General features: G+C 38.0%; 1 protein-coding gene across 1 annotated transcript; it reads right to left on the reverse strand.

Moving 5' to 3' along the window:
* Positions 1-275: 275 nt before the first annotated feature.
* On the reverse strand, positions 276-43,762 carry LOC140229105 (protein CIP2A-like). Its single transcript, XM_072309371.1, has 21 exons — positions 43,692-43,762; positions 41,424-41,566; positions 40,567-40,726; positions 39,820-39,932; positions 38,497-38,591; positions 37,801-37,897; positions 36,988-37,110; positions 36,304-36,449; positions 34,503-34,578; positions 33,472-33,678; positions 32,994-33,150; positions 32,037-32,181; positions 31,136-31,235; positions 29,782-29,900; positions 28,504-28,747; positions 23,401-23,463; positions 22,102-22,212; positions 21,148-21,344; positions 19,629-19,742; positions 15,097-15,319; positions 276-921 (listed from the first exon to the last, which is right to left on the reverse strand). Exons 2-21 carry the CDS (start codon positions 41,523-41,525, stop codon positions 769-771), a joined length of 2,745 nt encoding a protein of 914 aa, XP_072165472.1. The 5' UTR covers positions 41,526-41,566; positions 43,692-43,762; the 3' UTR covers positions 276-768.
* Positions 43,763-72,089: the final 28,327 nt, after the last annotated feature.

Genomic DNA, 72,089 nt, shown 5'->3' on the forward strand with positions numbered 1-72,089 from the left:
CTTTCTGAAAGAGGTTGGTCCATTGCTCTTTCATAATTCTAGAAAAGTGAATTTTTGTTGAATTTCCTTTATATTTTCTTTGTATTGTTGTCCACTCATACGTCATATCCTCTAGTAGTCTCCTCATCCAGCGGTTTCAACACCAAAACTTTAAAAATTCATAACTTTTGCATCGATTGTCCGATTTTCCTCAAACTTTCACTGATGTGTTCTACTAATGTTGCTGCTTTCACTCAATCCACATTGCTTTTTGGGTTTACCTTCCCTTTAAACACAACTTGATGATGAAAACCAAACATGAAACTATACATGTATTCACACATATACTTCCATGGATAGTTTGGCCTGGAATTCTGTCATGCAAGCAGCAAGCATATCCAACATTGTCCACAGAGGTGGCATGAAGACGTAAGCCTTCCCTTTTCCGTGTCTGAGAGTGCAGTGTACATTGGGTCAGTGTCAACCAGCTTCTCACAATTATACTGCCGGCTCCTCCCCCAGGAAGCAGGGTTCGACACTCACTTCTTTCTCTGGTGTCCTGTTCGGGCCACTAAAATCAGCAAATATCTATAATTTCGGTGGCCTGAAAAAGAAATGCAGTGGCCCAAAATTAATGGAAACACAACAATACATTTTGAATCTAAAGTGTCCAATTGGGCCACCAATAGATGGCCTTTTTCAAAATGTGGTGGCCTGACATCAATTTGTAGTGGTCTGGAGCCACTGGGCTACTGTAATATCAAGGCCTGGGATGCATGTGGGCGGTGATCAGTCTGTTTTCTGCTGGGCGCTCGTGAGGCTGTGTATCATCAGGGTCAGCTGTTGCTGCTTGCTCAGCTCCTGCTTCTGCTGGCTTATGAGGGCGTCCTTCTCCCTGAGGGCGCTCTTCTGCTGCCGGCACTCAGACTCCAGGTTTGATACCTGTGAGGTATACGCGAAAGATGTGACGTAGTTATTGGTACATGAAATGATTTCACATATTGGCAAGAATGATATATGAAACTACATATCGTTGCTGGGGTGACAAGACTAACTTCTCCAAATCAGCCAATCCTAACCCATTCATACAGTGATTGAAGTAAGAGAGAATTAGGAAAGGGAGTTTCCTTGAAAGGGGGAAAAAGAGAATTTAAAGATGAAGGTTACTAGGGCATGCTGTGCAGAAGAATCAATGGAAAAAAATGACCTGAAAAAAACAAACAAACAAACAAACAAACCCAAACCATTAAATTTCTAAATTTTGACTTAGTTCTAAACTGCCAAAATCTTAAAAGTTAAAGATTACTCTCTCAGGTAAGAGAAACTTCAAAAATTTGAGTTGGTCAACCTGAAGACATATTTTTGGCCATTACAGAAAATCCTGATCTGTGACTTTTTTTTTGGGGGGGGGGGGTTTGAGCTGAGCGGTCACATGTGAGCATATAAAACATTATACAAACATGCACACATACACATACATTTTACATACACATGTATGCACATGGATACATTATTTCATTGGTGATACTTGCATACATACTGTACATGTCCATATGTTTGCATGCATGTGGAGTGTGTGATAGAGAGAGGCATGACTTTGAATGCAAACAAATATAAATTATAAACAATTCACAATCATGATGTGACATTAATAACAAAAAGCAGTCATTTTTCTTTTCTCTGTTTAGTTGACACTGTGATTGCACACCGACACAGAACAAAAGTAAGCATTTTTTTTTTAATTGTGACAATGGACTTTGATTGGGAGAAGGGAAAGAATACCTCCAAAAGAGTGCAAATTCATTTTGCTATCGAGATTTTGTCAGAATCTGTTGTATTTCTGTTTCTAAGCAGTAAAAATAAACACATTTCTGGTAAGAAAATAATCAGTGTTTGCCTTAAAGATATACAAGGAAAAGTAGAAATTACGCGGGGCGTAATATATGTCCCCGCCGGAAGTAGCATTTTGTAGCAAAATGTACAATATAGGTCAAAAATCAAGGTCAAAGGTCAAAGAAGTCAAAGGTCAAAATTCTGTGCAGCAGTTTTGAAGCCTTCACCTAGTGCCATCACATAAAGCAAACGGAATCGAAATCGGGTTAGAAATGGCGAAGAAGTAGCATTTTGTAGCCAATGTACAATATAGGTCAAAAATCAAGGTCAAAGGTCAAAATTCTGCGTAGAAGTTTTGAAGCCCTCACCTAGTGTCATCACATAAAGCAAACAGAATCGAAATCGGGTTAGAAATGGTGAAGGAGTAGCATTTTGTAGCAAAATGTACAATACAGGTCAAAAATCAAGGTCAAAGAAGTCAAAGGTCAAAATTCTGTGTAGAAGTTTTGAAGCCCTCACCTAGAGCCATCACATAAAGTAAACGGAATCGAAATCGGGGTAGAAATGGCGAAGGAGTAGCATTTTGTAGCCAATGTACAATATACGTCAAAAATCAAGGTCAAAGGTCAAAATTCTGTGAAGAAGTTTGGAAGCTCTCACCTAGTGCCATCACATAAAGCAAACGGAATCGAAATCGGGTTAGAAATGGCGAAGGAGTAGCATTTTGTAGCAAAATGTAAAATATAGGTCAAAAATCAAGGTCAAAGGTCAAAATTCTGTGTAGAAGTTTGGAAGCCCTCACCTAGTGCCATCACATAAAGCAAACGGAATCGAAATCGGGTTAGAAATGGCGAAGGAGTAGCATTTTGTAGCAAAATGTACAATATAGGTCAAAGGTCAAGGTCAAAGGTCACAACTGAAATTCTGTATAGAGTTTCAAAGCTCCCATGTAGTGCTATCATATAAAGCAAACAGAATCAAAATTGGCTCATAAATGACAGAGAAGTAGCAAATTGAACATTTTGATCACACACGGATGCACACACAGACGGACGGACGCACAGACACACACACGTACGGAGCCCGTTTCATAGTCCCCTGCTCGAACTCGTTTGGCGGGGACAAAAAGACCCAGGGCTCCTTATGATCTCTTTTCATTCCATTATCAGTCTTTTAAAAAAAAAATGGTATCAGAAAGGCAAGTATCAAACTCTGAATGATCGTGTTAGTCGGCAGTCAGTTATGAATGCATATCTTGAATTACCCTATTTTTCTTGGAACACACAAGCAACCTCTCTCTCTTTCTCTCGCCTTACATACAAATACAGTATATGGTGAATTAGCAAGCTTGTTTATCAACTTGCTTTGCTCAATGTTTAATTGGTTGTTTACACCATGTTGCTACATCTCTCGATACAACAAACTATTTCAGCTTCAGATCTCCTCTGAAATGTGTTGCTTTGTACCCTAAGACCTGACAAAAACAAGGGGGCATTACCTTGTAAAAACAAAATCTCCAATAAAAGAATTGATTGCCATGAATCATTATATTGTATATACGGAATTCCTTTGTATGTTTTCATGTACCATATACCCCCCAGGGTTTATGAACATGGACTATTCCAGATATGACTCCATTCTATCTGACCTTGGACAATGTTGCATTATTCGATAGAACGCAGTTTCATTGGTTCTCTGAAAATTAGGGTAATTGCTCAATTCTTCACGAAAGCCCTTTATACAGGATGACATAAATCATGCGATGAAATGTAAGACAAATGTCATGATTACCATTTACTCATTTCATTAGTTACAAGCACTCAACTTTAAGGAGTTGATTCAGAAGATCTGGGAATCTCTTCTTTCTAAATCTGACCAAAATCAACAAATCTTGACAGGCCGTTTTCTATTAATTGTGATGCGAGGTCACATATTCTGTCAGATTGAGTGTGCAAAGGTTATTATTCTCAACACAGAAAATTACTAGAGCAAATATGTCATTATGTTCTCCCCCTTGCCAGGCCATTGTCTGTCTTTCTTTGAAGAGGGCTTTGCCCTAAGCATATCAAACACATATTTGAAGGCTCTGAGGGGGTTGAGTAAACATACTTGCTTCTTATTGTCATTTTTTTTTCTCTCTCTCTCTGAAGACAACTGACAAAAATAAAAATCCCTCACTGCCTTCCAGTAACCCTGGTCCACCCCTTGGATATAAGATAAATGATGAGTGAGATAAAACAAACAAAACAAAACGAGAGACCTTGGGGTCTAGTGGTTACCTAGTGTAGCAGGTTCACCTTCCAAGCAATCTTGCAGACCATAGGTGACCCGCTACGACCAAAGGATCCAAAAGTCGGGGGTGGTTGATTTTCTGAGAATGACATGACATTCCCTACTCTTCCGCTTTAATTTCATATAAATCAGGACTCATAAGAGTACTCGGTTGCGGAGATATCAATGATTTTATGAGAGCATGCTGAGTATTCTAGGAAATCAGCGTTTCAAGAAAACTACCTTCAAAGTTTTCCTTCTGACACAATTGTGATTAAGGGGAGGTAAGACAGTTTGCACCTCTTGACAATAGGAGCTATGGTCCCAGCGAACTCCGCGATGTTCAGTCAAACTTAGCGCCAGCGGTCTACACGCAACCAATCAGTAACCAGGGTGCCACGCATTGACCAACTAGAAATGTCGCTACAGCAACTGGTTATACCCCCGCCAAACAACATTTCATAAGCTTTGGTCAAAACAACATTTCATAAGCTTTGGTCAAAAAACTGAGGAAGTAGTTAAATCCGCAAGATCTTTCCTTGATCTTCTGCCATTAATATGCCGTTACCATGGCAACGTACTTTCGGGTACTGTCGAAAAATGCGTCTTGCACATCTACAACCAAAGGCACACATCTGTACCAAGTTTCATGGAAATTGGGCAAAAACTGAGGAAGTAGTTTGCAACACAAAATTTTCCATCATTTTGGCTCATAATATGTGAGCTGTTACCATGGCAACATACTTTTTGTCACTGTCAAGAAATGTGTCATACTGACCTATATCCTAAGACAAACATTCAATATGAATTCCATGAGAATTGGAAGAACACTGATGAAGCAGTTTTGCCATGAAGCATTTTGCCCTATATTTTACCAATAACATGCCGTTACCATGGCAACGCACTTTTTGCCACTGCGGAAATATGTGTCTTGCACATTAACATATTCAGATGAATATCTGTACCTAATTTCATAAAAATTGATCAAAAACTGTGGGAGGAGTTCGCGACGCAAGATTTGTACCCATTTTTGCCCATAATATGCCGTTACCATGGCAACGTACTTTTGGGTACTGTCAAAAATTACGTCTTGCACATCTACAACCCAAGGCACACATCTGTGCCAAGTTTTATGGGAATCGGTTGAAAACTGAGGAAGTAGTTCGCGACGCAAGATTTGCAACGGACCGACCGCCCGACCGACCGCCCGACTGCCCGACCGCCCGACCGTCCGCTGATTCCTATATACCCCCTTCAAACTTCGTTTGGCGGGGGAATAATAAGATCACTCCCTCATTGCTAGGGGCGGAGTCTATCTGCGGCGCTAAATCCAAATCTTCGCACACGTTTCTGTTTCGTTAAAGTTGGAAAATCATGGCCCAGAAAAATGCTAATTTCTTGCCTTTCCCTTGATCACTTAGCTTCGAAATTTCAGCAGATGATAGATGAAACATTAGACCAAATTATGCTTAAAGAAGATTTTAATGATCTGACTACAAACTTGATTTTCTGGGCTCAGCCATCAGCGACTTATGGATCCTTTTACTTCAGAACACAGCAAACTGGAGGGGGAGGGCTTTGAGGGCCTTCAGGGGGGATATTCTATCGCACTGACCATAATACCGTTTGTAAACACAATTGCCCATGTATTTTCAAAGAGAAGCTAAAAATGTGAAAACTGCCCCCTCGCTCAGCCTACTAGCCCCCATCCCCCTTCCCCCCCCAAAAAAAAATACCCAAACAAACAAACAAGCAAGCAAACAAACAAACAAACAAACTTGAGAGTACACTTATATATTTACTGAGAGTTTTCTGGTCAAATACAGAGGCTGTTTGTTCATTTTTTTAGATTCTCTAATTTGGGGGTTCTCAGGTCCCCTTGGGTCCCAAGGGGGATGGGGTGGGGGCATGATGCCCATCAGTACAAATATGTATTCTATCACCCTAGCAATATTGGCTGCCAAATGACAAATATTGTCATAATTTTAAGAAGATGAACATCTAAAAAAATTGAGCCCCGCCAACAGGACCCTTCCCTGGACCTGTCAGTCACCAATCTATGTACTCATAGCACTAATGTAGCTCGTGACTTTTGGTGCTAGAGGAAACATATAAAGATGTCTCGAATTTTGTGACTTTAGCGAGCTCACCGATGTTCAGGAAGTCAGAGACTTATGAAAAATTTGCCTCTTGTAGCATAAAATACACTGCATATCGTCTCATAGGGACTCACTCAACATTTTTCTAGGAGAGGGAAAGACTTATTTCTCAATCCGTCATTATAGACTTCATCATGAAAACAAAGGTAGCAAAATTACTTGCCAGTCCCAATTTGCAAAATATCATGCTTCTGATTTAAACAGACACTCAGCAAAAAAAAAAGGAAAGTAAACACTTTTCAAGCTCATATTTTCCATAAAATATTTGACTAAATATTGATGTTTTATATGCCATGTTAAAAGTAATCTAATTTGGCTATCAACCTGGTAGTTCACTTAAAATGAAAACTTTGCACATCAGTGAACACATGCGTATTTCTCTTCCAAGGCACAAACGTAAAAAATTGCAAAAATGGACAATTTCAGATTCATGTATATATGCTCTTCCGTATAACAATGAGAACAAAAGACAAATTTAAAACATTAAGAAACACAAACCAATTTGCAAAAAATCACCCACTGATTTCTATACTGTCTTTGTAGCCCCAAAAGATAAAGAAAGGCAAAAAATAATTGAGAAAATGAAGAATCTTCTCTTAAATCCAAATTCTAATGACATTACAAAAGGGGCAATATTAACAAAATGGTAGAAATTTGAAATATGTGACACTGCACCTCAAAACAAACAAAAATTCGCCAGACATGGATTTTTAGTTAAGACCATATTCTGAAAGAGCAGACTTTAAGCTTTAAAATGATGTATAACTCAAATCAAATGGACTCCCCTAACCTATCTAAATATTGGATAGAAAGCACAAACTCAGGAAAAGTGTGAACTGAGAAAAGAGGCTCTGAAGTACAGTGTCTATTCAAGCGTTTAATCTTTACCAAACAGTGCTGGCTGTGCGATGAATGGGACAAAAAAACATGAAGTAAACCACCAGAGTAACAACAATGAAGAGATTATCAGATTAGACTGAAATTAAGCCTGCCTCATTAACACATTCTGTCCATAAGTAATGCCAACTTTCAAAGCAGTAGCACTATTCTTTCAAAAGTTGTTAGAGTTGAAAGTGAAGAGTGTGGACAAGGTTTTTCAGAAATGAAAAAGGGAACTCTAAAAACACACCTAATCACACTATTCTACCAAAAATGTTCAAGATAAAGTGCTAAAAAACACACTTTCCTGCCCGTTTTATGATACCAAATTTTAGCATAATGTAAAAGAAGACCTGCTCTTTCAGAAAATATGAAAAACTCAAGTTCGGCTGGGTTGACCCATTTCACTTATTTTCAGTCCTCACGCACAATCAATGTGTGCGACTTTATGTTCGTTTTGAGGTGCACGGTCACATATTATTTCAAATTAAGAAAATTGAAAATAATATTTGCTTCTTGAATTTGTCTCAGTAATTCTAAAATTCCTAAATTAAAAGAATGAAATACAGAAATTCCGTCAATTTTATTACCTTTGCGGCTTACTTCGTATGTCTTTAGAATTTGAGCAGACAAAAAAAAAACCCTCTTATTTCCCCCTTTAGTTTCCCAATTTAATTTTGTTTGAGGATATAAAGAGATACAAGGGAGCAAAAACTTATTTTGTGCTATTCATTCATGTCTCTCATTGTGTTATACCCCATTTAGAGTCCCCCTGTCTAGGAGGACCTCTGGAGGACATGCTAGATGAAAACTAGCAATTTTTTATACAAACTCAGTGGGTGGTAAGAGACACCCCCGTTTAGAGTCCCCCTTTTGTCTAGAGTGAAGTCCATATACATTTGTATGGAAACCGGTGGAAGGGCATTTTTTTCACCACAAACAGTGCTGGTCACTGGAAGTGTGTGCTGTGCTCACTCTAGTCTGTTTTTCAGACCGTTTTCTTGTGCTAATTTCCTTTTCAGAATATCAACGCCTTCTAACAACAAAAGAAGTAGCAGGTTCAGCTGACGGGCCTTAGCCGTTGGCAAAAGCAGCAACTTCATTAAGGGCGGAGATGAAATCTGCGGAGGGGGCGTTTTGTATTAAAAAGGAGTATAGTTGGCAAAGGGTCTGAAACCAGACTATGTTCACGCCGTGTTTGTGCCGAGACCGTTAGAGTCCCCTTGTCTGGCATGAACACAGCACAACCTCCGTGTTTGGTGGGACTCTAAACGGGGTATTAGACTGATCTTTTGTTATCAATGCTACCACAAAGGGCATTTGCAAATGAATGACAAAATGTCAAAGTTTAACTTTTGTGGCTTGGAAGACAAAAACAAATGTGTTCACTCATGTGTAAAATTTGTATCAACCCACTGGGTTGATTTGATAGCCAATTGAATAACCTTTAATATATGACCTAAGATTACTATGATGATAAGAATTGCCCAATTTCTCTTTCAGCAAGAGATATACTGTAACTTATGCTTGCATAAATGTATGCACTAAATAGTTGGTTTATTTTCATTTTGCATTGTGTCAGGGGAAAAAAAGATGAATATTTGAATAAATCATTTATTTGTTTTAACTGTCAGATTCAAATTATACTGTGCTAAATTAATTAATTCAATTGACCTTGTATTTCATTTATGTATGAAAAGAAATTCAGAAATAAAATCAAAATCAAATCAAATCAAGACTTTTACCCAAATCTTCTAGGAAAAAAATGTAATGGAAAAGTGTTTACTTTCTCTTTTGCTGAGTGTATTTGGTGTATACAGTAGAACAGAAGGGTTTCCTTTTGCATTTTAGAAGAGGATGACTAGTCTGGCAAACACTTGACATCGTGCACACATTGATCTGCAAATAATGTACCAATGCACCCCATAACCTGCATGGAATAAAGCAGAAGTATTACCTGCCGTACAGTTCCATATATCACAGTATAGTGGCCCAATATGAAGAAGATATAAAGAGAATTTCATACATTACTATACCCCTATCTTTCATTTCTTTAGCAAAATGAAAGACAACGACTTCAATACCTACTTCCAAAGGCAGGGGAAATAATATTACCCTTAACATATGCCTGTAAAACAGGTCCAAAAATAAGCACTTTCAACAAAAGGTGAAATCTCGTGGAATCACCTCTATTTTTTTTTTTTTTTTACATTATCAGGGTGCTACATAACTTTATATTTACCACTTGCCCGGCCGGGCAAGCAGATTTCAAATTGTTGCAGAACGCTTGCCCGAACGTGAATTTTACTTGCCCAAAATGAGAGTTCAAAAGATATAAGAAAGTGATGTACAGAAAATCACTTGTGAGTCCAGGGCTTGATAAAACACAACCACTTGAATAAACAGCACATGTTGGTTCGCACGTTAACACACATTAGAGTAACAAACTTGGTTTGATTGAGTGTTGGTGTTGCACTGCATTGGGACTTCTTCATAAAAGTTGCTGAAATGAAATGCCTTGCATCACTACATATTCATCATCTTTTGGCTTCTGTGTGGTTTATTTCATGTGTTTGAAGCCCAGGGGGAAAAATTTAACAAAAGGTGGCTTCAAAACTTTTTGTTTGCCCAGTTCGGGCAAGCATTTTTCCTCACTGTTTCAAAACACTTGCCTGACTTTGATTTTCACTTACCCCAGGCAATCGGGCAAGCACTTATGTAGCACCCTGATTATATCACTGTGACATCACACTATTGTTGAAGCCTTCCTATTCCTAAATGATGGCACGGAGATTACACAACTTCAGCTCCTCCCAAACATCCTCAAATTTCACAGGTGTGTTCCTGTGGTGCGGCATTCACTGGGTACATATAGATATATATATCTGTCTGGGGCTAATTCTCTTTTACATGTATCACACTTGTTTGCTTGGTGTTGTTGGTTATCTTCCCCAGGTGTTAGGTGTTATTTCTATTCTCTAAAGATCAACCCTGGAGGTGGAAATAATCACCTCACTGGACAAGACAAGGGACTAAAGATTAACCCTAATCAGGCCGGGCCTTTTTGGCTATGCTAAAACCGGAGGGGGGCGGATCCCCCCCCACCCCCCCCCCCCCCCCCCCGAGATCTCCGCCATCGGTGGTGCGATCGCAACGAAATTTGGCATGCTTGACACCCACGTCATAATCTACAAGACTGCGTCATAAAATTTTTTGAAACTATCAATTTCTAATTTTAATTAATTAATTATGCAAATTAAGCTCAAGATCATATTTTAGCCTAATTAAAAGCATTGAGAGTCTACTTTTTGGTCTGTAAATCTGTTTCAGCATATTCAACATTAGTACATCACAAAAACTTCCAAAACTCCTTTCAATTCTTATGTATTTTATTGTTTTCAGAATTTCTTATGTATTTCTTTGTTTTTTCTTTGTTTTTTTTATTGGAAATTGTCACTGACCACTTTTCTACCATAATCAGAATAAAATTAATCAATGAAAATGATTAATTGTAAAAATAATCCGGTTTTTACGACTTTCATGACAGAGCACTGTTTTCCATAGGAAATGTACACAAAATCACAAAATTGTGCCCGTTTTGAGGCAACATGCCATTACAAAAATGGGCGTGGCTTCGAAAAAGTATGCGCGGATGTTGCGAATTTGGTCTCAAAAGTTGCGCGAGGCTTGAACAAAGAAAGTCAAGAAGCCTCGCGACGAGGCCTTCTCGCGTTACAAAATTAAAGCGCGAAACCGCGAGGGGGGGGGGCGGATTCCGCTCCCCGGCCCTTTTAGGGTTAAGATATCATTCTGTGACCTGCTGGACCCATGCTGACTTGTCTACTTTGACCACACCACACATTACAACAAACATTGAGAGAGTGGGTTTCCAGACCAAGAACATCCCTATGTTCATATTGTCAATGACAGCTACTTTGCATGAGGTTCTCATATAACTTCAAGTGACAAACCACAGCATGTGGGCTTACATTTTTCACAGATTTGTCAAATTCTCTGATGTATTTCTTTTCTTTTGTTACTTTAATTCTAGGAACATTCCCTTTTTTAAGGCACATTCTCTATGAACGCAGGGCAAATGTGACCCTGCATCACAAAACCACCAAAAAGTCACCAGCCATGGATTTTCAGTTAATCCGTTGAGGACAAGTCCCGAGTATACTCGGGCAAGTGTCAATGGGAAATGCGTGTTGTAGCAAAATCAGCCCGTCCTCAACTGGTTAAGGGTAGATTCTGAAAGAGCAGACTCTAAGCTTTAGAATGATATATAACTCAATACAAATGGAGTTTCCTTAAGAAAAGAGGCTTTGAAATTCAGGTTCTATTCAAGTGTTTAATCCTCACCAAGCTGTGCTGGGCACAATGAACGGGAAAAAAACAACAACAACAACAAAAAAAAGGGTATAAAACTCCACAGTAACTAAAATGAAGGGACTATCAGACTAAGCTGACATTTTGTGCACTCTATAAGCACATGCTTTTTATTACTGACTAACTTTCAAAGCAATACCATCATAAATTCTAAAGTTCTCAGAGTTGAAAATGAAGGGTGTGCAGAGGGTTTTAAGAAATGAAAGTGGCCATTAGAACATGCGTAATCAAACTACTTTACAATAAAGCGTTATAAAATTGTAGAACAACTGCAAAAATCACAATTATCCAGTCATTTCAGTCTTTCAGAAATTTTAAGAAACTAAAGATTAAATAGGCTGACCCACTTCACCTAGTTTGAGTCCTCATGTAAAATCCCACGTCTTGTGAAGCACCGTCACCAATACATATCATATTGTGTAAATTTGGCATGTCTGCATGTCTCACATAAATCATCACTTGACAATCTAGAACCATTTTATGGTACAAGAAGTCATTTTTATACACATACATGTCAAAATAAATCGTGGGCAAACATCAGGAAACTACACTGATCAAAGAGATATAATGTACTTGTTTTCGATGAAGCTTCATTAATGTAGTCCAGAAACAACTACTTGGATTTCTAGCCCCGAAGTAATTCAATACTTTGTACACTTTTGACTTTGAACTATGACAACGTAAAGATCATAATATTCTGCTTGTAAACCTGTCTTATTCCTGCATTAGCACTTGACACTAGAGAAATGACATGATGTTTTGGGTCATTTCAAAATGAAATCATCAACTGACAAACAGCGCCTCCAAAAATACTGAACTATGCTGAAAGCATTTTAATTTAGTGTCTTATCTGTACGGAATGACGTGACTATGGACCCAACAATTGCTTCAGAGAGTAAACCATCAAAAACAAAAGGATTGTTAGTGAATATATCAACGTAGATTTTGATTCATCCAAGTAGTATGCTGAAATAGTGAATATCTATTTGACTGGACTTACTTGTGAAAATCACAGAGAGAACAGTTTCGTGACTCATCTGAGTTACTTCTTCAGCTCTGTCTGGTTGGCCAGCATTCATCCGTGATGGGTGAATGGGCGATGTTACTGCCTTTATTGTCTGTGCGTCAAGGAATTTTCTGGATCACCAACTTGTATGTTGGTGAAAGGTTGTGTCGGAGTCCCCCTCCCCTGCTCGCCAGCCAGCCAGAACTGAAGAAGTGACTCGGACGAGTCACAGAACTGTTCTCTCCGGGATTTTCACAAGTAAGTCCAGTCAAACTGATTTGATTTTCACTCTTTTGTAATAGTGCCAGTAAACTTTCAATGAACCTGTGTGAGCAAGCTTGCAATCACTCTCCAAACCTATAGCATTGACTTTACATTGTACAACACTTAACAAAGATTCTAGCTACAACATGTATCTGACTGGTCTATTGTGAATCATGTGACATGCAGTTAAAGCACCACTGCTGGCTGCACTGCTGGGCCATGCAATTTTGTTTAAAGCAAAAATGGATAGAACACAGCGAACATCACCAATGTACATTGACTCCCATGTGAAACTCTTGGTAGCTCTTGCATCATTGCATGCCCCTGACATTGCAATAAACATACCTGTGCTGCACACACTCAATCAGTTACAAGCGCATTCAGTCACTGACGATACTGTCAACGACTGATTTTATTGTGCCACACATTGTTTTTCACACACACAAAAAAAAAATGGTTGCCATTCTTCTACTAGTAATTCATGAATCAGTGTGGACCCCATCTGTAAACATCTGAGGTGTTGTATAAAACAGTGTATGATAGTCTTTGCTCATGGAACGGAACAAGATTTTGCATTTGATGAAAGATGAGGGACACACTATTCAACTCAGCTTCGACTCTGCTTCGTCTCGTTGAATACAACGCCTTTACCTTTCACTTTGTGCAGAATCTTGTACCTTCGCACTTGTGATGATTCACAATTTGTATAATACGTAGATGAAGGAATCAGGAACAGCTAGGAGATGAGGCAAATTTGATGGGGGAGAAGGGAAAGGAAGAGGTAAGGAAGAAGGGAGAAGATATGGGCAGAAGAGGGGTAGTGGAAGGGAAGGAGAAATGTGATCATATGGAGATGGCAGAAGAAGCTGTGATTCTAAAGTGGAAGTGAAAGGTCCACCAATGCCAGGGGCCTGTTTCACAAAGATTGAACGTAAATGGAAATCAATCGCTAATCTTTGCATTTTATAAACAACTTTGCGATTGATCACAAGTAACGCTCAATCTATTAAAAGTTGATTTTTCTTGAAATCAAGCTTACGTGTCTCTATGGAACATGACCTAAGCTCAACATTGAACTTACGCTTGATTCAACAAGTTTCGCTCAATAAATAGAGCGTAAGATCAATCACAACTCTTTATGAAACAGGCCCTAGAGGGCTTACTGGAGGTAGAAGAGAGAAGGGGGTTGAGAATAGAACATGTTAGCGGCAGGATAAATGGAAAGAAGAAAGGGCAGAGCAACAGAGGGAAGGGAAATGACACAGACATATAAAGAAGCATATGAAACTGTGAAGAAATAGCTTGGAGGTTGAAAGAAATTGTTTTGTTGTTCTTGTTGCCGTCATTGTGGTCATCATTGTTGTTGTTGTTGTAGTACAGAGAAAGGAGCAGAGGAGGTGATGGAGATAAAGGAAGAAAATTGATGATGGGAAGGCAGAAAAGGAGGAGACGAAAGGACGGGAAATGTTCTGGGAGATGGAACATGCCAATGAAGATATTTAATTCTCCCTATCACATATAACTGTAAAAATTCAAGTTGTGGCGGCGCTACACGTATTTCAATTCCTACACAATGAGTCAACAATGCTATGCCAGTGCACAGTGCGAGCTATATTTGATCATACACAAAATACACAGAGCACTATCTCTATTTCAAAAGTGCAATAGTTTTGTAGATTTTCTGAGCAACTATTACGTGTTGGGATATCAACAGCAAGCACTGAAAAATGAATTTCTATTTTGAAGTGACAATGTTTTAATCGAAATAACACGAGAAAAATTAGATATGATTACCACCATATACACCCTGCCCGTGCCTGCTGCACAGTAAATTCTGCATTATCAGAAGTGCACAAATGAATCCCAAAGTTTGACCCACTTGACCTCCGGGAGTTGTGCGCGGGTGCATAAGATTACCTCATTAATTTGAACGTGGCATACGGTCAATGTACAGACAGGACCACTACCGACCACATATTTATATTTATAGGCAATCCATCGAATGAGCGCACAGACCAGACCACTCGCGACCACATATTTACAGTGATATGCGACCCACAGAACTAGTGCGCAGACCGCACCACTAGCGGCCACATATTCCTATTTATATGCGATCCATCGAATCAGAAAGGGGGGGTGGCAGTTATGTGCAGAGGGGTAAGAACACACAAAAGATGATGAGAAGAAGTGGAAAAAAGCACTGAGAACGGAAGAGAAGAGAAGGAAGGAATGGAGCAGTGGAAGATGATCAGTTTGGAATTAACAAAGCCCATTGGGATTGACTTTTGATTTCAGACAAAGGTTTGCGATGCTCACCTGCTGAGAGAGCTTCTTCTTGGCCTGCTCCGCCTTAGACAGCTCCCCTCTCAGCTTGTCGATGGCCGCCTCCAGGTCCTCCCTCTCCCTCTCCGTCTTGCTCAGGGTGCGGCTTGTCTCGGCCAGCTCCTCCTGCGTGCTGCCGAGCTGCACCTCCGTCTGCTTCAGCTGCTTCGCCGTCGCCTTGTGCTGGCGCTCCAACTCGTCCAGGTGCGCCAACGTTCTGAGCGTTCAAGGACAAAAAAAGCGAGACGTCCTCATGGTGTCCTTGGACGCCCATGTTTCTTTCTTGGTCCATTTGAGTCTAATTCCAAACATACATTAACACTACACTGACCCGTTTCTTCTTTGTTTACATCAACCACATGTTGACATGTTTATGAAAGTAACAGTGGATGAGGGATGGAGGTAAACTGAACTATCAGAAGAAAAATAAGATTCAGGAGTGAGAGTCCATATATCTTAAAACAAACTAGCAGTTATAGTCATGGATAAAGTGTCACTTTGTTACCGGTTGTGTTCAGAATTCTCTTTTTAGAAATGACATCACTAGTATCATTACAAAAGGGGCAATGCAGCTACACAGGAGAGTAAATAGAATCACGTCAAGATGTCTAGAGATATCTTAAAACTGAAAGAAACTACAGGGAAATCCCATTACAACAACGTTGTCGAGACCACAGTATTTACCATGTTATACTACCTTGCTGTAAACATACAAAAAAAAAGAGATCTGCTATGTACAGTACTGGAACATTGGTACTACTTATTGAAGTCACCATGTTAAAAGCAATATCTCGCTGTTAGCAAGCTCAATATACAGTCAAACTCGGATACCTTGACGTCGGATAAGCCGAATATCACTTACCTCGGGGGCAAAATGAAAGTCCCGATTGTTCCGATGGAGTTTTCGTGTATTAAAATTCGCGTAGCTCGAAAAATATAACTCGAAGTTCGGTTACCTCGAAGGGAAATCTAATGTCCCGATCTTAATTAACTTATTGTTTTTCCCAGCATGTTGCTCGAATCGAAATTGCAAACATCACTCAGCATCTCCGATTAAGCGCGCGTGGACAGCGAAGACATGTCACAAATGTTTTCACACTCGATTGTAAATATTCTGAGACCCAGAACAATCGCGCGCACAAGAAGAAATACCCGCTACACAGCTGACAAGGAAAATCCCCAACACCTACCAACACACGTACATGGTATGCACATAGCACCCGTGCCAATGGAGTGCTTTACGATAGCACTACGCGCTGCCCCATTATTTGCTTTTCTTTAACCTTGCACTGTGTTTTGATTTTTGATCGAGACAGTCATACCGTGCGCGTAGATTTCTCAACCGTCGGGGCGCACCTGCTTACGTTGGCAGTTATATCTTTGCCATTAATCACGCTCCACTGTCAAAACATCAATCTCCCTCGTAGTGCCTTTTTTTAAACTATTTTTTTTTTTTGCCTTTCACGAAGTTTACTTCCCCGAGAACGCAAGCACTGAAACTTTTTTTTTTTTTTCCAGCAATGCGATTATGAAAATCTGGAAGTATAGGCCGATCACAATGAAGAATAGAATACACAGGGCTCGGCACTAAGTTTTATCGGGCCACCAATATCATTGATTTTTATTTTCTGGTGGTCGAAAGTAAAATCTGGTAACAAAAAAAAAAAATCGGGAAAAACATTAGAAAAACTAAATTGGTCCTACCAAACATAGACAAATTAATATTAAGCATTATTGAAGTGATACAGATGCCCATGTCTAAAACAAATGAATAGAAAATTCAATCATCTTACTCTGTGTTTAAAGATTTGACAAATAGGCGTAGAGATTATTTAAAAAGTTGATGCCCATTATATTGAGGAGGTCAAAACTTACGTTTGAAATGAGAAAATGGGAGCATTTGCTGACATTTGTTAGCATCCGACATTTGTTTTAGCATTGTAAAAAGCCGAAAGTTACCGTTATTCATTTCTAAATGTAAAAGCAAACAACCGACATTCATTTTAGAATCTTACGGAGCTGAATACTATCCTAATCCATTTCCAAACGTGAAAGCAAACATCCGCTATTTGTTTTAGCATCTAACTGAGCGGATTAATACCATTAATCATTTCCAAATGTTAAAGCAACAATCTGTTATTTATTTTTGCATCGTACGGAGCAGAATATTACCGTTATTCATTTCAAACATCCGACATTTATTTCATTATCGAACGGAGCCGAATGTTACTGCTGTCCACTTCAGAAAGTGAAATGAATCATCTGACAATTATTTTATTATCGCACGGAGCCGAATGCTACTGTTTTTCATTTTTGAACGTCAAGGCAGACATCAGACATTTTGGACCATGAAACGTATAGCTGAATGTTACTGATATTTATTTCGAAATGTACCGTAGCAAATATCCAATATTTTTTTTATCATCGTATGGGGCAGAATGTTACTGCTGTTCACTTCCAAACATGCCAAACGTAAAAGCAATCATTCGACACATATTTTAGCATCTTCCGGAGCTGAATGCTATTGACATTTACTTTCGAACGTAAAAGCACATATCCGGCATTTATTTTATCAGCGTACGGAGTTGAATATTATTGTTATTCACTTCAGAACATCAAAGCAAACATTCGACATTTATTTTAGCATCTTCCGGAGCTAAATGTTATTCCAATTTACTTTCGAACGTAAAAGCAAACATCCAGCATTTATTTCATCATTGTCAGGAGTTGAATATTATTGTTACTCTTTTCCGAACGTCAAAGCAAACATCAAACATTAATTTTACCATTAAACGCAGCTGAATGTTACTGTTATTCATTTCGAAATTTAAAAGCAAACATCAGACAGTTATTTTAGCATCATTTGGACATGATGGAGCAGAATATTACTGCTATTTTCTTCCGAACATAAAAACGATTATCTGACATCTATTTTAGCATCTTCCGGAGCCGAATGCTATTGCTATTTACTTTCGAAAGTATAAGGAAACATCCGACATTCATTTAACCATCGTACGGAGTTGAATGTTATTGTTTTTCATTTCCGAACGTCATAGCAAAAATTTGACATTTATTTCAGCGTCTTCCGGAGCCGAATGTTATCCTTATTCATTTCCGAACGCAAAATCAAATATCTAATATTAGTTTTAGCACCATACAGAGCTGAGTCTTATCGTTATTCATTTCCAAAAGTATGAGCAAACATCCGACATTTATTTAACCATCGTACGAAGTTGAATGTTATTGTTTTTCATTTCCGAACGTCATAGCAAAAATTCGACATTTATTTCAGCGTCTTCCGGAGCCGAATGTTATCCTTATTCATTTCCGAACGCAAAATCAAATATCTAACATTAGTTTTAGCACCATACGGAGCTGAGTCTTATCGTTATTCATTTCCAAAAGTATGAGCAAACATCCGACATTTATTTTAGTTTCATACCGAGTCGAATATTACCGTCATTCATTTCCACAATTAAACGCAAACCCCTGACATTTATTTTAGCATCTTACGTAGCCGATTGTTACCGCTGTTCATTTTCAAAAGTAAAGGCAAACATCCAATTTTTTTTTTTTTTTTTTTTTTTTTTTTTTTTGGTGGCGCGATCGGGCCACCAAAATCTTTTTTCTGAAATTTTGATTTCATTTCCGATTTTCACTCAATTCATTCATATAAAAGTTGATTCAATTCAAATTGACAAGCATGCAAACAATCAGTAGGCACTATAACAGACACCATGTTGAACATCGATAAACGTCGAACATCGTTACACATCGGATAAGTCGAAGAAAATTCGACGTACGCGTACCTCGAAATTCGCGTACGTCAAACCATTTTCTTCAGTCCCGACGAATTCGAGGTATCCGAGTTTGACTGTAGTACAGTTTCCTTGTATTCATTTGTCAGCTGAACAAAAAGAGGAGATCAGGCGTAAAACAAAGCAGTTGCTCCTTGTTCAATAATGCTTAGTGCCATCTTCAAATAAGATGTTGTTGAAGATGACATGATAAGTAACAGAGGAACAGAGCTTATAAAGAGGACCTAATAAAAGGTGGGACCCACCTTTTACTAGGACCACTTTGTTTTGCTTTGTTTTTGGATATTTCAGCCATTTCACAAACAATATTCATCACGTAAACTTTTAATTCCTCTTAGAATTGTATGTTCTTCAATATTTCATATAAGTGGTTTATATTTCACAATAAGTTAGGGAAGCCTATTAAAATCCCCACCTCTACCAAAACTATACTAGCCTTTTATTACCACATTGCACTCACTGAGCTCAGACAGATTTCACAATGAGGTTACACCTACACCAACGCTGCACACTGACACTGGTCCAACAGTCCCTGACAAGTAAAAATCAATGTCTGACTCATGTCTGACTTTTTCAGGAATGAACCAGTCGAGTATGGAAAAACTGGGTACCTACTGGTCTGACAGACAGGTCGGACCAGTAAAAAATAACAAATAAAAAATGGGTTAGTGTGCAGCCCTGCCTACATGCCAACAAAAGTGGACTTACGTCTCATGCTTCTGCTTGAGGGCTTCGCTGTGTTTGGTGAGCACCTCATGAAGCTCCAGGAGGCTGGCATGTTCCTGTTTCTTGTCTTCCAAACAGTTCTGAACGGCCTCCAACCTGGACGGAGTGACAGACACATGACTCTGTGGTTACAATCACATCTGCTTGCCTTTCTGTTAAAAAGTTTGAACTCAAGAATTTTGAACATTGAATAAAAAACAAACAAACAAAGAAACAATGGAAAAATGATTCAACCAGGGACTAAAGCAGTAATATGCACACTATGTAAGACTATGAGTTACCAGCACTAAGTATTCATCATTTCAGTGAGACATTCAGAGTAACATGCAATATGTGAACCCCCACCCCCCCCCCCCACACACACACACAAATAAATTTTGTATTACTTCTGTCAGAGTATAATCACAAGTTTCTCGCACTATATTATATCATAACTATCTATTGCCCTCTGTGTTGGGTGTGTACCAAAATATTACAGTGGATTTGATAATAGGGGCTGGTGTAAAACAGCACCTGGCACATTTGACTGCCAATCAAGGAAACAAAATTGTATCAGTATTCCTTTTGCTGTTCTAAGGATGGGTGTGTCTGTTTGCATTTTCTTCTCTCTAAATGAAACCTTAGATTTGGATAGCCTGGAAGGTATGCATACAACATCGTATGCGTTATCTGAGACCATTAAACGAAATTGTATCAGTATTTCTTTTGCTGTTCCAAGGATGGGTGTGTCTGTTTGCATTTTCTTCTCTCTAAATGAAACCTTAGATTTGGATAGCCTGGAAGGTATGCATACAACATTGTATGCGTTACTGTACGAGCTGAAATTTTCGCGTACAGATATTTTCGCGAATTGGTCCTTAGAGGACATTTTCGCGTGTTGTTAATTTCGCGGTTGCGAGGGTCTAACTGAACTTAGTTATTTGCGCGTTGTTATTTTCGCGATTCAAAGGCGATTCGCAAAATTCGCGAAAATAAAACCACCGCGAAAATTTCAGCTCGTACAGTATCTACGACCATTTCATTAGTTACCAATTTGCACAAAATGCCTGCAACATTAAAATGTGTGTAACTGTGATGTATTGTCCTTGCACATCTGTGTATTACAGGAGCATGTGTGCATCTGTGGTTTTTTTTTTTTTTTTTTTTTGAGGAGGGAGGGTCTGTATGTTTAGCAGATTTGAGTTGGTTCATGGTAGACTGTAAAAGAATTTCACGGTTCAAGGTTCGAATGCTCCACAAAAAGATTCATCTCAGTTCTCAAGTCTCAGTAAGGTGCTTGCTACATGTACTTGACTCAAGAACTTGGGAACTCCACTTCACATGCTCACTGGCACGATTTACTGTAAAATGGAAATTTCTGCAGTGTTGAAATTTTTCGCGCATTTCGTGCAACCAGAAGCTAGCACAAAAATAAAAGCTCGCCATATGTCAAGCGCGAAAAATTACTCACATGAAAATAACCACTTTACAGTATTCTGAACATAATCTGGGCATGTCAAACCTTTGCGTCTGCTCTGCGTAGGCAGCCTTTAGCTTCTCGTGTTCCCTAGCAACTGCCTCCAGCCGCTCAATCTGGCCCATCATTGCCTTCCCCTCGGCTAGCATCCTCTCCCTCTCCAGTGTGGCCTCTGACAGCTGCTCCCTGTACTCTTCACTCCTCTTCTCAGACTCCTGGATCATGGATCGCAGCTTACGTGCCTAGTCCATCAAAAAAAAAGAAGAAGAAATGAAATAAAATAGAATCGTTTTTCGAATCACTCATCAGAGAAGAAATGTCATGCGCAGCAAAATTTCATACAGATAAAGCTTGATACAGACAATGCAAACATGTTAGAGAAAATAATTGCGCAAAACTCTGATACACACTTATGCCCGCAAAATATTCTTCTTCTCGTGGAAGTGACTAAAAAACAACACCAACAATGTACAAACAAGAGGATGGACAGACGGACAACTGGAAAACAAAATGCTTCCGGCGGCACTTTGTGGCTGAGGCATAAAAAGTTGATACATTATTCTTGGGACTTCACATTACATTTGTGTGATTTTGTAGACGGTACAGTTTTTTTCTACTACTTATTCATCCCAAGTATCTCTATCATTAATTCTGGTTCTTTCAAGGAATACATCAGTTCTAGGCTGTTAAAACACATACAATGTGTAGAAACACCCATATTCAGAGCATATGTATGTATTTAAGCATTATTGTTATCATATGAACTGCTATTATTGCAATTACTAATTATTGATATAATTATCAATATCATTATTACAACTGCTATCATTACTATTATCACAATTTCTATCATCATCATTATCATCATCATCATCATTTTCAGTGTCAACACGAATATTCATATCTTTTATTTTAAAGTTTACCAGAACACAACTCATTGCAGCAGTCATCTTTTAATTTACACACACACACACACATGGTCACAGTCAAAAGACTTGCCTCATTGTCGGCCTGGGCTTTCCTGCAGCGGTACTGGGCTATCAGACGGTCTGCCTGGGCCAGCGCCATGGCCTTGGCTTCCAGTAAATCCTGAAGGTGACTTTCCTTGGTCTGTCATTGGCGCAGACAGTGACATACATGTAGGATTATAGCAACTTCTAATGCATTTAAAATCCCTAAATCATGTGCACATGGCACAGAAAAGTAACTTCTCACATCACCATCAATGATAAAAGTTGAGAGTAAGTAGCATCTCTTAATTATTGAAATTTCACACAATACAACGTATATTCAGATCACTTGTCTATAGAGATGTGACTGTCAATCACAAAACCAACAGAAAGTCACACAACCTGATTTTGTGGGAGGACTCCACATTGGTGAAATGTGTCAATTCAACCTAGTCCATCTTTAGTTTTTTCATATTTTCTGAAAGAGCAATTGCTCTACACAATTCTAAAGTTTTGGATCATTAAAGTTTTTTTTTTTTTTTTTTTTTTTTTGCAGCTTTTCCAGAACGCTTTATTTGTAGAATCGTGTGATCGGAAATGACTTTGAGGTCCCTTTTCGTTTCTTAGAAACGCTTCACAACTCTTCACTTCCAACTCTAATAACTTTCGAGAAAATGATGCCACTGCACTGAATGTTAGTATAAGTTATGAATAGAATGTGCTCATTGAGAGTGCCAAATTTCAGCTAAATCTCATAATCCCTTCATTGTGATCACTAGGTAGTTTTGCATCCTGTGTTTTGTCCCATTCATTGCACAGAGCACAGTTTGAGATTAAATATAAGCACCTGAACAGACCCTAAATTCAAAGTCTCTTCTCCCAGTACACATTTTTCCAGAGTGCGTACTTTCTTTTCATTATTTAGATGGGTTAATGGAGTCCATTTGTATTGACTTATACATTATTGTTAAGTTCAGAGAGTCTGCTCTTTAAGAATTTGCCCTTTTCTTAAAATCTCTGTCTGGTGACTTTTTTTAGTGGGTTTGTGATGCAGGGCTACATATTTATTTCACTTGTTTAAATCAGTAGGCCTAATTGTAGACAGTACTCAAAAACCAAACACAACAAACAGATCTGTCAAAACATGGAAGACACATAATTCAATGCAACATTTGCATCTGCTTACCTCAGTCATATGTCTACAACAACATGAAGTTGATATGAATCTGAGAAACACACACTATTAACAAGAAATTATTGAGTCAGCATTGGAAAAAAAAAAAACACTTTTAAGCCAACAGCTGATATTCACAGAGTCTATCATCACCCCATATGTGGATGTACTTACTGCAAGTGAGGACAACTTGTGTTCATATACGTCCATAATCTCTGATGCCTTGACATCTTTCAGCTGAAAATCAGAACAGAGTAACAAAACAATACAGGCATATGTAAATACGTGTACCTCTGCATAGCCATGACACTTCTCAATGAATCTTGAATGCCACAAAATATTTGGTCCTTGCATGCCACATAGGGACCATTTTGTGTGCCATAATGAAATAATGTTTTGTCCAAACATGTCTGCGCCAGTCGAATAACGAAACTCCAGACGACCTCGAGTAGGGTGTGAAAGGATTTATTGAACCAGGCCCGAGACACTCGGGTGGTGCCGCCAATAGAGGGCGTTAACAAGTAACATGAACAAACTGTCTAACAACAATCCCTGGCGTGACTGCCTTTTTTCTTCTTTCTTTCTTCTTCTTTCTTTCCTTCTTATTAAATCGATCAATATAAAACAAGAAATACTGATAACACAAACGAACAAACACCATTGGGCTTATAAACTACCCATAAGGAGTGGACTATAACCATTTAACTTACCATGCCTAAATTGGATACATTCATATCCTGCTGATCGTTAAACCGCAACACTGATTACCTTCATTATACAAAAGGCAGTGCATGGGTCTAAAATTACACTCAACAAAAGAAAACTCTTCAACATAACATTGTTCCTGCAGACAATTATATCAATATACACTCATCGATTTCTTATTAAGATCAAGATATAATAAGGGTATATAGATTAAAACATATATACATTGTATCACAAAAATAAAACCAGCATTGGCTTTACAATCATTCTGACCATTAAAATCATCACCATATGTGATGGTTAACCAACACAATGTGTAGACTTCACACCATGTATAATATTTATATGATCATACACTCAAATCATCCTGATCACATCTTCTATATCCCCTTCCTCGCCAAATTAAAAACTGAATAGGGACAACTACAACATGTACTCTACTATCCTAAATGACAGGGCCCGCGTATGCGGCACATCCTAACAAGGCAAACTAATCTAATATAAAAACTTCAGTCAGATAATGAAAAGGTAATCAAACTAACGCTCTAGGAGAGAGTACCACGTAAACAATGAAAGATTTGTTATTTTCACAGTACCCTGAAAAAATATGAACATGCCTACAAAATAGGCAGGAACTTGCATGGGGATCAAATATACTGGTAACCAATGGAACAACAGCGTACAACTACACTGTATCACAACCATCTAACAAAAACAGTGGTAGATCAATGGACCTGAACAGAACCATCTAAATTTCAAGAAATCACTATCCAAAATAATATAGACTTGATCACATACACGGGCCAAAATAAACATGATCCGTATATATCCATATGGCCAGGTTATTCATGTAGTACTCACGTGACCATCTATACAATAAAACACAGGCTTCAAACTCATTGCTACTTAAACATAATCATTAAATGACTATGACTCTGGGGACTACATGTAGTCCAATAACATAAGTACTGACAAGTTACCTATGAATTTGACTATCAATAAACAGTATCACAAAATAAACTGGTCAACGAGAAGTTCTCATAACCACAAGGGGGTCCATCAGAACAGCTCAGAGCCACGTTCAGTGCGAGGGTGGGTATCACCATAAAAAAACAACTGAAACTATAAATGAAGTGTCAGGTTAGCTGCAAAACCTGATCATGAAATCATTTGTTTTATAATGACCGAATTGGCGCAATCTTCTGTAATTTCGATAACAGATATCACTAAACCACCATATAAAACAACACCAAAATATATGGCAAGTGAGAGAATAATTTGGCATAATAGCACCAACAAAAATTATTGACCCCAAAATATTCCTCATGAAAACAGGCAACCCCATGCCGGTGGCTCAGATGGGTATACCAAACACATGTACCTGCAACTTCTAATACAAGCAGTACTTAGCCATAAGATAAATAAACACATTCCACAAAATATTACACTTGTCTTAGTACACAAAGCTGAAAGCTGAATAGTGTATTCAACTATTCATACTAAAACAACATCTTGTTCTTAAGATAAAGTTATCATTATCCATAAAAAAATCTTCGATCCTGAATAAAGAGTGGAAATGGGAACAAAAACAAATAATTACACTTCACTCGAACAGTGTAACTCGTACATGTGTACTATTACCTTGCACATAATGCTACCCTTAGTATACATTGTGAAAGGCATACAATCATCAACATATCAACATAAATAACTAAACACCATTTATCATTCAAATACTCTATCACAACAATCAAGATTAACATTACAATCACAACCTCTTATATTTCTCCTTCCCTACTTCTTTCTTTATACTATCATTACATCATACTAAAAATTTATAATCAATCATTACACAACCTTTCACTTCTCCTTCCCCAATTCTCTCCGTATACCATTATTACTATTACAATCATTATAACTTTCTTTCATTTCTCCTTTCCTACTTCTTTCATTACTAAACTTTAAAATCAAAACTAACATTAAAATCACAACCTCTTATATTTCTCCTTCCCTACTCCTTTCCTTATACTATCATTATATATATATTAATTTCAATCATTACACAACCTTTCACATCTCCTTCCCCAATTCTTTCCATATACTATTATCATCATTACAATCATTTTAACTTCCTTTCACTTCTCCTTTCCTACTTCTTTCCTTACACATTCATTAATGTTACAATCATTACAATACAAATACAAACGTACATGTACTATCAAATACAATCATAACACAACTTCTCTTTACTTCTCATTCCCGTATTTCCTTCTACATACAATCATGACTATTAAAATCACCATCAAAACTAACCTCATTTTCCTACAACAATTTAATACTTACTTACATCATTAATAAAATCATTTAAACTTCATTTTTAATTCAGTTCCATTCAGCACCTTCTTACATCATTAATACTTCAGTGTGTGCATATAACATACCATTATACATGTACAATGATACAAACTGTAACACATCTCAATTATCACACTTCTCTTCACCTTTTTACCAACTAATTCCCAAATTACAAACAAACAATATTACTCAACTAACAATATCTAACTTCATACTTAAAAACCTAACATTAGATTATAATTAAAAAACACAATCATTCATATAACCATTAATCATCACATTTCATTCTTCCTCTTCCCCTGTCACAACAAATAACAAAGACAACAAGAAGACAAGACAACGACAAGCAAGGAATATGTGAAGGACATACTGTGGCAGAGCTCAAGATACACATTAAATCAATAATTCACAAAAAATTAACATCAACATAATGTCCATCTGATTTCCGGAAAAAAAAAATGTGTGTATCACAGATTGGAGAAATTACAGCGGCTCCTTGGTGATTCCATCATAGTCTGGAGCTTGATTTCCAAATACTCATCTCGAATGAATTATTAAAACAAGCGAAGCCACAGCGACTGATGAAGACATAGAAACGAGAAGAACGCGACAAGAACACGATGAGGATGTAGACAAGACGTCAGGTACAGATGACAGCGAGATCCGTGGCAATCCACACATCGCTTTGTGTGGTGGAGCGGGGAAACTGCAGAACATACTGATGGCTGACATATCCGAGGCTGGAGAAGATGAACATCCCAGGACTGCTCAACCGGATGATGAACAAAATCTCAGCTCACGAGTAGAATGAAGGACACTCAGGTGATGAACGTGCACAGAGGGATATGAAGACAGGACAGAGTAGGTGGAGACGGTACAGGAACGGTGAGGGGACAGCAACCGCAACGAGCCAGAACAGTGCTGCGAAGCCGGAGTCGGGGAGCTGCTCGCATACATGTCCGCGTGCATGTGATGCACACGGCCACAGCATCAAAGTACACATCTCGCCCAGAATGCTTGGACTGCAGGCAAGCTACAACTGGAGGCTGGTGGAGGTTGTGCATCTGGCTGCCGACCAACAAACACGGGAACGGGTAGGGACGTCACTCACACAGTTCACATAAAGGTCACATAAAACACAAGGTTGGTGTGCGACGCTTGCGTGCCACTTCGTCGGTACGCGAAGCTCGGTGCGCCGGTGCGCCGGTGGACCCGGGCCTGGTCCACCACCATCACGGTGGAGGGGCTGCGCCTGTGTGTCGGCACATGTGCGCACGTGTATTATACGTGGGACTATCCAGTCACAAGGTTGGGACACCTACCCGACGTTATCACAACAAATGACATGCTGAACGTCTGACCTCAAGGCTTGAGCGAGGTTCCGTTGATTCCTGGTTAGTTACGCGTTCTAAAATGGGTCGTTGCGTTGATCCCGACGCTGCCACCACGCCAGTCGAATAACGAAACTCCAGACGACCTCGAGTAGGGTGTGAAAGGATTTATTGAACCAGGCCCGAGACACTCGGGTGGTGCCGCCAATAGAGGGCGTTAACAAGTAACATGAACAAACTGTCTAACAACAATCCCTGGCGCTGATCTGTTGAAGTGTGTGTTAAATGCATCACAGGAACTGTGAGGGAGGATAAGCCCTGCACGTCAGGGTAAATGCTCTCTTTTACAGTTATTCACTATTTATTGTTGATACACTTGTGTTTGAGTGAAGACATAGAAAACATGCAAACTCAGCATTCTACTGAATAAGTCACATCTGTAGGCCTAACAAAGAAAGAATAAATGCTCTGTCTGCTTCACATGGAACTGCATCATAGACTACCTGTAGATGGAGATGACAAGTCAGTCAAGCAGTTTACTTACAGCTAAATTGTGCTATGACTCTTCAAATAGTTTTGGTATTTGTAGTTTAGCAATGAGTTATCTTAACCTGGTACACCTATTCTGGGCCACACTAAGGCTGTGAAATCTTATTGTTTCCCGAATTCCTTTCCCCCAATCAATCATCCAACAAAGTTCAACTAATGAATTGTACGTACATGGAGATTTCTTTTTTAATTAATAAAAGCTGCACCCAAAGTTCAAACTAAACACACAAACCACAACATAGGACAAATAAGAGTTAAGGATGGTGGTCCAATACTCATCATAATTATCACAAAATAATCACAGATGAGAAACGTGACGACAGGTTTACACACTCACATCCAGCCCTGTCTGCATCCTGTCTATCAACTTGTCGATGCCGGCGTTCTGGTGACCTGTGACCTTTGGTGCCCTGACGCTGGGCTCCAGGCGCGACCCCACGGTTGAGAGGTCGTAACCGTTACTGTGGCTCTGGTTCAGGTTGTGGGACGGGTGGGGTACTGGTCCAGTGTGGCCAAGAGATGACCCCTCCTGACCAGACCCTATCCGATGGCAATTATTCGAGGCTATGCACTCACCAAGACTGGGGAAAACAAGATGCATTGAGCAAGTTTTTGACTAAAATATTCATCTTTTCTTCTTGTTATTGAAAGCACAGCACAATACACACGCAAGGCAAATACAGACCTGTCTTATCATATTTAGTACCGATTTGAAAAACTCCAACAAGGATAAAAACTAAAACCTGACATACAAGAAGAAATACAAAATTTGCCTGACTTATTTTGAAATGTCAAGAGTGGTTTAATCTCAGCATGACTGGGCAACATGACTGAGTTGATTGTAACCAAGTCTGAGCATTGGTTAGAACGAATGGGCTTACTATGGGCTGGAATGCTAGAAGCATTTAATTTGAATCTGAAAGCAGTGTCATGATGAAGCTGCATTCATGTCAGAGTCAGGTATAAGGAAACCCAATGGACAAACTCAAATCATCTGTGGTCTCATTCTTATAGATTCTTCCCTAGCAAGTGTTGAACAGTGCCATCCTTTCCGTTAATGTGTATGAGCAGTCTACAGCACCCTGAAAGTGCTTAACCCGTTGAGGACGGGCTGATTTTAATACAACACACATTAACCTTTGCCAAAGTATACTCGGGACTCGTCCTCAACGGGTTAAACATGCATCTAAAAATGAATTGCTACAACGAAACTGCCACAGTAGTAAAGACCAGTATTACAGTATTACAGTGTAGATGCAGGCATGCATTAAAGTCAGTACTACTCTGGAAAAAAGGGGGAAAAAAAGCTTGCCTGAGCTTTTCCTCCCTCTGATGTATAATTCAGCCTCAGCCTTGGTTAACAATGAAAGGAATGACTATGGAATAATAGTTACATTCAGATGGTGATCCCTATTAAAATTTGAGGAAAAGGCTTATCCTTGGCGCCCCATAGAGCTTATTCTCTGAGTAAGCAATGTCACGATGAAGTATCGAGTTTAAGGATCACCGTCTGAATGTAACTATTATTAGTTTGTGAATGCATCTTGAGGAAAAAAGGGCAGATGAATTAAGCAGCAATGAAGCTCTATTAAAATCCATAGGTACATTTGCTTACATGATTGAGGGGAAGTCTGGGAGAGTGGTGGCGGCCTTGATCAGTTTGAGACTGATTTGGACTCGCTCCCTCCGTTCTGAACTCAGGCCATGAGCAAGAAAGGGGACCATCCTCTGATCCTGAGGTGGAGGAACACAGATAAAATGAGAGTCCCTTTCGGTTTGCTTTGCTTTTGTCTTGCTTTATCAACATGTCATTCTCACGAGAGAGTGAGCACACACAGGTCAAGTGCAGATCCATTTAAAATCACCCAAGATCAGCATTTAGACATGACAACAGCAAATGAATAGCAAAATAAATGTTTATCATTACAAAGTAAAAACTAATACTGTGTTTACACCATGTTCCCAGCAGCCATGGCAATCACGTTTCGGGTCATCGTGGACAAAACGGCGTGGATGTGAGACAATGTGGGGGACGGGATGTACAAATGTGATGGGCCGTGATTGCCATGGATACTGTGTCAGATTTTTAAATTGACAAAAAAATTTGCAACAGTAGTCATGGTGCCGATGAGAAACATAGTAGGCCATAATAAAATGGGTAAACATAACAAAATGTGACTGTAGGCCTACGTAATAAGCCATAACAAAACTTGGAGGTGGTCCGTAGTGGGACGCAACAGAAATTTATGGTGTAGTCTAGCCTGACTCGACACCATGAGAATAACAAATAATTCACTATTCTCATGGTGTCAGGTCACGCTAGACTACACCATAAATATAGAGAATTATAGCTACATGTCCACTGAAGCAATTGGTGGAACAAATAGATTGAAATATGGAGGGGGAAAAAGGGAGAATATTTCACCTACCCACTGCCCACTATGTGTTTTGGGTAAATGGGGCTGCCATGGCTGATGGGAACAGGGTGTTAACTAATAGCACGAGAGACAAAAAACCACCAAGCCAGTGCCAGAGCTCAAATCCAAATACTTACTTTTTGAAATCACCATCTTACAACTCCCATGTCAGTTTGCATCTGACATACATCACAAAATATCACGATAATTTTCTGATAACCTCTTTCCCATTACTAGGTCATGACTTTTGGACTTGATGTTTAGTTTAAGTGGACATCAGTAAAAGACATAGAGGGTAAATGTATTTTGTTGTTTTTTGCATAATTTTATGTGATTGTGACCAATATTGCTGTTTCAAAAAAACATGGAGACCTAAAAGATTCTGCATGTTTTAATTATTATTATTTTTTGAGGGGGGGGGGGGGTCTGATTTGAGAAATGCCTGAACTATACATTCTCTATCTAGTCAACTTGGATAATGAGTGCAATGCTTATCTACACAATTTTCTAATATTTGTGAGTGTGACTCAGTGAACCCTGACATGGTCTTACCTGCAACAACTCACAAAGGGCCATCTTAATCTGGGGCAGGTGGGACTGCAGAGACACCATGAGGTCCAGTATGCACAGCACCGTCCCGACACCTGCGTCACTGGAGTCACCAAAAAGAAAAATGAAAACAAAATGTGGTGCAAATACTCCCAAAAGCTATATTCACACAGCTGTGATAATGTTCTTAACCCATTGAGGACGAGTCTCAAGTATACTCGGGCAGGGGTCTATGGGAAATGCATGTTGTAGCAAAATCAGTCTGTCCTCAATGGGTTAATGAATCATCAAGACTAGATTCTCTCAATATCTTAAAGTAGGAGTTCTCACAAACACCACTCAACACATGGGGGGACAAGAACAAAGGGTAAAATATTTGTGGCATAGGAATTCAGCAACTCTCATGTTCTGTTGATTATCTATGCCTACTGTTTTCTTTTTTCTTTTCTTTTTTTTAGTGGGGGGGGGGGGGGAGGAGGGGGTGTTCACTTTTCTGAAATCAGATGGCGAAGGTGGGGGTAGATATGACAACTGAGGCAAGTTTTTCATCACAGTATGGCCTAGTCTTCACACTCTCCGCCATGATTAAGGATCAATACCCATACACTGCACTTGCTCCTGCAAATTTCACTATTAAACTGAAACTGCTCTGATTGCACTTTGGCTTGATGGAAGAAATGCAGAAACCTGTGAAAAGTTTTGGCCAAAACATGTAACTTATTTTGAGCTCTTCTCTACTCTTTTTTTTTCCTCAGAAACCCATTTCTTAACATTTCCACTAATTTTCTCTCATTTTTTTTCCCCCAAAGAATCTCAATCTTGCACACATTGCACTATTTCTTTAATAAAACTTCACATTTCCGCTTGGAAATTACTAGTGAGATTCTCTTGGGATAAGACTCACCCCCAGTCACAGTCTGCGGCAGCCACACGTGTCCTGCTTAGTCCCACCTGATTGTTGTTCAGCTGATGCTCAACAATTGCTAGGCAGGGTTCAAAGTTCATGACCCGACTGATGTAAGCCCTCGAGCTGTCATCATTACAAAGGGGTACAAAACATCAAGGGTCAAGGGGCAAAATTTCCTGTATGTTGCCTTAGCAGAAGTGAATAAATTGTATAATACACAGTACAACTGTGCATAGTACATAGTACAATACATACACCTGGAAAGGAGCTATAGGCTGACATTGTCACATACTTTGGTTGGCTGCTTGAGGGATAACAAGTGATGCAATTTTTTCTTATTTTTTCATACTTGCATTTAATGAATATTTTCTAGACAAAGTGCAAATGAAGCTTGTTGCTTGTAACCTTCTCTCATTGTAGAAATTGACAGTATCTATGGTAAATACCTTGGGACTATACAGGGCATTTTTTTTAACCCGTTGAAGACTAGTCCCGAGTATACTCGGGCAGGTGTCTATGGAAATTGCGTGTTGTAAAATTGTACCAAAATCAGCCCATCCTCAATGGGTTAAGGAAAGTTTCACATTGAAGGGACAATTTGAAGAACTTGACCTCATCTTGACCCCTAATATCTAAACAACAACAACAAAAGATTGTTTGAACATCAAATAAAACTAAGGAGATGGTAATACACAAAAAGACAGGAATGCTGCACTCTCCTTGACTAAATGCACAGCAGGGAATACCCTCTGAAGTGAGTTAATATCATTTCCATTTATAAACTAGCTTTTTTAATAACTTCATTACAGCTAGCATTGTCAGCTCAGAGCACTAAACAAGTTCGATTCACACTTTTATATTGTATATGTGGGCAAAACTCAAAAGCTTTTCCCCACGAGGGCATTACTCGATTGCCAATTTACCCCAGCATTAGTACAAGATGTCAAAGGATATTCAGCAGAAGACTCATGACTTTGGTGATTTTTGTCAGTTTGTGCTTGATGAATGCACCCTCTAGATCCTGCAATGGGACAATGAGTCTTGTTGCCATGGGAACTGCAACATCTGTCTGTGGTGAGAGCTGTGCCACCAGACCAGAGTCAAGCATTTCCTATAGAAGGTGAAGTAAAGTTTGGAGGCAAACTGGCACTGTTATGGGATTGAGTTATAAGATTCTTATAATATTATTATCACTCTTCTATAACTATAAATTACTTTTTTAGTTTACACTTCTGCAAATACCCACTAAAACAACACATAGTAAGCAAAAATACACAGAATTCACATGAATTAAGTCATTGTGTATGTCTATGTGTAAGAATAGAAATACTCTGAATATCACTTAATATTGTAACTTGTAAAATCTCTACTGCAGAACATACATGAAAATTTCAATGAACACTCAAAAAATTTCTTTTTTTGTTTGTCTTACTTCGTAGACTTCTCTCATTAGGTCCAAGGCCAGAAGGGAGACTGTATTGTTGCTCTGTACAGGGCGCGATGCCCACTCTGCAATGGCAAAGAACGACTGGGGGTCATCAGAGTCACTGCCTCCCGAAACATCACGGGCCATGATGCTGCGGCACACTGTCGGACGCAGCCCAGTGATGGTACAGAAGGACAGCATCAGCTCAAAAATCTGAAAATTAAGGATATCTTTTTTTTTCATTCTTCAGTAAAATACTTGACTTAAGATTTGCACCAAAATTGCACAGAAAGGAGGTTTAACGATATGCTAATCAGGGCCCGACACTCATTTTTGTTACTGAAGTACTTGAATATAAAGTTTTGGTGGCCTTATATAATAGCAAAAAATATTTCTATAAAGATTCATTTTGAATATTAGCTGCCTGATTGGGCCACCGGGCCACTGCTAATGTCAAGCCCTGCACTAACACAACTTCTGTACTAGGCCAGTTTCATAATGAAGTCTACAGTGATTGTAACACTGAGTGCTGCTCCTAAAGTAAAAAATGAGACTCTCAAAACAAAACAGTTGTTGCCAAGCTGTTGTCAAGAGGTTGCCATGGAAACTGCAAACTTTGCATTGTGCAATTGTTTGCAACTGCTTCATGAACAGGACATTTGTTTTACTGGCACAATAACCTGAACATTAGTTGGAGGAAGGGGGGGGGGGGGGGGGTTAATGTGTGAATAGTGGCAAAAATAAAGTTTGTGCACCATGAATCTTTGACAAGCAATCCCTGGCAAGTACTCCTGGCTTATTTGAATATCGGCTGTATATCAGATCTGGGGCCTGTTTCATCGTGCAATTTACATTAACTGTACATTGAATAATACAACAGCAAATTTAGTTTGCAATTTACACAACATCTAATGAACTGCAAGTATTTCAATTTATATTACAGTAAGAGTAGCTGTTGGTACTTGCAACCTCTTTGCAAACCTCTAAATGATGCCAGCACCATAGATATGTTTTGACATACTGCACTCAGTCCTCACCTTGCTGACTGATTCATCGTCCTGTGTCGGGAGCAGACCCAACACCTTGCGAAGGCACAGTTGGAAGTGTTCAAATCTGCCAGATAAATAACAACAACAAAAAAGAGGAGGTCAGCATCTCTTTCACTGCAAGTAGTGAATATTATTACCTCCACCAAGGAAGGAGGAGGTTAAGTGATCATCGGCGCTGGTTTGTTTGTTTGCAAAATTACTGAAAAAGTTGTGTACAGATTGAAATGAAACTTGCATATAACATCAATATTGACACATATTGACAATGACGTAAACAAAAGGCTTCTATTTTGGGAATTGAGTTGCTGGCTTGATGGAGGTCTCTGTGCTCTCTGAGAGCTTTTCTAGTTATCACATGCTTCTATGAGAACTTCATTTGTATGGCTAGGAATGGTGACCATAGTTTCCAAATTGTTTGGAGTGTATCTGGCCAGTATCTGTTTGCACTTTTTCTTCAATCCAACCATTGAGTGGTCGATGAAAGAAACAACAGTGGACCAAAGATAAGGCATCACATGGACACTCTTCTCATCCCTAGAAGACCTCAACTTTGCAGATGATCTCGCAGTGCTTTCTCATACACACATGCAGGAAAAATATTGTTTGAATAGCTGAGCACAACAGACTGAACTGAAGATTTTGATACTGCACATATCAGTATGTCAATTGCACTCATGTATGAACCTAATCCCTGACTTCTGACCAGTTGATTCAAAAGAAGGGGGGGGGGGGGAACAGTTCTGGTACTCATGACACCTACCTACGGGCATCACACAGTTCTCTGGAGATCAGCAGATGGAAAGTGACTAAAATCTAGAGATACAATTTGATACATCATCTAATTTAAGCATATTTTTCATACTCTCCGCCAAATTTCCTATTTTCATTATCTCCGGTAGCCATAGACCTTATTTGTAGACACAAATTTTGCTGAAGCCATCTATAAAACTGCACCCTTGTCTTGACAAGTGCGGTTATGCATTGGGAAACACAGTGATTCGAAATCATGCTCATCTCTTGAATTTTCGAAGTAAAATGTGAATTCAAATAAGGTTTTAATACAGAGAGAATACTCAGCCACTAAAGTACAAGCAGTGTGGACTAGCTAACATTTCCAATACTGGTAGCTACTTCAATCATGGAAGTCTCAGTTCAAGAAATGTAACTGTGCAATTAAAGGACAAGTTCACCTTCATTAACATAAGGATTGAGAGAATGTAGCAATATTAGTAGAACACATCATTGAAAGTTTGAGGAAAATCGGACAATCCGTTCAAAAGTTATAAATTTTTGAAGTTTTTGTGCAGTCACCACTGGATGAGAAGACTACTGCAGTGTATGATGTCACATGCATACAACAATATAAGGAAAATATAAAGAGAATTTCACAAAATTTCATCTTTTGAAAAAAGTACACATTTCCTTGACTCGTTACTGACATATGTTATGGGTAATATTATTCCCACTGCCTTTAGAAAGAGGCAAGTCAAGTGCTCATTTATTATGCGAAAAAAGTGAAAATATGTTGAATTTTCTTTACATTTTTTTCATACTGTTGTACTCATATGACATCACGAGCCTTAGTAGTCTCCTCATCCAGCGGTTCCAACACAAAAGATTTAAAAATTCATAATTTTTGCATCGATTGTCCAATTTTCCTCAAACTTTCACTGATGTGTTCTACTAATATTGCTGCATTCTCTCAATCCTTATGTTAATGAAGGTGAACTTGTCCTTTAGGTGTTTATGAGAACACCAGAGAGTGTGTAAACAATTGTACAGTGCTTACATGAGAAGACTCTGCTGTATCCTTGGGCTCTTCAGGAGGTCAATGAACAGGTCAACGGCATAGCGTCGTGTCACAACCCCATCTCCATTGATGAGGATGTTGAAGATGAGCTGGAATGTTTGACTGATATTCTTGGCATTGAATAACTGCAAAGGAAAGCATAAAAAAGCTTGAGGCAGTCACAAACTAGCAATCAATTTGCTTATGCTAAAACCAAGCTTGAAAAATAGAGTGTAGAAATACATCAATGGACTCTAGATCAGATTGTAAACAAGAAATTTAGTATTTTTTCTTTTTTCTAAATGGGCAATTATCTATTTCCTTGACTGTGAAACTGAAAAGTATCTTGACTTCTCAGTCACTGTCAGATTCATTCTTTCATTCAGTCACATTCAAACAAGTCATGCTAATCGTATAAAATGATGATGTCATCCCCTCACAAGTCTCCCATTTGCTCACTTATGGCATGTAATCTTCCCTAAATTCTGCATTACTTTGTTTTATGGGGCTTTTTTTTTTTTTATAATAAGCTTCATATCATATGAGTTTAAGAGTTCGCAATTAGTTTTGTGTCGATCGTCACAAAGTGTGTGCTAAAGTACTGTATTAAAACAGCGTTTGACTTTACCCCGTTCTTATCACAGTCGACTTCAACATTCAGTGTAGTGTCCCTTTAAAACCTACCTTGTCGCCCAGCTCTTCATTCAAGCACAGACTCGTCAGGATGGACAGAGAAAAGATGATGATTGTGAGACTGCTGTGCGACAGGAATCTGATCAGAGTCTTTGTGATGGACTTCAGGTTGTCCTGGGTGAGAAGGGGAAGGCAGCGTTACAGAAAATCCCCCAAGAAAAGGCGGAACATATCATATGGCAATTCATCGATAGTCCCATTTTTTTCTGTCGTATTCCAAGTAAAATAAAAAGTATCAATAAACAACCCATGCTGGCAAAAAAAAAGCAACACAACATTGAATTTACTTACAGTATACCATTACATAGTTACACAATGTCAGATAATGATGGAGAAGAAAAAAAAAGCAAAAAATATCAAATCAAATTTAATACCAAAGCTCCAATACTGCACTGCCAACAAAAACAGCATGGTCCTACAAGCAAACACAGTCTCATGTATTGTCACTGAGTGCAAGTCCTTGTACATGTACCTCAAATTCTGGTGAAAATCCCTCTTTTTGGATTAATTTGTAGATAATTTGATTAAGTGATGCCCTGTCCAAACCCCAGCCATCGTATCCCCAAATTGAAGCCACTGCAGCATGTCAAACAAAAAGTAATTCCATTTGTTTTAGGCTTTGGCTACCACTTTTTTTTTTTTTTCACTCCCCTGAACATTTGACATTTTCAAGATACAAGTTTTTGTCTGGCACAGTGATATGGGGTAAGGATGAAGATATTGTATCTGGGGCTTGGAACTACTTTCATCATTTCTGGCACACTTTAAAAAAAAAACAAACAAACAAAAACTATGCGCACTCACCATAGCTTTGATATGAGCCTGGATGGAAATGTTCTGTCTGCACAAGTTTGCCAGCAACCCTAGACAGGGCATCGTCAATTCTGTCTCCTGTTCAAGTCTGAAAAACAAAGAGGGGAAAATCACTGTCCATGCATTATGCTAACATCTTTGAAATGAGATTGGACTTGAGGCTAGGTGATCCAATAGTGAGGACGTTAAACCTAAGGAGACGGGCAAAGTGTGGGAAATCTGCTACCGCAGGTATCACAGCTTAATTCTGCTTTTATACCATTTTACTTTGTAGGCATGTCTTCTCCTTTTCATAATATCATTAAGATTTTGCTTGCTTGAATAACAGTAGGTACTATGACCAAGTACAGGTATGAATCTTCGACTTAACTTGATATGGTAAAAATAAACTTGTATAATGCAGTGAAAACTTAAAGGTATATAACTCAACTCAAAATGGTTTACCAGTATGTAACTGGCAGAATAAAAGAAGTACTTGATAGAGCTACATATGTATGTTCGTGGCTTTTAATGAGACCTTCAAAAGAACAGAGTTTGAGGTTTGGTGTTTGCTGCTAATTTTGAGGAATGACATATTGTCCTTTTTCACACATGTGTATGTCATGCTTTTCTTAGTTGTGGTGCATGGGGATCACAACGGGGTATCTGTAATCAATGATTAGCGAGATCTGAAAAGTTTAATCTCACATCTGAGTTAGCAGGAACTGGACGAGATCCTCCACATAGTTGTTGGGGTAAACTATCCTGTAGTTGTATGTCACTCGCTGCAGCAGTTGAATGCACTAGAGGGAAGAGATTCAAAAGATTTTTTTTCCTAAGAACTGTTTGATGTGCATTGTACATTATAATCCTAAAACATGATGTTTATAATTGTGATGATTTAGCACAAGATATTTCATATGGTAGTGTGAAGTATTCTCAGAATATAAGTTACACCAGCATATAACTTGTCAGAATAATTATGTAAATGGTTTTTGAAATTTTCTTGATTGCAAAATTGCATATTTTGATTTTGCAACCCCGATGTAGGAAGTGTCCATATCAAAAAAACAAAAAACAAAAAAAAAAAAAACAAAAAACAGCCTACATGCAGTGGACAGAACATCTCTTCTCACACTGTCTACCTGAAGCATTTGAGTTCAGATACTGTATACGCTATAATTTTCGCGTACATAAATTTTTGCGAATTGCCACTGTCACACATTTTCGCGAGTGGTTAAATTCGCGATTGGGGGACCAGAGAAAAGGTATGAAGGGGCAAAGAAAGTGTGAATTTTCAACTTACGAGCAAATAAGAATGATACTGTTATACACTGCATGAAAAAGACTTACCAAACTCTGTGAACTAGTAAGTTAGAATTCAACATTTTTGAAGTGGTTAAGTCCATCGCGCTAGATTTCTGACGAGTGGTCCCCTTGCGATAATGGATAGGCTCTCTACAGTATTCGTAAGTAGACGTGGACGTGCGTAAACAAGCTTAGCCAGTATATGTTCGGTAAGCCGTGACATGGTATACTAGTACTGAAATGTTCGTATCATCAAGGCAAGGGATTCATTTTGGTAGGTAATATTTCCGTGTGTTGTTAGTTAATTTCGCGAATAGCTCCCGACTCGCGAAATTCGCGAAAATAAAACCCCTGCGAAATAAATAGCGTATACAGTATGAATATATTCTTTTCTTTTGCTTGCAGCAGAAAAAGGATGAACTTAACATATCCATTCAAAATGTGTCGCACAAACAGGCAATGTTGGAACATGCAACTGTGAAGACTATTTTGAGCAGAATTTTTTGTAAAAAGGAGAAAAAAAATACAAACAACTTATTCATTCTTCAGATATTGTCCAAGGAAAGTTTGTCTACTCTTATAATACCAACATGACTCTGACACTCAAACTCTATTTATAATTATGAACACATGCCATTTTTAATAGAAATGGAAGTTTCCACATTAGAATCTAAAGATTAGGTAACATGTGTTTTTCTACTCAAACTTTCACACGAGTCATACCTGACAAATGATTGTGTCATCTGTTGAACCCCTCTGCAGCTTCAGGAAAGATGCCAGAGAAGCAGGGAGGTTAAAGGTCACTTGAAGGGTTTCCCTGACATCACAGTCTGAAGCTGCATGGTGAAAACAATAAAAACAATATGACTGCATCTCTAGGCTTCTAAAACGAATGTGCATTTTGCTTTGTATTGCACATATATGTAATTACCGTGGTACACATGTTTGATTGTTTTTGTGTGTGTTCTTGTTGTTGTACATGCATTTTTATGAAACAGGCATGAATGGTGTTTAATTCTTTTACCCTGCTGGAGCATCTTCCTCTGACTGTTGTTGATTGTATAAAGAACTTGGAAAAGAAAACATGACTATAATGCTAGTCTAATGCTCAGCTGCAGTTACATCTGGGTTATTTCTGCACATCATTTTTGATACCACTGTATTAATTTTGTTATAAGGGCAAATGAGAAGCACTATTCCAAAAATATTAATGCCCCAGTTCAAAAGCATTTAATTTGTTGTGTCAGTGAGAATCTATTAGATGACTTTTAAGTTATAGGTATCATAACTCACCCATCAATCATTTTATGTAACCTAATTTTAATCCACCTGTATCACAAGTATCGCTGAATTCATCAAACATGACTCGTACTTGCACATTGAAGACTTCACAATATTAAGCATGACCAATAATGACATGTATCCAATGCTTTAAAGGTAACATGAACACATATTATGAGCACTACATACCAAGATTGAATAGCAGCACCATTGCCTTGAGAGCAAGGTCAAGTGGGGTCGCAGGGTCATTGAGAAGGTCAACCAGGCATGTCAAGCACTCGCTGGGGAGGAGCTGACGAGGGGAAAAATAGCTGAGGGACTTGTCCCTTGATGTGATGCCAATCAAAACCTGCAGACAGGGGAGGAGAGTGAGATGAAATGTGAGGATGAAACAGACATGATATGCACACGCATGGTACATAGTAAACATTACCATATAATTGATGAAGACAACTGAACAGCATAGTGTGAATGCATTGCATGTGGCACATTGTAACAGCAGCAGCAGCAGCAACAACAACAACAACAAAACTACCGGTAAAAGAGTACATGCCACATGGATTGAAATAATAAATACACATTTTTTTTTGTTAGGTAGAACTGGTCAAAGTTTGTATTTCTTGCAGTTTGTGCTGCTGTTACTGCCAGACTTCAGAAAAACTTGTTAGTTGACTTGGAAAATAAAAAAATAAAAAAAATCCATGAAAATGTCATTATTACTTGTTTGCATGCTTACAGTGTATATTCCAGAACTACAATACAGTCTGATGATACGTGTCCACTTGTATTTATCACAACAAAATACTTTAATGTATTTTAAATGTGTCTAGTTACAAAATACTAGCAAGACTGGGGATACTGAAAAGAGTTGCACTACAAAGTTCATGTAAAAAGGTTTCCATATACAATGTATATCAGTTACAATCTAGAGGTTCCACTCTCTGCAGACATTATTGAATACAATGTACATCAATATTTTTGGCTAATTTTCCAAAATTTCATGCAGCTTTCACTTTCAAAGTATCCCATCTGGACTGCATACTCACATCTAGCTGGCTCTGCAGGTGAGCAAGGTTGGCTTCACTCTGATTACGACTGTATTGATTGGAGGCCAAGACCACAGATCTCACGACGGAAGAAGCCTCCATCTTGACGACACAGAGGTAACGTCTCAGACATACACCTACAGCTGCATGTAAAGAATGCAAACCAGTAGTCTGCTTTACATTTATGTGACCGTGTATCACAAAATCAACAAAAAGTCGCACCACTTGATTTTACTTGAGGAAAAGGTGAAACGGCTAAACCAAGCCAATCTTGAGTTTTTCATATTCCTGATATGGCTATTCTTCTTCTACATTATTCTTAAGTTTGGGATCATAGTGCAAATGAGAAAGTGTGTTTTCAGCAGTTTTTTCTACAAGCCTTTTTGTAGAAAAGCATGCATAGGTATGTTTTAGAGGCCACTTTTCACTTCTTAAATTCCTTTACACACTCTTCAATTTCAACTCTAATAACTTGTGAAAGGATGATACTACTGCTTTGATAGTTGGCATTAATCATGGACAGAATGTAGTAACAGAGCATGCTCTATTTCAGCTTAATCTGATAATCCCTTCATTCTTGTTGCTACGGTGTTTTACATCCTGTGTTTTGTCCCATTCATTGCACAGCTAATACTGCTTGGTGAAGATTAAGCGCTTGAATAGATCCTGTACTTCAGAGCCTCTTATCTCAGTTTGCACTTTTCCAGAGTGTGTGCTTTAGAGGGGTGAAAAGAGAAGTGTCAACGCAGGCATTTTAGGGCACAAATTTCTACTCACTGTATCCATTTGAGCATGTTTTTTTTTTTTTTTAAGTTAGCACAGAAATGATTTCTAATGTACATTGTATGTACTAAGCCACTCTGAGTATTTGCAACTGACTGTCACACACTATCTGTCCAAAGTACCTTGCAAGCATAATTTTGGGAAAAATCAGATAAAACCAAAAAATTACTTATAATACGAATGAGAATGCTGAAAAACCAGTGATACCTACATGTACATTGTAAATATACACTTGTAAGTAGATCCACCCGATTCAATTTGTGACCCACTACAACAAAAAGATCAGAAAGTGAAGGGAGGTCTATTTTCTGAAAATGACACGACTTTAAATTTCCTTACTCTTCCACTGTAATTTCAGATATAACACGACTTAAAAAACTAGTACTTGGTGCGGAGATATTGATGATTTTTATGAGACCATGTTGAGTGGTCTAGGAAATCAGCATTTTGAGAAACCCGCCTTCAAAGTTTTCTTTCTGACGCAATCGTGATAAGACAGTTTTCACCTCTTGACAATAGAATGTCTGCTCATAGCAGCCTCCGCAATGTTCATTCAAGCTTCTAATAGCACCAGTGGTCCATGCATGACCAATCAGTAACCAGGATGCCACGCACCAACCAATAATGAGATCACTCCCTCGTTGCTAGGGGCAGAGTGTATCTGCTGCGCTAAATCCAATCTTCAGACACGTTTCTGTTCCATTCAATTGAAAGTCAGAAAATCACGGCCCAGAAAAAAATGCTAATTTCTTGCCTTTCTTGATCACTTGCAGTTGTAGCTTCGAAATTTCGGCAGAAGATAGACACAACATTGCACTGGACTACAACATTATGCCAACAACAGAAAATTCGATGATTTTGACAATCTGACCTCAAATTCGATTTTCTCTGTTAAGGCAAGCAGTCAACAACTTTCAGATCCTTTTGCTGGTGTTGTGGCAGGTCACATTTTACCTACAATCTTGTACACTCTCTGGACTCTGTCTACACGATACAGTTTGCTGCAAATATCTGCGTAGGGGATGATTTATGATGGTTTGCCGTAACTGCACCAGCCAACAAAACGCGAAGTCATGGAAGTACAAATTGTAGGTTCTTAATAAATTTAAATTTAACTGTGTGAAGAGAAGGATCGCCCCAGGTTCTTTTTTTGCCTACTGTGCTCGTCTACCGGTTTTAGTTCTACTAACCATTAGAATGTCTAACGGGTTAGGATGTCTATACGTTAATAGACTGTCTAGTTGAGGGCATAGCCTATAAAATTATGCGGTTGAACATCATGCAATTGAACATCAGATTCTCGGCTATCTACAACACAAAACTATACGAATGGGACTTAGACACAACTTACATTACAAGGAAGGAAGTGTTCGTGAGTCTCGCAGACTGCAATCTAACGTTACGTCGTTAGATACCAGAGTTTCGTATCGTACTAACTAACGGCACATTCTAAAACAAAACTGACGACAAGCGATTTATATTTACCGATTGATTCGATAGGACCCGACGACCTGGGCTGGCTCCACCAGTATTTTCGCCAGTAAGCCGACAGGCGATGTTTTTGTGATGGTTTAATTTACGATTTGAACTCAGCGCGCTTTATAACGTTGTGAGTAATTAATTACCATTGCACGTACATCGGACTGTACGTACGCGCGAGCCGTTTCCGATCACGTACAGTCATAAACAATAGAAGGCGCTCGATACATCAATGTAGCCTGTATTTCTGTCAGACCCAGAGATTTTACAAGGTGAATATTTAGCAAAAAAATCTCTTTGGGCAGACCAAAGTCAGGCACGTATTTCTGCTTTCTAAATCTAGTTTCTGCTTTCTAATCTATAGTTTCATTCCGATGAAGTTGTAGCCCTACATCATAAAAAGTTGATTGTATTGTAATCCATGGAGTTACATCGTTGATGCAACTGTCGTATAACAACGAGCTTTGTAGAATTTATTTGTTGAGTTTTAGCGACTCTCTCGGGTTATGAGAGATTTTAGTTAGTACATGTATAAACAAGCATGAAATAAAGAATAAATACATGTAGCAAAACAGCATAAATAGACTTAAAAAGGCTGCAGTTCTTTCACAGTATATGACATAAAAAGATATAAAAGATGACATCTCCCCATCTCCCTCTCTCCCTCTCTTCTTCGTCTTCTTCTGTCACTTTTAGTATCACAGTGCAAGTGTACTCTGTGATCTGTCGTGTGTATGATTGAGGCAGTTTCAAAGATCAGCGTGGTGATGGGGGATACGGCGCAAACATGGAGCTAAAGCTCCAATTAATAATGTCCAATTAGGGATCGTCAGTACGCTGCAAGGGGAAATCGTTCGTGTACTTGATGTTTATTCAACTTATCTTTATTTGAGTGGCCGCTGAAATTACATGCATTAAACTTTTCAGGATAGTTGCCTTCATGATAGTTATATGCGAAATTCAGTGAAAACATACAATGAGGGGACAGTCAATACTGTATATGCCATTTTGTCTAATAACATTTTTTGATTATATATCTATGCATGGTCTAATAACATTAAAGTATATCTCTGATCGCCAGTCGTTTGTTTAACGCAGTTTGCAGGCATTATGCGTTTAACTTATTGTTACGGGTGATTCGTAAAACCAAACATAACACAAATTCCATATAATTTGAAAATCGGGTTCATTTATCACAAGCCAGGGGCTATTCCGATGGTAGGTTCAGTAGGATCACTAGCCCCCGAAAGATATCAAGTTCTTTATTTCGAAGGCTCAATAATCCTAACATGAAGAAAAGAAAGTGGCCTATAATACCAACAAATGTTCAGAAATTAATGAAAGACTAAGTTGTATTGTAACACAGCACAGAAACCTTGCGTGCCTGTTTCGACTGTACAGACTGGGATGTGCTCCTCAGTTCATCATCTTTGGATGAAGCTACGGTTGTCATCAGTGATTATGTCAAATTTTGTGAAAACATGATAGTACCAGAGAAAATTATTAAACAATATCCAAATAATAAGCCATGGGTGGATAAAAAATGAAAAGGCTTTTTGAAGGAGAAAGCTGTAGCCTTCGAACGTAACGATACTGCGGGTCTTAAGGTGATTCAAAAGTGTTTTAAGAAATACATAGGAAAGAGAAAGCATGAGTATGGGGCTAAGGTTGAAAGGAAATTTCAAGAAGGCAATGTTAAGGCAGCATGGAATGGATTGTAATTGATAACTGGTTATGAGGGTAAAAGTAAGAGTAAATGTGTTCACCCAGCTGAAGATGTACCTGCATGTGTTTGTTGAGAAGTTAAATGACTTCTATTGTCGTTTTGATTTAAGAGGTCATGGTGTAATGCCCCTTGGCATGTAAACACTGGTCAAAATGTTCACTATGTTCCCAGAGATAGGATTTTGATACAGGTTGAAAAAGTCAGGAAAGTGTTGGAATCAATCAAAATTGGCAAAGCAACAGGACCAGATGGTCTGGGTGGTAAAATTCTCAAAACATGTTCACAACAGCTTGTAGAGGTATTTCATGCATTGTTTCAGTGGTCATTAGATCTGTCGATTGTCCCATCTCTTTGGAAATGTGCCACATTTATTCCAGTGCCTAAAATTCCCAGACCTAACATACTTAATGATTTCAGGCCTGTGGCTCTCACAGCCATACCTATGAAATGCTTAGAGAAGATTGTGAAGGACATTAATTACAACAAACATATGAATTTCTAGACCCTCTTCTGTTTGCATATCAGAATAATAGAAATGTTGATGATGCTATCACCTACTTCCTTCATATAATCTGTAAACATCTGGAGCAAATGGGAACATATGTTAGAGTGCTTTTTGTTGACTTTTCCTCAAATAATTTGTTGCCCACTCTTTAGTCCACAAACTGCAATATGATATGGAGGTCAATCCCCTATTGTGTTCATGGATATATGATTTTATGACAAACAGAACACAAAGGGTACGTTTTGGTGACTGTTTATCACATCCCAGAACTTTAAATACAGGAGCCCCACAGGGATGCGTGTTATCACCTATATTGTTCACGTTGTTAACTAGTGATTTTGTTTGCCCATCTACCTCAAACTGAATTAAATATACAGACGACACTTGTATTATTGGTCTCATCACAAATAATGATGAAACTGTTTACAGAGATACGGTGAATAAGTTTGTCACATGGAGTTCAAACACATCTCTAGTATTAAACACTAAGAAGACCCAAGAAATGATTTTTGATTTCCGGAAAAGTTCTAGAACACAACATCAAACACCCCTGTGCATCTGGACGGTGAACTTATTGAACAAGTTGTAGAGTATAAATATCTCGGTACTGTTATTGACAATAAGCTGAGTTGGGACAGTAATACAAGCAGACTGCAGTCTAAGGGGAACCAGCGTTTGTATTTTCTAAGAAAATTGAATTCTTTTCATGTGAGGAGTCAAACGCTGTCTCTTTTCTACCAAAGTGTCATTCAGTCAGTAATTTGCTTTTGTTGCTTAGCATGGTTCCATAGCCTAACGGCTAGGAACAGGGCCAAACTGGAGAGGATTGTAAGGCATGCAAGTAAAGTGATGGGTATCTCTGTCAGCTGTTTGGAAGATGTGGCGGAGAGGGCTGTCATTACAAAACTGCAGGCCATTGTGAAGGGCCCATCCCACCCCTTACATGGGGAGGTGGTTTTCAATAAGTCTGGTCGGATAATCCATAAGGCTACCTAGGCTGCGGACTGATAGGTTGAGACGGTCATTCTTACCAAGTGCAATGATGCTCTATAACAGCAAATTTATCAGGTGAAGGTGGATAACGTTTGTCATGTAAACAATGTCTGACTCCTTATTGCACAGTTGAAGGGTTACCGGTAATGTACCCATGTGTGGATTTTATTTAGCCTTGGAATATACGGTGATTATTTGAAGATAAATTGATGTTTATATTAAGCAGCAGGATGATGATATTATTTCATTGATTTTTGTATCATTGTACAGTGATAGTATTCCTACATACACATGTACACATGACATACACATGTGAGCACATACACCCATTGTGAAGGATCCATCCCACCCCTTATATACATGTACATGGGGAGGTGGTTTTTAATAGGTCTGTTCGGATCCAGCTACCTAGGCTGCAGACTGTTAGGTTGAGACGGTCATTCCTACCAAGTGCAACGATGCTCTATAACAGCAAATTTATTAGGTGAAGGTGGATAATGTTTGTCATGTAAACAATGTCTGACTTTTTATTGTACAGTTGAAGGGTTACCGGTATTGTACCCATGTGTGGATTTAGTCTGGCAATATACGGTAATTATTTGGAGATAAACTGGTGTTTATATAAAGCAGCAGGATGATGATATCATTTTTTTTTTGGACCATTGTACAGTGATAGTATTTTTACATACACCTGTACACATGACACACACGTGTGAGCACATACACCCATTGTGAAGGATTCATCCCACCCCTTACATGTAGATGGGGAGGTGGTTTTCAGTAGGTCTGGTCGGATAAGGTTACCGAGGCGGCAGACTGATAGGTTGAGACGGTTATTTTTACCAAGTGCAATGATGCTTTATAATAGCAAATTCATCAGAGGAAGGTGGATAATGTCTGTCATGCAAACAATGTCTGACTCTTAATCGTACAGTTGAAGGGTAATGCGCCCATGTGTGGATTTATTCTGGCAATATACGGCAATCATTTGGAGATAAATTGACGTTTATATAAAGCAGCACACACACACACATATGGATGCAGTGGCGTATCTGGGGGGGGGGGGGGGGGGCAAGGGGGGCACGTGCCCCGGGCGCCACTCCTTGGGGGCGCCGAAAACGAAAAAACGAAAAAAAAAAAAGGAAGAAGAAAAAGAAAACAAGAAGAAGAAGAAGAAGAAGAAGGGGAAAAAAAAAAAAAAAAACCTCGCCCGGACGGGGGGGGGGGGGGGGGGGGGGGGAGAGAAAACCAAATCAAACAAGATAAAAACAAAAAATGACAATGTTGATTGTGTTCACACAAGAATTCCATGTTTTGTAAGCTGAAATTTAGGCTCGCTCGCTGCGCTCGCTCGACAAAATGTATAGAAAAGAAGATAAGAACAAAACGTAATGATAACGCGGACAAAATAACAATGTTTATTGTGTTCACACATGCCATATTGTTAGAATGCAAAATGTTACACGGAGCAGCGGCTGCAATTTTATTTCTTTCGTTCTGAAGCGATCGCCTACTGGATCAAACGAGGGCACCAAAGGTGTCGAACATTATGGGGGGGGGGGGGGGTAAGATAAGAACAAAACGTAATGATGATTTAGATGATAACTTAGATGATAATTTAGAGTATTTTTTTCAAGTCCTCAGTTTGTTGGTATAAATCGTCATCCATAAGGCCGTCACTATATCTTGATTAGAATTGTAAGATTTAATAGCAAAAAATGGCAAGAATTCCATGTTTTGTAAGCTGAAATACAGAAATTTTCGGCTCGCTCGCTGCGCTCGCTCGCCAAAATTTATCAAAAAAGAAGATAAGAACAAAACGTGATGATGGCGCAGAAATATACGAATTTCTGCTCACTCGTGCGTACTAATTTGGAATATTTTTTCAACTCCTCAGTTTGTTGGTATAAATCGTTATCTATAAGGCCGTCACTTATATATCTTGATTAGAATTGTAAGATTTAATAAGCAAAAAATGACAAGAATTCCATGTTTTGTAAGCTGAAATACAAATATTTTCTGCTCGCTCGCTGCGCTCGCTCGCCAAAATTTATCCAAAAAAAAAAAAAAAAAGGAAGAAGAAGATAAGAACCAAACGTGATGATGGCGCGGAAATATACGAATTTCGGCTCACTCGTGCGTACTAATTTGGAGTATTTTTTCAAGTCCTAAGTTTGTTGGTATAAATCGTTATCTGTAAGGCCATCACAATGTCTTGATTAGAATTGTAAGATTTAATAAGCAAAAAATGACAAGAATTCCATGTATTGTAAGCTAAAATACAAAAATTTTCGGCTCGCTCGCTGCGCTCGCTCCCCAATGTTTATCCAAAAAAAAAAAAAAAAAAAAGAAGATAAGAACCAAACGTGATGATGACGCGAAATACACAAAAAATTTTCGGCTCTCTCGCTGCGCTCGCTCGCCAATATTTATCTAAATTTATTACATTTAAATCACCCTCAAAAGACCCCTTTTAAGTGCTTGAAAAAGCATATGTGGACCTTTTTTTCTAAAAGTCCCTACCGGGATGGAGTTGGGGTTGAACACTTTTTCAGAAATTAGGGGCGCAATTTTCGCGCTTGCCCCGGGCGCCGTTTTCCCTTAGATACGGCACTGTATGGATGCACCCATACTTATTGACACACAAATATTTGGTTTGAATAATTTAAGGCGGTATATGAGAATACAATTATCACACGTTTTGTTACTCTTTATTTGTATCACACTGCTAGAAGCTACATTGTGTGTATTGCATACCGTATATTATGTATTGATGGTAGAGGAGCAAGCTGTGTTTAGATTTGTAGATGAGTGTGCTGAACTCTACTGTACCACTGTGGACACATGAACATACATGTATACATTCATGTAAATATCACTATTCATCCATGTATCCCAAGTTTTGTACCATCACCTTTTTGAGGATATAGGATAGTGTACATGGATACCCCGTTTTTATTGAAATGCCTGACAATACAACGGTGTACAATGTACACTATGTGGTTTCCTAAGTGGACATTTTTTTTTTTTTTTTTTTTTTTTTGTATTCTGGATACAGGGGTGTAATTGGCATTTTCTGGTGATGTATAAGTTTGGTTTGTGTGTTGTAACATGACAGGATTGGATTTCTCAGGATATTTGATTGTATATCAGTATATAGGAAAGTATATGTGTTATATGTATTTCTACCCCGTGCATGTTTTATACACACACTCATACACACACACACACACACACGGGCACACGGGCACAAAACAAACACACACATACATGTACGATGTATTTAGTTTTTCAGTGGATGACATTTACATATTGGAATATAGGGGTATAATAATCTGTCAATTTTTTTTTTGTGATGTAAATGTACTGATTTGTATGTTTATAATGTACTTTATATCCCAATTTTGGCAATAGTTATGGATTTTTACATACTGTTGTATGTTGCGTAAACTGTACGTGTCTTTTCTTTATTTCATTTATCAATGTATAGACATGTATTGTTTGAATATATCCCTGCACATGCACGTGTACTGTGCATTTTCTTCCAATAAACTATTGATGCAGACATGTGCGCGCATGTTTCGGTACATGGAAACAGGAACTTTGATAGGGTGTGTAAGTGTGTGGCTTTGTCGTTTGTTTGGGTATGTGTATCTTATTGTGGTATGCCTTTGCAGTGGGTGGATACTGTGAGTATGTGTCAGTGTTTTGGGTGCGCAGCCGCACACTGACGCTGTGGGTGTGGATATGTGTAGGGGTATGACTGTAGAGCCGCGGAGCTACTACAGTAGCCCTTTGGTTCAGTTGTACATTTGTGATGTGGGCGTGTATGAGGCGTGGGTAGGTGCGGGTGTGTCTGTGTGTGTGTGTGTGTGTGCGTTTGTGTGTGCTTGTGTGTGTGTGTGTGTGTGTGTGTGTGGGTGGGTGGGTGTGGGTTTGCGTGTACTAGTATTGTTTTTGAGTGTTGGATGGGTAGGGTCACGAGCCATGCATGCGTGTAATAAGATAAGTCATGTACATGTGCAGGGACCAAGTGCAATATTTTGATTATTACAATACGTGTACTTGCTGTACTTTGTTTAGTGTTATGTTACTTGTCCTTCAGTTATGTATACATATTTATTTTCCTTTACATGTGAAATTTTTAATGGAGACTGTTGCAAAGATTTTTATGCCGTAGTGCATGACAATAAACGATCTGAACTCTGAACTGATCTCTGATTCTTTCTGACAAGATATATTCACGAGTGTATGTCATGATCATCATGATCTGAATAATTTGGAGTACTTAGATACAGCCCAGCCAATACATTTTAAATCTGGGGTGCTTTAGTTGTTATTGTTTTATTTTCGGAGTTGGTGAGATGGTATGTAAAGAACAGGGACTGCAAAGAACATTTTTGGGGTCTTCGATGGGAAGGATCTTGGGGAGGACCCTCGAAAAGCCTAGAAATGATTTTGTTGTGTTTATTCCATTTTTCCCATTTTTTCGAAGTGTGTGTGTGTGTGTCTGTGTGTGCGCGCGCGTGCAAGTATGTGTGTGTATGAATGAGCCTGATATAGAATGAAATTCAAATAAAGAATATCATTTTTTTTAAGTGTAGGGGGCGTCCTGTGGCCCTCAGATATTAGTAGATGATTAAAATGGTTGAATTCAGAGAAATAAAATTGACAATGTTATTTCTTTTTTATTCATTGCTTATTTCACTTTTTTACAGGTTACACAGCTGTTCTCTTATATTGCAATATAAACCTTTGTTACTAACTATATTCAATATTGTCCATTATAATTCTGAGAGGGGGTTATACACAAGAAGAGGAGGGCCTATCTAACTAAACATGCTAAATTTGTGATGAAAGGCTATATTTATCATGATAGGCTTCAAAATGAAATGTTATGGCATTTTTTTGATGAATCGAATTAGTTATTACCTATACCAAATGGGGCAGAATATTATTCGGAATTAATGACGAGTTTTAAAAAAACACAATAATTTGTTCTTCTTGTACATTTTTTTAAAAGAAATGCGTATACACTACAAGGCGAATAATCAATAACATAGACTAAAACTTGATACTTTATCATTTTACTGTTATATGCACGCAATCTTTTTTTTTCTGCCTAAAGAATATAAGTAATATAACTGTAGTCCTTCTCTATTTGTAGTGCGACATCTATCATATCGTCTGAAATCGACTGCTACCCACCAGTAGTAAAAGCCACCTGAAGAAACTATATGTACATACATAATATTATATAGACAATTTGGTGTGTTTTTGGGTACCGTACATCAATTATATCTGTATAATGTGCAGCTGCTATACCATGTATACTCTGCTGCTTAATCATCTATGATAAAATGTGCAGCAAAGAATGCGTGTTGTCATCATCTCAAAATATACAAGGAAGAGTTACTCAATTCATGTGACATGAAATATGACATTTTTGGTATAAATGCAAATTGAAATTGATGTAAATGTCTGGCAAGTATAGGTTACTACAGCGAATTAGTGTTGATATCGATGCAATGTATAAAGTGCGCATTGTTACATTATCTCAGACTCATAAAACGGTGAGCTAAATTTGTTGCACATTGGAAAATGTTGGTTTGATGGTGTGACTATAAGGTAGCTCTGGTATTGTCTTGAGATTTTCGAAGAACTAGGATTTCCGTTTATTGAGTGTCACAGAAATACTGGAAACACTATGTTTACATTAAATCCTACCTTTCAATTCTCACATAGTCACTATGTCTGGTGTTTTGTCATGCACTCGATGAAATCGTTTAACAAAAAGACGGTATCTTTGTTTCTTTGCTGATTATTTGATTATTATTTTGATATGGTTAATGTGATTTCGTTTGATTTATTGTACTGCATAGTACAATAAAATCTACATTACGATACCAGACATTGAACAAAGTAGATCAAGAAATCAAGAAAGTTTAAACATTGATGTGACATGAACAATATCTTGGCTTGCTCGTGGATTCCTATTAAGTATAACCCAAATTTTAGATCGCCAATAACTCCACTAAGCAGAAAAAGAAAAGGTTGCTATGTCATCTTAATCGAGAGAAAAATAAAAAAGGAACACTACATGCGAGTGATGCTGAAAAGGAGAAAGAGAAAAGGAGAGAGAGAGAGAGGGAGAGAGGGAGAGAGAGAGAAGCGATAATAATGCAGACAGGGAGAGAAAAAGAGAAAGAGAGCGATTGACAAAAAAGGAGATGATTATACGATAAAGAGAAAAGTGAAGTAGAGAAAAATGATTATGTTTGTATATGATTTGTACAAATATCGAGACTTCAGTCATGAGTACAATAATGTGGTTTATACCGAGCCGAAGATACAAATTAAAAAAGATGAAATAGATTTAATAGAGGACCAAGTCAAGTCAAATTCAAGTCAGTTCTTATACTTCGAATCATACTTGTAGCGCGACATTATTATGCACGTAACAGTGAATTTGATTTATATAGGCGAAGTATTTTAAGTTTCATTACGTTCATGGACAAATACTTTTAAATAAAAAAAAAACCAGGTGAAATTCAAAATTTAAACTCATTGAAACATTTCATATCGCACTACACACTTGTTATACATATATCAATCACTAAAGGCAATGATGTATATACCATAGCAGAGGAGGAACAAACATATGAAATTACTATTTTTGTTATTAATCCACCAAAACTCTCCCAACAGTTGCAAAGTCATATAGTCATCTAACCAGAACACTTAACTTGAAACTACTTATTATTCTTTTTTTTAATTTACTTTCTTAAAATGAAATATTGCGGAAATTTGTGTGAATGCGATTGGAAGATTGGAAGATCACAAGACCAATGTCACTATTCTATAGGGGAGGGGGAACTCCTATGATAAATTTACATATCAACCAATTTCCTTCTTATATATCGTTACAAAAGTTTGGGTTTTTTTTTTTGTGGGGTTTTCTTCTTTCAATTTATGCCAATTTATGTGTTTTCAATTACCTGCATCAATCATAATAATATGAATGTCATGGACCTGAACTTTTACCAAAGATATTAGTAAATAAGGGTAAAGTCATTTTTTTTTTGTCGTTTTTTGTTGCTGCTGAAAATCGCTTTTCTTGACAGAATTATTCTCCTGTTGCAATAAGCGACTATTTATATGGAAAATCATCAGTTCACAGGTATCACAGTTGTTTGTCGTTGTTCTTGTTTGTTTTTCTCAGTGGACAAGACCATGGGTTGTCAATCGCGAGAACCATGCATGTTCATCATAACAAAATGCAATCAAGCATAAGTTGGCTATCAATCAATTCAGAAACTCGTGTTATCTTTCTGACTTCAGTTGGATCGCAACATTCATGCAGCAGGAAGTTGATTCGAATCCACCTTGCAGTATTTTTAGCTCCAGCGGTCGTATCCTTCGGTAATAACATGAATAAGGCGCTTTATCCTTCCTGCCTGTATGGTCCATTGGAGGGGAGTTTTTAATTGAGCGCTGGCTCCTGTGGTTGCTTGCTTAATCCATTACCTTCTTAGCGGCAACCTGAAACAGTTTCAAATCAATTCATTTAAAATCATTTCCATTCGAATGGTTCCCGTCTTCCCTCTGGAAGCGACCTGTCCATTATATAGAGTTTCAATGCTTACGACGAGTGTTCTCGTATGCCGCGCTGTCTTCGTCTTTTCCCACGGAGGCAAGGCGTCCTTTCGGATGCACGACACAGTGATTCTCATATAATGCCTTATTAGACTCCCCTTGTTTAGTAGACGGACGCAGCTCTTCGTAGGAGTCCTCGGAAGAACGAACCGGCATGGCGATACTAGTTTCGTATCGAGTTTCCTCGTCGTCAGCCTGTTTGAAATCTGCGACGTGCTTCCCTATTCCAGACCGAGCATGTCTCCCTGAACCATAGTATCGCCTAGAAATGGTAAGAAAATACGGGAAAAATAAAATAGAATCGGTCTTCTTTCGTGCTAAACATAATTTGTGTGGTGCTCAGCATCTGTTGAGAATTGTTTGTTTTGTTGGTTGTTTGTTTGTTTTTAGTGCATGTACGTCTGCACAGCCATATGCAGATATGCATACAAATAAGCACTTATCTAATATTTGAAATACACAAAAAAAAAATGACCAAAATAAACGGTGACACCCAGTCAGGAGTTAGCCAAAGGCTTTGCTGAATATTGTAAATGGGCGAAACAGGTTATTCCTAATGCCGCTCTCTTCATGGCAGTTGCCGGGAAGTGGAAGATGAATGAAGATATGAAAGCAGAATCGAAAACATGACCGATCCCGGCATAATAACGTGTGTGTGTGTGTGTGAATGTGTGTGTGCATCTGTGTGCGCAATGAGGGGGTGCTTTGGATGCATAAATATGCCCACATAATTATAAATGTGTTCATTTCATTTCATTTTATTTCATTTCCGACGAAAGCATACAATAGGACATTTGCATATAAACAAAGTAAGGTACAATCGTAAAATGCGATTCTTGCATATTCAAGTGCGATATTCAAGTGCGATTTATTATGTGGCTTGTGATCTGCGTGTGGGCAAATAGTATTTCAGATTGAAGTTAGATTTTTTATTATTATGTTTTTTACTTTATAATTGGGAGTTTTTCCTGAGAAGGAAAGAAAAAGGGAAATGTACAATTATATGTATTCTATTTTCTTTTTTTAGAAACAAGTAACGGAATATGCCCAATTGCCTTGAGCAAACTATCATGTCCAAGTTTGGCGGTCTTTTTGCGAGAATGTATTATGTGTGTTAAAACAAAGGAAAAGAAGATGTTGTGTCTTTGGTTTAAAAAAAAAGAGTCACAATGTGAGATTGACATTATTTTGCACAATGTTTGTGTATACTGCATTTTGTCTTTGTACACTGTATAATGTAAGATGACAATGTTGTGCAATTTTGGTGTATAATGCACTTTGTCTTTGTATAAAACGTTTTGTTTTTGTTTCTTTGAACGTGAATTTTGTGATACGAAATCGAACGAAGACGAATAAAGAATTATAAAAAATATTCTGTGCATGGTATGCAATTCTTGATATGTTTTGATGTTTGCATAATTGATATCATAATTTACTGTTCGAGGTTGTTGTTTTGTTTTTCTTCTTCTTCATTTTTTTTTCTCATTCTCTCTTCCTTCTACAATCTCTGGTTGTGTCTTTTTGATTGAATTAAGTTCTAGTCCACTTTCCCCTGACAAGAGTGTTTCTTATCAGGGACGGATCCAGGAATTTTGTAAAGGGGGCGCCTTAACAAAATTAAAGGCAAAATTTACCATTTGCAGATGAAACAAAACCCAACACTAGTGCTTTAAAACAGTTCTAAAATGTGAGTTAGGGATAGAAACAACCACTGTAAAAATTTGAATCCGTATAATCGATGTTAAATAATACACAAAATGTGAACAATAGTTATAATAAGAATGCTTCCAGACTAAACCGTATACAGTTATGGTTTATTGAGAAAAATGCTGATATCTCCTCATATTTGAGGCTTTATTGCAAAAATTTTATATGGTAGGATGTTTTGTGATACAACAGACCTACACATATGCATCAAATGTGATATCTTGAACATTTTTGAAATCACTGCTCCCAAAAGTAAACTGGACCTTTAAAGGGGGCGTACACCACTCCACATTTTTCTTTTTATTTCTTTTGTTTAAACAAAAAATAAAGAGAGGGCGCGTACCCGGTTCGTCCCTGTGGATTCGCCACTATAAATTTACAGCGAACAAATGTAAAAGCTACATTTTTGTCTGAAAATTTCAAAACTGAGCAAGTAAACTTACCTTATTCTTACGTAAAGATACGTCACAACGACGGCATATATCAATACGATGGCAAGTAAGACACCACATACGACCGCAGCGGCTACTGCCGAGTCTGGGATACAAAGAGGGGGGGAAAAGTCGTGTTGTCCGCATTGTGAACATATTTAACTCAATTAAATTCAACACAACTTGATTTTCATCTTTTCAAATAGAATACACTATGTGATGTATGAATTCGACATGCAGTTTATCGAATGAGATGTAAGAAGCAAAGAATAACAATAGTAACTGTCTATGATCAGTACAAGAAAAGACAAACTATAATTATGGAAATATACTGCGAAAAAAGAATGGAGGAACCCACTCAAAAGGCTTTAATCCTCCTCCATCCCCACCCCCTCCCCCCCCCCCCTTGGGCAAAAAAAAAAAAAAAAATGTTATCTAAAAGATAAATCAACTAAAAAACAAACATCATGATAAGAACCAGCAGCTAATGATTAGGAATTATAAACATGAATTGAGGTCAAAAGAGTTGAAGAAAGTTTTTTTTTTTCTTTTTAATTTACGTTAAAGTAGGCCTATGTTAAAATTTTGGCAGTTAAAGGTAAAACATAGTTCTGGTGCGACTGCAGAAATCCGAAATTTCGCTACAAAATGTATACATATGACTAACAAATAACGCTGTAATAACAAGATATTTGTTGGGTAACGTGGGTAACGTGTAAATTGTCTGAAATAGAGCCGAGTTGTCCATAACACCGAGTTAGCCTGGATCCTTCTGTATGTTGGTATTATTCTACACTTTTGACCTCAAAATACTCCCAAACAACTCATCATCCTGGAAAAATCTCGTCAGCCAGGTAGGTTTCTCAGTAGACTCTTTCGATATATTGTAAGCTAATATGAAATGGTGCAAACGGGTTGTCGAACCTTTACACCAGAACCATGTTTCACTTTAAGCAAAAGACACAACTGACTTGTAAAAACGGAAACCCATGGTCTCATTGTAACAATCAAGTGTATATACCGCTGGACATGGGAGTTGCAGGTGTTGCTCTAGAAGAGGAGTAGACCGTTATTGGGTCAGCTGTGGGTATCGAATGTCCAGGCTCCGTTACTGAATGAGTAGTACTAGCAGTAGTTTCTACTTCTGCAGTTGCAATTTGGGTTGTTCGAAATGTTGTTTCTGCTTCCGTCGTATCTTGGGTTGTTCGAGATGTTGTTGCTTCTGTTGTATCTTGGGTTGTTCGGGATGTTGTTGCTTCCGTTGTATCTTGGGTTGTTCGATCTGCTGTTGTTGCTTCCGTTGTAACTTGGGTTGTTCGATCTGTCGTTGCTTCTGTTGTATCTTGGGTTGTTTGATCTGTTGTTGCTTCCGTTGTATCTTGGGTTATTCGAGATGTTGTTGCTTCCGTTGTATCTTGGGTTGTTCGATCTGCTGTTGTTGCTTCCGTTGTAAGTTGGGTTGTTCGATCTGCTGTTGTTGCTTCCGTTGTAAGTTGGGTTGTTCGATCTGTCGTTGGTTCCGTTGTATCTTGGGTTGTTCGATCTGCTGTTGTTGCTTCCGTTGTAAGTTGGGTTGTTCGATCTGTTGTTGCTTCCGTTGTAAGTTGGGTTGCTCGATCTGCTGTTGTTGCTTCCGTTGTAAGTTGGGTTGTTCGATCTGTCGTTGCTTCTGTTGTATATTGGGTTGTTCGATCTGTAGTTGCTTCTGTTGTATATTCGGCTGTTCGATCCGTGGTTGTTTGGGTTGTTGAGGGTTGAGCTTTGAATAAAAAGAAGAAGAAGAAGAAGAGGAGGAAGAAGATGAAGGCATGTTTCATTTCATGATTAAATGATAAAGTTGATTGATTCAAAGAGAGTTATCAGAGTCAAAAGAACTGTACATGAAGTCTAGGTAAAAATCCATGAGACAAACAAAATTAATTTGTACGTTGCCATTTGCCGATACTCTGTATTTCATTGAGCCAAGAATGAATGAGTCACTCAAGTTCATGAGTGAACATGATGACACAATGAATCTCTTCTCTTGAAGAAATGTTGAATCAAGGAGATTCACGTTTATTCGTTTTGATATAAGCCAAAATACTCATAATTCTTCGTTTCAGAAAAGTAACGCAAAAGAGAGGGTTTTTTTTTTTTTCAAAAGTCTATAAGTCAGAAACTTTCCCAGATGCTTTTGCCCTCTTTACCACTTTGTGACCAATGACTAATTTTTCATGATGCCTCGGGATGTAAGGGCAAGGAAGCATGTCACCTCCCCCCCCCCATCCCGAAATTTTCTTACTTTTTTTGGTAAACATTTTTATAAAATCAAATATTACACCAAAAGTGTGCATCAGATCGCTGAAAGGGTATATTACACTATAGTTCTCACACACTCTCCCCCGTCACCATCACACTCGGTTTCTTTCCGGAGACTCAGCAACGCTCAGTGCACTTTTGAGATTGACAAATTTCCGAACATCATCAAACGTGCGCACCATGCAGAACTGCGGCTGCACTTGTATTCCAAAACTGCTCAAATTTCTTCATATCATGGGAGGGGGATTGATATCCCCTTCCAATTAACCCTGGCCCAACTTGCTTCCTCTCCATAGATTTTGTGCACTTTTTTAGGTTGACAATTTCCAAAATATTTGATCGAAAACATGAAGAAGAGATAAAGATTTCAATTCAATTCTAAAAATTCCAAAACTCCTACGATAAGTACGGTTGGGTTGGGGAGATCCTCTCCTATATTCCCCATCCCCTGCTCGGCTCCCCTATATGCATAGAATATATGTCTACACTTCATGGCTTGACCATTTTTCAAATAATCCACCAAAGGAAAAAAGTGAACACTAGATCATTGTATTGCAATCATATTGTACACTAGATCATTGTTTTGAATTTTGTTATACAATATGATATTCTCTTTCATTTGAATTAAACAAGGATAAATCTCTGCTAATTTCTCAATGACTGTAAAAGTACTTATATTTTTCTTTAACATTATGCGTGTTGCTCATCCACTACTTTTGGTCTTCGCTATCGACTTTTTGTTTAATTATTTTCAAAGCATGTTATCAGCTCTTCTTCTTCCTCTTCCCTTTCTTTCTCTCTCTTCCTCTTTTCTCTTTTCTGCATGCAGCGACTTAATGTTGGGAATTGTCTATGTGTTTGTCTATGGCTAGTAAGGTTTTTATTGTTAATTCGTGTAATATGATTTTATAGCCTCCAGTTTCCATGTACAAAATTAGAAGCTCAATGATATAATGTATTACTATTTTAATATGTTATAAAGGAATGCATTCTACAAGCATTGCTTTTTATTTAGCATTCCTCATCTCCTGCATTTTCAAATTTTTAGAATGCTTTTTGTAGTTTTCTTTTTACCTTATCAATGGTATATCAATACTACCACTGATCATATTTTGTAATCCCGATTATGAATTATATGCAGTTACATCTTATGTAATATATAGACATGTATAGGCCTACTGTATTCACAATGGCATGTTTTTCTGGAGGTAGAAAAATAGATAATTCGGGGATTGACAATTTTTCGAATGTGCCACAAAAAATCGTGACAGAGTGGAACTGTATGAGAATCAATTGGATGCCCAAGTTTAACTTTGGAATTGGTTAAGCCCACGAGCGTAGCGAGTGGGTTTTAGACTGTTTCCAAAGTTAAACGAGAGCATCCAGTTCTAACTGATCCATGCACGAAATAGGCCTGTCCATTATTACTTTTTCAACATTTTTCCCCATCGTCCGTCCGGTACACCTACATTACCGGCTTGAGCCATGCTTTTACCGGACGCATTGCTCAATGTTGATCAGTAAAAATCAATGCATGATAATTGACCAATCAGATTGCAGAGATTTTGAATCCCATTTTATAAATCGTTATATTTCAATTTTTTTAATGCAAAAGCTTTATCTCCTCCCCCCCCCCCCCCACCTCCACAGACTTAATACACAATGATGATGCACACGCAAGACAAGTAGAGCTGCGACACAACGATTTAGCCATTCACATTATTTTTATTTTTATTCAAGGTTTTTTTCCTCATTTTTTTATCCCTCTTTCTTTCTTCTCGCGCTTTCATTCATCGCTTCTTCTATATCTGTCAATCATTTTTCTACTTTCCCTCTCTCTCTCCCTCTCTCCTCTCTACTCCTCCCACACTTCCATTGTCCATTTTTTTACCCTCCCTACATCGTTCTCTTTTTCGCTGCTATTTTTTCTTACACAACTATTGCAGAATGGGAGGTGTTAGGATTCAATGAATGATATTTTTTGTTTACCTTTTGCTTCATATCACAGTGAGAATGCATATTTCTTGTTGTTTTAAAACATCAAAGGAAGTCATCAGAAGCCAGATTTAGGTTTTATTTTTCTGTGTATCTAATGTTTTCACATATTGATTAATTTTACCTTGTATATACTGTACATAATATACGGTTAAGTCTATATATTATCAATTGTTTTATTTATACCTCAGAGTTTTCAGAGTGTTATCCAGTGTGATTTTGAATAATTGTAAATTGTAAAGAGCAATTCAGCCTGCTGATGGCTGCTATGTTTTACTGTGTTGGTTTTTTTTTTTTTCAATAAACCAATTCAATTAAAAACAACACATCCCTGACTATTTATTTTTCTTGTTTTTTATTGAAAAAGTTCCATTTTTTTCACGAGAAGTGTGCACCAGATCTCTGAAGTCACGATCTGAAAAAGTAAAATCTCCTGGGGAGGGACAGGGGAGGGGATGGGTACCCCCTCCCACACCCCCCCCCCCCCCCCGGCTTGGTTGCCGTGTGCCGTGTCCCCTACCACATTTTCCAAGCTTTTATCTTCCTTCTTCCTTCCCCATCATGAAAAACGGATCGACGTCCCCTGCGTAAACATAATATAGCAACAATTACGATTCCTATCCTCATGTTCTCCTGCTCAAATGTTTCATCTTAATAGTTCCCCAACAATAAATGAGAAAAAAATTGAACACCCATAAGAGAGAACAGGGACTTGGCGAAAAAGGAGCAACGAAAATGATAATTGAGATGTACTGGACGAGCTGATTATAATATAACTGTACTATGAGCAGTTTTGGGGACGAATTAAGATTGAAATTCATCTGTGCAAAACCAAACTGAAATCAGATTAAATAATAGTTGATTGTCTCAATGCAATAAATTTTTGCCTGTAATCCATTGAAGAATAAGATTTATAAACCTTTAATAAAAATTCATGACAAAACCGAAAGGGGCAGATTGAGGTGATATTCTATTCATATTCCGTTTGGCAATATTTACATGAGCATACCATTTGAGAAGCGCCAACCGGAGCTATGAGTGCTCCATACGTGAGTGGGTTATGGCAGTATTCTTTGATGACTGTCAGCGAAAACCCCTTTATTTACCCAACTGAGATTTACAATGGAATTTTTTTTTTCCATGTGTTTGGAAAAAAAAAAACTGTGGGCAAATTGCTCCAAATCTTCCTACAGGGAATGCTATTTTACTCCGGGAACTTCCGCAAAATGTAACACTTGTCAATGTCAGCTACAAAAGTAATCACAATTTTGTACACCCGTTTTAAGTACGTGCTTTTTCACTGAGATAAGTCTTGTAGTGATCCAATCAACATTAAAGCAACGATATTATACCTTCTCGTGTTAAAAGAACAACTTGTACATGCTGTAGTCAGAAGATGAAACAAATGTTCAGGATGCACTTCAATTCTGCTGCAGGGTTACACAGAAAAAACAACAACCCAAATCCTCTCTTTGTATTAACCTCATCAGTGTATCAGTGCTGCAACTTGTGTTTTGCTGTGGTTTTATAGGTCATGATTCTGAATCTCATTTAGATATCATTGCTGGCACAAATTAAAGTAAATAATATGATTAAGCATGATATACGAAATATGGCCGAATATCAGATTTCAACAGAGACTGATCAATTTTGATAACCTTTAGACAAGCAAACCGATTATCACTGAAGGTTTAAAATTGTGGCATAATACATGCTCAACATACTACTCCACATGTAATTAACTTCTATACTCCGCATAATGAAGGCGTATGGATGCAAGGGCGATATATGTCCATGACTCTCTTCGATTCTTTAATGATCTTTTAAGCATTCGCAAGGAAAATTCCGCCTTGCCATCAAACTAAAATTTCGTAGGCCCTCCAATTTTCTTGAAGGACGTTAATATGGCGATTTAGCAACCGCTTCTAGAAGAACAAAATCAAAACAGAGGCAGTTCTATTTTTTTTTAGAACAAAGTTATCTCTCGTTAGTGTTATATTATTGCTAATACACGTATAGCATAGCTATGTTAGGGAAGCTACACATTATGTAGCGTTATCAAATCGATATATTTAGATTAAGATGAAAGTTCAAACAATAATTCGATTTTCTTTACAAACAACAAGGATATGATATTTGTGATTACAATCCATAACCAAACAGAGTAATTTGAAACGGAAAACACAGTCAGAACATTAGCCCTGATTAGGTCCAGGAGTGCTGTCCATCACTTTTCGTCTTTACTATTCCTAAGAGGCCATACAATGTATGTAACACAAGCCCAAAAGGGACATGATAAACGCAACGTTACACGTCATGGAGTGCAGATATACCCCTGAAACATCCCATCATGGGGTAATGATCAAGATACGATATATGATACACCTGCACGAGGCGTTTGGCTTTAACCAGGTGGTCCCACCTCTTAGACATAGTGACTAAAATGAAATCACATAAGTTTTGTTAGATATCTATGTCGTACAAGAATATTGAAGAACACGAATTTCTCACCTTGCAAGGAGACAAAAAATACCAGTATCCCTAACATGGACATCGTTGGCCGAGCAATATCCCCCATCATAATGAAAGCTCAGTATGGTTATTGCTGCCAGGTAAAGACGATGATAATGTCTAACAAAATAAATGCTATAGAGACAAACGTGAATGTGAGAGGTACTTGCAGCAGTTGTTGTACCGTTATGATAATGATGTTCTTCAGCCTGGCTTTGGAGTCTCCGGCCTTTATCTCTGTAGGCAGAGTACGATGTCACAGAAGAATGCTCAGATTAAAAAAAAAAAAAAAAAAAAATAAGCCTACTCTAGTATATCATCCAATCAGTGATCACTATGACAATTAGAAGGTCGCCACACACCCTGCTCATGCAATAATTAGACTTATACTTGGATTTCGGGTTGTTGTTTTTTTCCCCCGTTTTGAGGCCTGAATACAAAAGCATGACCATTACCTTTCTATCAAAGAAGGGAATTTCCCACAAACGATAACAGTATAGAGTTCCCCACCAAGTTCAAGTTGGATATAACAATAACACAGTAGAATCTATTAAGGAGACTGGGAGAAGTTTGATTAAAATCGGACATCTCTTGCAAATATAATGTTGAAGAATTTCGTGATACCAGGAGGAACCATCATCTTACGGAAATTGGAGGTGATGATGTCAAACTGCACAAAGTTTCCATCTCATTGTCCTATACATTGAAAAAAGAAAACGCGCTATAAACTTCCTTGCTGACATGAAATCATAAGAAGTTGTGTAAGTTGTAAACTGTATCAGTTGGCCGATGTATGTGTTGTGTGTGTGTGTGTGTGTATGTGCGTCGTGCGTGTGTGTGTGTGTGTGTGTGTGTATGTGCGTCGTGCGTGTGTGTGTGTGTGTGTGTGTGTGGATGTGCGTGTTTGTCTTGTGTGCGTGAGTTGCGTGTATGTGATGGATGCTCTTGGTTTCATTTTAAAAAAAGTGTATGCAATGTTCTTGTCATCAAGATGACGTCGCATTCTTCATGACTTCAGTGATTAGGACTGGCTTTCAAAAGTATTAAATCTGCATGTGGTGCTTTAGACATGCTCGTTGGTTTATTGAATCATTTAGGGATATGATAAGGGAGTATACTGGGCGGAGCGGCAGAACATTCTCGGAAAGTCATGGGTTTTGTGTTTTTTGTTTGATATTTTCGAGTGTGTGTTTGTATGTGTTGGGGGCATTTATATGTTTCTGTTGGAAATGAAAAATGAATGAATGAATGAATGAATGAATGAATGAATGAATGAATGAATGAATGAATGAATGAATGAATCCTGTGGCCCTGCTAGATAATCAGATTCAGAGAGCTAAAATTGACAATTTATCTTTTATTGGACATAATACATTGTATAAGAAAATTACAAGATGATCTCGTTTACACAGTGGTTGATTGTATGATGAAAATTAACAAATTTAAAATAATTATCGTATAGTTCCGTAGATTCGTATAGCACGCACCTGTTACCACGTTTTCGGATTAACGGACCTTCGGAATAACGAACTTTATTTCATTCGCGGATTAACGAACCTTTAGCACTGTTTGGAAGAACGAACTGTGACCAGCTATACTCAGGCCCTAATATTTGGAGTTCTCTGAACTGTGAAAACAAGGAACGCTCTCTGACTGTATTCCTTCAAGTGCATATGTGTCATAATAGTGTGTGTACAGTTCGTTATTAGTTATTACAAAGGTTCGTTATTCCGAAAATTAAACAAGATTCATAATTCCGTGAGTTCGTGATGATATTTTGATACGCACAGTTTTTGCATTTTCGGACAAACGAACGAAATTCACAAAGCGTTTGGAGCTGTTCTATAAGTAAGGCTTCTATCTTTTTGTTTTGGGGTTGACACATTAAAATACTTTTTAAATATCTCTGAAAAAAAATTCTACTGATATATTTACATCATGCGTAAATAATGATGAAAACACTTGACCAGTCTGCATGCCCTAATTAAACTGCAATGAAAACAAGAACTTAAGCACGTGTCATGAGAAATTCATACTCATTAAACACTTGGTAATTTTGATAGAAAAGGTAATAATGTCATCGCCCTATAACAATTACATCAGTTTGCACATGAAAACAAGTGTATGAAATGATTCTTGTCGTTAATAATTCACCGCACTGCTATATCGGTTCCAAATTATACAAAAGGCATGAAGTCCAAACTATGACAAACCACAACGCGTTTGTGTGAAGCATAAGCACACCATAAATTTCTTTAATTCACTTTCTGAAAGAGGAACATTGAGGAGATTTGTGTTCAGGTGAATGGAAGATTTTGAAGGTCATATAATATTTATGGCCAATACTACTGCTCTGCCGCTGGATCTGCAAGAATTTACATATCTACAAATATTTTATTTCCTGTACTAACGTAATCAGCGGTATAATGTTGTGTTTTTCCCCTGAATTCACGGCAATGCAATGAAGAGTATATACGTTTTCATTTACCACGTGCAGTACTCATTTCGAACACTTATAAATACATGTGGACTCTCTCGAGCCCCAGACCTTAAACCTTTCTAAAAGACCTTAGGAAAATCAGGGGCAGGTCATAATTTTTTGATGAAGAAAACAATATTCCTGACAAAATTGTTTCATTTTCCTCATTGTTTACATGCAGGCATTGTTCTATGGAAAATCATCTGTTCAAATGTGTTATTGTGATTATTTAACCCCTTACATAAAAGAACGGATTGTCAATCACGAGAACTCAGAGACTCGTGTTTCATTGTATGACTTAATCTTGATCCCGACTTGTATGCACTAGGACCATTTTACAGTTCAGTCCCTTGAATTCTGATATAACGAAAGAAATATGCCGGTCTCGAGGAATTCGTCATAGCGGGAGTTCACTCTAGTCCTTCGGAGGGGTTTTGAATTGAGCAGTCAGTCACGCGGTTACTTGCATAAATTTCCTTTTTAGCGGCAACGTTAAACAGATCAAACCAATTCAATAAGCCAGTTCGGGGTTCCACCTTGAGCATGAGTAGTAAAAGGTCAGTCATACCAGCGGAGCATGTTGATTTTTAAATTCACTGAGATAAGCATCTGTGAGGTAATGATTATTCAAGTATAATCCTTATAAGTGGCGCTTACTATCACATCCACCTAACAGCAAAAGCAATATTTGGCAATATTAATAGAAAATAATTGTTGAAATGAAATGAAATGAAATGAAATGTATTCATATTCCACATAGTGGACATTATTTCATAAATATACAGGGTATAACACATAGTGAACATAATATCATAACTATACAGAGTAATTATATACAAAATATTGTGATATTCTTAGATAAAATTACATCATGTACAAATGTGGAGGGGACTACTTAGAAGTACTGCTTGTTAAATGTAGTCCCCCTACAGAATATAGACAAAACAGTATCAAAGATAAGGCGAAGTGGAATAACGAAAACACCATATACATTATTTACAAGGGCACAATGAACCGTGTTATGGATATACAATAATAGTCATGTAATGTTACAAAGTACAGGTTTATGTACAAAGTGTTTACAGTGTGTATTATATACCATTAGAATAATGAATGGAACAGAAGATAACCTTCCGAATATACTTCATGAAAGTGCTTCTAGAAGACATTGGTTGAAATATACATACATTTAATTACCCTAAAACTGTTTATTAGTACTTATCAAGAAACAAATTTTTGAGCTTATACTTAAAGCTATTTAAGCTCTGAGCTTGTTTCAGTGAACGATCGAAGGAATTCCAAAGCTTAGGATCAGTAAACATGAAATTTCTGCTGCCAAAACTAGTTCTATTTTTAGGAAGATGATAATTATTCACATGCCTTGTTGAGTAATTATGTATAACTTTATTTTTTCGGACCTTTCCCTTAAATGCGGCAGGGGTAGCGTTAATTTCTACATTGTACATAAAACAACCCAGCAGAAGACGATATAAATCAGTGATCTTAAGAATGCGGTTTTCTTTAAACAAAACATCAATGTGTGATCTATAAGCGGTATTGCATATCAATCGCATCGCTCTTTTCTGCAAGAGAAGTACTCTGTCCTTTTTTGTTTGTACTGCATTTCCACACGCCATTACGCCACAATTAAGGTAAGGTAGAATAAGAGTTGACTATTATACAAATAATGACTGCTATGAGGGGCACAGTTAAAATTATGGGCCCAAGGTGATGTGAAATCATAACTACAGTTATGGTTTTCACATCACCGAGGGCCTACATAATTTTAACTGTGCCCCGAATATCAAGCTGTTATTATTTGTTTTATATACCGAAAATATAGATTCCGAAATATAGATACCGAAAATATAGATTCTAGTCTCTTTTACAGCACTCGTAATCAACGCTGATCGACAGCGCGGCGGTCGTATCATTGGTGCGTACATAATTATGTGTGATCTATGTGTACGGGGTTGCGACTGTCTCCAAACTTATTTAAAGGGCACAGTTGATTCTATGCCCCGGGCACAGTAAATCATGACGTCATTTTGATCAAAAATGGGGCACAGCTATTTTCATGACTCCACTTTTAACCAATCAGATGAGAGGAATCTATATATGAGGTATATAAAACATAAGAAGCACTGACTTGGGGAGAATCCGTTTAACGTGATTGATAATGCAAATATTTCTTGAAACTATCTTGCAAATGTTATCAATATGACAATTCCAAGTTAGGTTATTGTCAATTGTAATACCTAGAAATTTTGTAGTCTTGACTTCTTTAATGACAGAATTATCAAATATCACTTGGTCAGGAATTTGTTTAAGTTGTTTAAGTTGCTGAATGTATTGTTAATACATTCAATGCAAAATAATGAAATGGATGCTTTCCAAAGTGGCAATTGATGGATCATTCTGGTCATCTGGTCTACGCAAGTTCATCCTATTGGTTGAACATGACTGTTGATTTCCATAAATTGTTACGTCAGGCAAGGTAATGCATTCGTTGTTGCTTGAAAACTAGTGGAATGCCTAATCAACTGAGAAAGAAGAAAGGTCATTCGTACCCATGTGCACATTATTGAGCTATCCCCGAATTAGCTTATTCGTGTCATTTCAATTCATTATGGTTCCTGTCCTCTCTCTGGAGGCCCAATGCATGATTCGAATTCGTTCACGAATATTAACCGCGGTTTTCGTCTTTTCCCATGGAGGCGAGGCGTCCTTTCGGATGCACGACACAGTGATTCTCATATGCCTTATTAGACTCCCCTTGTTCGGTAGACCGACGCAACTCTTCGTAGGAGTCCTCGGAAGAACGAACCGGCATGACGATACTAGTTTCGTATCGAGTTTCCTCGTCGTCAGCCAGTTTGAAATCGGCGACGTGCTTTCCTCTTCCAGATCGAGCATGTCTCCCTGACCCAGATTGTGGCCTACTAAACGGTTAGGGGAACAATTTAGGAAAAAATGAAATTAATCTTCTTTCATGCTATAGATGTCAGCTGTGTATTATTATCTTGTACTTAAAGGAAAAGTTCACTTTCATAAACATAAGGATTGAGAGAATGCAGCAATATTAGTAGAACACATTAGTGAAAGTTTGAGGAAAATTGGACAATCGATGCCAAAGTTATGAATTTTTAAAATTTTTGTGTTGGAACCGCTGGGTGAGGAGACTACTAAGGCTCGTGATATCATATGAGTACAACAGCATAAAGAAAATGTAAAGAAAATTCAACATATTTTCACTTTTTTCGCATAATAAAAGAGCACTTGACTTGCCTCTTTCCAAAGGCAATGGGAATAATATTACCCATAACATATGTCAGTAACGAGTCAGGGGAATGTGTACTTTTTTCAAAAGATGAAATTTTGTGAAATTCTCTTTATATTTTCCTTATATTGTTGTACGTATGTGACATCATACACTACAGTAGTCTTCCCATCCAGCGGTGACTGCACAAAAACTTCAAAAATTCATAACTTTTGAACGGATTGTCTGATTTTCCTCAAACTTTCAATGATGTGTTCTACAAATATTGCAACATTCTCTCAATCCTTACGTAAATGAAGGTGAATTATCCTTTAACATCTGTTAGCCATTGGCTGTTTGTGCATGCGTATCTGCACAGAAGACACGCAAATGATTATGTGTGTGTGTGTGTGTGTGTGTGTGTGCGTACGTGTGCGCGTAGCTGAGCATATCTTTATCAGTGTCAGTCCAAAATATTTGTGGCATAATCTGGTTTCGATATGAAAGATAATTGAACGCAAGAGCGGTTAAGCTGGAAATTGAGGGGACCTCATAAAAAGAATATTCGGCGACACAACTCTCTTGGGGGAATCGAGTGATATAGTGGGTGCAGTAGAGTTGAATGATTAAAAATGATGGTTATTTGGCCTATGATAAATTGTTTTGATTTAAAGAGTGAGGAGAATATAACTGTATTGAATGCCGCTTAAATATTTCAATATATTTTCATGGATTTGATTATTCATTAATATATTGCAATATAAGCAAATGAGATAAATACATATTGTAACAATATTTATTTGTCACCATTCCTTTCTTCTCTGTTTTCACAGTTTTGAGTTTGAGGAAAAAGGATTCTTGGGTTGTTTTTATGAATGTTATTGGGTGTATACGTGTTGGATATGAATGACTTTTTTTTCTGAAAGATATCATTGAAAGCTGTTAGGAAAACATTGATATCAATATTTAATTGGCGAAATAAAGGGCCAACCTGAGTTATAAAGGATGAATTTATGCACATTCTTACTGCCTTACTTTGTAAAATAAGAATACTATTTAGTTTAGATTAACCACAATTTTCCCATGATATGAGAGTGCAGTATGATTTTCCTTTCCCTGTTATACCCCAAAGTATGGTTTCTTATAAAGATATTGTCAGCTAACAAATGCGGAAGCTAAATTTTTGCGTAAAAGCACCAAAATTGAATATCTAAACTTACCTAATTCTTACGTAAAGCAACGTCACAATGATGGCATAAATCAAAACGATGGCAAAGAGAACACCACACACGACCGCAGCGGCAACTGTCAAATCATAAATACAAAGGTGAAGAAATCTGGGTTTTTCCGTACTGTGATCATCTTTTTCGGCAACTCCCCCCCCCCCCCCCACCATCACCCAAAGGATTTTGCCTGAAGAATAGATCAACAATAACAACAACAAAAATATCGAAATTCAAAATCAAAACAAGCAGCTTGCTTAATTAAAGTAAATGAAATATATACATGTATGGAGTTCAAGTTATTTAAGTTTCGTATAGTAACTAATGGAAACATGTACCATTACATCTAAAATACAGATAGATCATTTACTTACTTCTCATATACATAATTTGCTGTGCCCAGTGCGTCAGCTTTTTTTAAAGACCTCGTAGCAGGCACGAAAGAGGATCAAAGAAATCAGTGTTATTCCTCTGAGCAGGATTACTTCCCTGCTCCGAATGCAGTGGAAAGTTTTGTTGGAATTGCATGCATCAATATGATATGAAGGTAGAGTCTGCATTTATCTCTTTATGATGGCAGTACAGTCATAAAGATTGCCGAAGTTCGTCAAAACACACGGGGAACTTGAAAACTTTGGAATCATGGCCGCTTTAAGGGGAAATCCACCAAAACAAGAGAATACATTATGAAAGAAAGAGATAAAATTCCCAACAGAACGTTTAAAAAACGACAAAAATCAGATAAGAAATAAGGAAGATATGACATTTTGAAATTTCATATCTCTCCGGAAGATATTTCTTGACTCGTACTCAAGAATATTCAAATGAACGCGTGGATGATGTCATGCACTCACAATTTGTCATTTATGTTAGGTGTATTATGAATTTCAGGGGAAAAACTGTTATTTCTAGCTGATACAGGTAACAGCATATTCCCATACCAAACAATATCAGTTAACATTTCTCTTTATTTTGGGTGGGTTTCTGGCAAGTTTTACATTTATACAGGTGAAATATGAAATTTGTGTCATTTCTGTATATGAAATGAGTAATGAATTATGAAAGCATGACATCATCAAATAGTTGATTTGAAGACTGGTCAAGAAGTGCTTTCCGAAAATTTGTGAAATTTCAAAATGTCATAACTTCTATGTTTCTTATCCGACTGTGATTATTTTTGCGCTGTTCTGCACGGATTTTTTTTTTCTCTCTCTGATAAAACTGACACAATTTTGAAGTAGAGTTTTTCTTTATAAACCATTTTTTTTTTGGCTAAATGCCATAGGCAATGATGAAAATATGCCTACCGTTGGACATGCTAGTTGTCGGTGCTGCCTCACAAGGGGAGTAGCAAGTGAAAGTAGTTGGGTTCATTGCTGTGGTCGTCGACTGCTTAGGCTCCGTTGTGGAAGGCGTAGTATTCATAGAAGTTGTTGCTTCCGCTTCCGTTGTCATGAGTGTAGCACCTTGGCTTGTTGAAAATGTTTCTGCTGCTGTCGGTGATGGTTCGCTAGTTGTTCTTTCCGTCCTCGTAATTGCAAAATAAGTAGGCCTACTTGGCTCTTTTGCATCTACTGAAGTCGTTGCAGCCTGATCAGGTGCTAATGTTGTTTCCATCCCC

This window comes from Diadema setosum, chromosome 5 (genome assembly GCF_964275005.1).
Source record: "Diadema setosum chromosome 5, eeDiaSeto1, whole genome shotgun sequence".
Taxonomy (NCBI): Eukaryota; Metazoa; Echinodermata; class Echinoidea; order Diadematoida; family Diadematidae; genus Diadema; species Diadema setosum.

Coding starts and splice junctions, on each gene's coding strand:
- LOC140229105 (XM_072309371.1), bottom strand. CDS start 41,525: ATGGAGGCTTCTTCCGTCGTGAGATCTGTGGTCTTGGCCTCCAATCAA. Junction 34,579..36,303: donor ATACAGCAGAGTCTTCTCAT/GTAAGCACTGTA, acceptor TTTATCTGGCAG/ATTTGAACACTTCCAACTGT. Junction 15,320..19,628: donor CTCAAGCAGAAGCATGAGAC/GTAAGTCCACTT, acceptor TTGAACGCTCAG/AACGTTGGCGCACCTGGACG.